The sequence below is a fragment of the Schistocerca serialis genome, chromosome 9, assembly GCF_023864345.2.
Source record: "Schistocerca serialis cubense isolate TAMUIC-IGC-003099 chromosome 9, iqSchSeri2.2, whole genome shotgun sequence".
NCBI lineage: Eukaryota > Metazoa > Arthropoda > Insecta > Orthoptera > Acrididae > Schistocerca > Schistocerca serialis.
The window spans coordinates 12,986,753-13,049,618 of record NC_064646.1 but is presented as its reverse complement, the minus strand read 5'-3'; the positions used below and the strand labels follow the sequence as shown (position 1 = coordinate 13,049,618).

The 62,866-nt window shown below is 39.2% G+C and overlaps 1 protein-coding gene across 2 annotated transcripts; it reads right to left on the bottom strand.

Annotated features, from left to right (window-relative positions):
• Positions 1 to 26,484: 26,484 nt before the first annotated feature.
• On the bottom strand, positions 26,485 to 62,552 carry LOC126418760 (PAN2-PAN3 deadenylation complex subunit pan3-like). 2 transcript variants are annotated; one of them, XM_050085684.1, is made up of 3 exons: positions 62,323 to 62,552; positions 49,288 to 49,448; positions 26,485 to 28,251 (listed from the first exon to the last, which is right to left on the bottom strand). In XM_050085684.1, exons 1-3 carry the CDS (start codon positions 62,416 to 62,418, stop codon positions 27,954 to 27,956), a joined length of 555 nt encoding a protein of 184 aa, XP_049941641.1. In that variant the 5' UTR covers positions 62,419 to 62,552; the 3' UTR covers positions 26,485 to 27,953. The 2 variants fall into 2 exon arrangements, with proteins under 2 accessions (XP_049941641.1, XP_049941642.1); XM_050085685.1 differs by having other exon boundaries at positions 62,385 to 62,522.
• Positions 62,553 to 62,866: the final 314 nt, after the last annotated feature.

The following is a 62,866-nucleotide window of genomic DNA, read 5'->3' as shown; positions in this document are numbered from 1 at the left end:
CTTCTTTCGGTCTTTAATTACTTAATCATACATTTTGGAAAATTCAACAAGTTGAATCAGTATTCTTTGGTAATAGCTGCACACCTGTAAGCATTGATGTCTGTAGTGAAAGAACACTAGTTAAATGCCCCAGTAACAGCATTGCATTTACTCTTGTTATGAGCAGCGACAAATTATCATATTGGAAAAAAATGCTTAATTGTGTAAGATAGTTTGTCTAATGTATCATATGTTCAAGTGTATATTGCTACTATTTCAAAACATACAGTGGATCCAAATCCACAGAGTACATGGACCCCCCCCCCCCCCCCCAATGCAGCTTTTCATAAAGGCAGGTTTCTTACCCCCTCACATCCACAGGTGTTTCTGTACTGTCATTGTAGTGCAAATAAATAGTAACAAGTCCAATCAGAACCTACAAATATTGTAAATGCATTATGGAATGCAAATAATTATAAGTAGGCTGTAAGGTGTAATGGAACAGTTTTTATTTGTTTTCAGTCTTTGTTTACTGTAGGAACAGAAGCAAAGACGACCACCAACACAAAGGCAGCAGACATCAAAATGTACAGTTAATTGAACTGCTACATGCAGAAGTCAAGATGAAGCCACTACCAGTGGCTTTCAGGCTCAAGCTTCTCATCCTGCTAATCCCACCACACCATTGAATGTAAATCCTGAAGAAACAACAATAGTGAGGAACCTTAAGAGGGATGTGTCTGTGCTGCTGACAAAAAATGAAAATTATAGGAAGAAAGTCAAAGTTCTTCAGCAATCCAAGCGCCGTTTAATAAAATAAGTGGCATGTTTGAGTACAGTGATGGAAGAACTGAGAAGAAAACACTTTGTGGATGAAGACAGTCTAAGTGTTATTGCAAGCATACCTGGAATGCACAAGCAGCTGTTGCAACGACAGGCAGCAAAGGCAAACTGTAAGACTGTACCTAGAACTTACAGCCTTGAGCTACGTTTGTTTGCTCTTACATTTAACTTTTAGTCCCCACAAGCGTATAAATATTTTAGATGCTGCTACGACACGTGTCTGCCACATCCAAGAACATTAGCAAGGTGGTACCAGTGTGTGGATGGTGCTCCTGGATTTACCACGGAGGCATTTGCCATTATTAAAGCAAAAGCTTCTCATCAGGGACAGACTAATAAAATTCTATGCAGTTTGTTACTGGATGAAATTGCAATCAGGCAACACATAGAATTTGATGGAACACAGTATTATGGATACATAGATATGGGGTCCTCTGTTGCTATGGATAGTTTACCTGTAGCTAAAGAGGCCTTTGTATTAATGTTAGTCGCAATTAATGGGTCATGGAAGCTACCAGTAGGGTATTTTGTGACATGTGAATTGACTGGGGAGCAGAAAGCTCATTTGATTAAACAATGCATTAGCCTTGCCAGTGCCAGTGGCATTCAAGTAGTGTGTCTCTCGCATGATGGTTGTGCCTCCAATATGTCTATGGCCAAATTCTTGGGGTGCAATACTGACATTGATGGATTAAAGACCACCTTTTTTGTTCAGGGTAACAATTTTGAAGTTGCATTTCTGTTAGATCCACCCCATATGCTAAAACTTGTAAGAAATGCATTAGGGGAGAGAAAACATTTTTGGGATGGGCAAGGTAATGTAATTTCATGGTACCTATTTGAACTACTGCATAAGTTACAAGTGAAAGAAGGTCTCCACTTAGGCAACACCATTACGAGTAGCCACATCAATTTTGTGAATAACAAAATGAAAGTTGGGTTAGCAGCCCAGCTGCTCAGCACTTCCGTGGCAGACGCAATGCAGTACTGCTGCAATATGAAGATACCAGGCTTTGAAGATGCTTCTGCTTCAATAAAATTTATAAGGATATTCAACTGCCTGTTTGATATATTAAATTCCAGAAGCCTTCTGGAGAATAAGTGGAAGCAGCCTTTGAATGTTCATAATTTCAAGGTTGTTAAAGAATTTTTAATGGAAGCTCAGACATACATCAAAACACTTACTGTGTCTCAGATATGTCAGGGACAGAGTTGTGGGCAGTAACAGGAAAACAGGTTTCATTGGCTTCCTAGTGTGTATTTCTAGTGTCTTGCACCTCTGTGCAAAGCTTGGACCACAATACTCTGCACCTTTGTTGAAGTTCCTCCCCATTTATAAGTGCTCCCAAGATCATTTGGAGATGTTTTTTAGAGCAATTCGTAGTCGTGATGGGTGGAATAACAATCCAACAGCTCATATCTGCCTATAAGAGACTCCTGATTCACAATGAAATTCGTGAATCTGACAGAGGCAATTGTATAGCCGTGGAAGAGATCCCTATTTTGACATACAGTGGTCAGACTATAGAACAACAAATCAATTTCACCACTGAACATAGGCAATTATTAGATATGGAAACCCATTAGGTGAGCCATGATCATGATTACGTTGAAGCTGAAATGATTCTCTCTGAAGTGGCAACCCATATTGTTGTTTATATTTCAGGATTTGTGGTTTGTCACTTAGAGAGAACTTTACAGTGTGAAACATGCTTGTCGATGTTGCGAGGGGAAGGGAGTCATACTGCCTATTCTCTTATACACAGAAAGAGTAGAGGTGGTTTGATTTCACCATCTGACGATGTTGTGGACATTTGTATGTGTTCTGAAAAAGTATTTAGAAAATACACTGCTGGAAATAGGAGGGTTCATGTGAAATATCTTAATACTAAATGTGTGTCAGAGGTACTTGGCACTTTTCTGTTCAAGCCTGTGTTTGAGGAATTGGGAGAGCACATGAAGGATCAGCACCCATTAGATAATCACTTGGTACTGCTGATCAAAGCTATTGCGAAAAGGTACTTGCTGACACGTCAGAAACAAGTGCAAAATGTGTAACAGATTCACTCCATGAAAAAAAAATTGAGAACAGCATACACCAAATCAGTTCTTTTTAAAGGTCAATGAATTCGTGAACTTTGCTTTCCACACTTCTTTCCTCTATGTTATTTAATTTTCCCTTTTAAAGCTGTGTCTGAGGGCACATATGAAAGCTTTACCCCCCTTTTGTAGAACATTTCTGAAGTATTTTAATGAGGTAGTGTGTGCTTCTGGTGGCAGTGCATTAAACAGTTTCTTCTCCAGGGTATATATAGCCACTGTGAATTTTGTAAAGGGCTGGTCAATTTTTATTTGTGACGTGTATTGTGATGATCAAATGATTACCTTAATTTGTAGCTACATGTAGTTTAACGAGTACTGCATTTAGTAACGGAGTTCTTTATAATGAGAGTTTAGGGGTTTCAGAAGGAAAATTGTGTTTCTTGACTTACACCACTAAGGCTTTCAAGGACTCATTTGCAAATTGATCCAGGAAATTGGACCACTCCTATGATACACAGCTGTGATCTGAATTTTTTTTTTTTTTCACATTGTTCTGTGGCATTTTTTATCACCAATTCTAGCCATACTACTTCATGTTCTGATAGATACATAATATTAAAAAGGCCATTTCATACTTACTTATTTTTACAGTTGTTATAACACTGTCCAGATATAATTGTCTTGTTGGCTTGTTATTGGCACAAAACATATTGTATAACCTGAGGACATTGAACATATGTAAGTGCTTTGTTGTAACCCAAATATCAATATTAATATTGTACCATATGCCAAAAGATTAAAATGTTTCTCAAAACTACATTATTTATAACTTTCCCAAAAATTTTGTTAGTCCCACATTTTACATGTAAGATTATATGGAATGTTAGTGGATAAGCTATAATGAGATTGAAACACTGACAATTTAATAATGCAAGAACACAGCTTGATAATTTGTACTTTAAAATGTGTTGTAGTCAGTTGAAATGTACAAAACATCATAGTATGCCATTTATTGTTTCTCTCCTATTTTATCCTTTACTTTTGCAACTTTACCCCATGGAAGTTTGAAGTATGTTACAGTAATTGAAAAAGGTGAGTGATTTAAACAGTATTGTGTAAATGTAATGCTAATTTAAATGCTATGTGCAAGAAATGATTCCAAGTGTAGCACTGGTTTAAGATTTTTTGCTTTATCCAACATTGAAGCAAATAAAAAAAGAGGTAGGTTAAAACAGTCAAGGTGCCTCACTCTTTTCCATTGCAGTGAAATTTCAGACTATTGCACATAAGTACCTATCATCAGCAAGTGTTTAGTTTGACTTGCAGGTTGAAATTTGAGCATGCATGTTTGCAGGGCATCCTAATTTAACTATTGGTGATTTTAATACCAGTGTTGTCCTTTACACAAATTTGTGTAATTGAGATTTGTTTAACAGTTCATGATTAGTATCAAAACCGCTTTAATGACAGGTATTGACTTATACACTAAAGGGCGGTTTCCTAATTATCATCTGACATGTAGGCCTATTGTGCTATTAATAATCACACACAGAGCAACAGTTGTGATTTCATAGTGTTCAGATGTTTAAACTACAATGGTACTGAAAATCCCATTGTGTGTACTTGCACAAGTTTGCTGTGTTGACATTCACAAAAGCACTATCATATGCTTATTTTTCTTGACAAAGCACAAATAATGTTTGTATTTACAAATGAAATTTTGTATAAGTGTGTAAACGAGTAAGAAATATCATCCGGTATGTAAACAAGCATAGCTTTTGGGTTCTGCTTTCAGTTTACATCGACACAAATACAGTAAAAGGCGATTTGAGTTTGAAAAGAGCTCTGTACACTATTCTTTCTCATCATTCGAAGTTCATATCCAAATGAAACACTTAAGTTAACGAGACCAAATCAGTTGTACTGCTGGGGCAAAAACGCATTAAAAACAAAACGAAAATGCCTGAAAAAGCTATTCTGACGTTGTGTTATGCATGTAAACATTGTAACACTCAACATCATCTGAAATTATTTCGCAGACATAACGCAATTCTCACAAGAGCCCTGTCACTGTTTTGACCAATCAAACAGGGCGCCTTCAAACAGATGTACAGCAGACGGTCATAGTGCCATCTCCCCTCCTTATACCTCCATGATAGGGTCGAACTTTTCTCCATTTGAAAAAAAAGTTTCTTGGGTCCATAGATGCTACACTACTTGCTGTATATCTATGCACAATGTTTCTATGAAAGGTAGCACTCACTGGTTGGCTCCCTTGCTTGCATGTTCAGTTGTGAGTCATTTTGAATTTTTCACTAGCATCTTAGTAAAGACACTCATAAGTGTGTATAAAATTAAGGTGGAAAAATCAGTGTTTTTCACAGGGTCAACTGGTCACCATTATTTTAATTACTCAGAACGTCTAGCTGCTGAAAAGTACCGTGGGTTTTTGTTTGTTGGACTATTGTTTGTGTCATTGTCAATTTAGTGTTGTAGGTTACGAAATTTCTTACTTTGGGGAAACATTGCACCACAACAAAAGTGGTGCAAAGTATCCCCAGGGTGCATTTTGTCCACATCTACGAACATTTCTGACTTATTTTACCTCCATAGTGTGCTGCTGGCAGTGAACAATGTTTGTAATCTCTTTCAGACTGGTGAAAATGCCACGGAAGTATAAGAGAAAGATCGGAAATAGGTGATACTGTGATTACAGCCCAGAAACTCTGGAGAAATGCCTACAAGCCATTAGGAGGAAGGAGATATCACAAAGGAAAGCTGAAAAACTTTTTAATATCACAAGAAGAACCATAATTAATAAATTGAAGTCAAAGGAAGGAAGCAATTCACGTCCAAGATTCCCACAGATTTTTACTAATGAAGAAGAATCAGAGTTTGTAAAATGTGTTTTGCAGTTGAGTAGGCCTAAATATGGGTTCCCTGTTACTTCAATGGAACTCCGAATGATTGTGAAGTCATACCTTGCCAGACAGGGACGTAAAGTTCCTAGATTCAAAGACAATTGTCCAGGGTATGAATGGCTCTTGGGCTTCACCAAACGCCACCCTGAACTTTCAGTACGTTTTGCAACCAACATTAAAAGGAGTAGAGCTGCAGTTGATGAGCGTGTTCTCAGAGAATATGTTGAACATTTACAAGTTGAACTGAAAGATGTGCCAGCTAATAATATATGGAATTTTGATGAAACCAACCTAACCGACAATCCAGGGAAAAAGAAAGTACTCACAAAAAGAGGTTCAAAACATTCAGAAAACATCTGTAATTCCTCCAAGAGCAGCATATCTGTAATGTTTGCTGGCAATGCTGAGGGAGAAGTTTTGCTTCCATTTGTTGTTTACAAATCAGCACATCTATGGTCTACATGGACAGAAAATGGACCCACTGGCTGCCTTTACTCACTTAGTCCTAGTGGATGGTTTGACAGTAATACATGTAGCGAGTGGTTCACCAAGTTGATGCTACCAAGACTGAAAAAGCTCGAAGGAAAGAAATTGGTAATCTGTGACAATTTGTCCTCACATTTGACAACTTATGTTCTAGAGCTCTGTGGTGAGAATAACATTTCGTTCATCTGTCTACCAGCAAACAGTACTCACATTACACAGCCTTTGGACGCTTCTTTCTTCGGGCCCATGAAAGTGGCCTGGAGACAGGACCTTACTGAGTGGAAAAGGTTTCAAAGACACTGTCTTGCAGAAGCATCATTTCCCATTTCTGTTAAAGAGATTAATGGATATAGATGGCAAGAACTCAGCAAAGAACCTAACGGCAAGTTTCAAAAAGTGCAGCATTTATCCAATCAATGTTGATGAAATTCTTTGCCGTCTTCCATCATGAACTTGTGACAAAGATGCGGTACAAGACTCTTTCATTGAAGCCCTTGTGAATGGACTGCTGGTGTCGCCAGTAACAGAGGAAGAAAGGAGCTTTCAGTCACACCTGGTAAAAGTGTGACAGTAATGCAGAAAAAGGTTTTGAAGAAATACAGAAGAAGTCACCAAAATCAAGATAGTAGTTCAGGAGAAGATTCTGATGCCATCTCTCTCAGAGATTCTTCTGAAGATGAGGATTATCTGAGATCTCAAGTCAGGTCACGATCACCTGTAGAGTTTGAAGTGGATGAAACTCAGTTACTAACCCAGCCAAAGAAGAAAAGTCCAGAATTTGATGAAGTTGTGCACACTGTGGGCCAGTATGTGAGCTTCAAATATGAGGGGGAATATTTTCCTGGATTAATTACTGATGTAAGCGCTGACGGAGCTACAATAAGTTCAATGCAAAAGTCTAAGAAATCATGGAAGTGGGCAATGCCGAAAGACGAAATGAAGTATGACTTTGATGAAATAATTTGCATCATTCAGCCTCCACAACAGATAAGCAAACATGGCTTAGTCTGCATACCACAGCTTGAAGGATATTGGACTTATTAACTCACAATATGGGCTACATTTTGTGTTAAATCTTTAATTTGTTAAACTATTTTGGTAATAAAATTTGTTTCTGCTAAAGAGATTGTTATTTTTTCTTAATACTGGTGGTCAATCATTGCTCCAGTACTCTTTAGTCCTTATTTTGTTAGTAATTGCTTTATTCCTTTCCATTCCTATGGTCAAACATAACTCCAGACCTCTGTAATCCTCATTTTTAACGAAATTTAGACATCCGGTGTGAGGTACCCCAGGGCAAGGAAACTTTGCACCACTTTTTTAAAAAACAATAAAAAATAGAAATAAAAGGTTATTTTAAGAGATATAAATACAGATTACTTTGCAAAAGACTGTTGTAACTAATCAAATCATTTTGACAAACAAAAACATTAAGGAACCCCTGTTTTTAAACTATTTTCTTAAAAAATGTGTAAAAAGAGGAGCAAAGTAACCTCAAATGATGGTGTGTGCTTTTCAGATTGCATAGATTCCTAGAGTTTTGCGCAAATTTAAGTTCCGTTTCATAATTTAATTATTAAAGGAATTTTTTTGTAACTAATTCTTTTTTAATCTGTACCATTTACTGTGTTTCTATGTAATATGTTCAGTATATCATAACCAAAATTTGGTTCATATTCTATAATTGGGTCAACTGAAGAACGGGATACCACCTAGCTTTGGACAATGATGTCATATCTTAAGAATCTGTCATAACTTTTTACAGTACCAACTGATCCATTTACTTTCACCCATCCATCTACCAGGCACCATGTTTTAATTACAAAAAACTAATCATTTGATATATTGATCATTTGCAATGAATATCATATTACAGTGTTGTGAAAATTTAAAATGTCATCTATGGCACCATTTGTCAAAGCTGATTAGTGGTATCCCAATCTTCAGTAATGCCCTGCAATTATTATTTGGAAGCCTTCCTCTTTACAGTTTTTTCCTCTATACAGTGTTCAGAATTTGTGGTCCCTTGAAAAACATTATATAGAGGTTTCACTGTATCACTGGAACAACGTCACATACAGAAAAAATGAAATATTCGACACAGTACTGAAAAGGAAAATCAAGAAGACTTTCTCATTATAAGTGACTCACTACTAAAAAATGTTGATGTGCCAAATTCGAGACTTGACGTTCGTCCTAGTATCAGGATCCATCAATTAAATAATCACTTAATCAATATTTGAAATTCAAATCAGGGATCTTCAGGCAAAGCCACAAGAATCTGCAAAGGTGTTTACATTCATGTAGGAACAAATTCACTACACAGCACCACCGAGGAAGAAATTGTCAGTGAAACTAGAAACATAATCTGATCAGCAAGAAACTTATACAGGTCTTCATGACTTGTAATCAGCAGAATAATCTACAGATAAAGTACCTGTTAGAAGTCTTGCTGAGGACAATTCTGAACCTAATCAACTCCATGAACTTGAAATCAAGGATATTTTGCACCTCATCAGAGAATGTAAAAACAAAAAATCCACTGGGTGGGATGAAATTTCTCTATTTTTACTTACTTTTTGCTAAAATAATCTAGCATATCCTTTGGTGCATCTAATAAATAGTGTCTTAAAAGAAGGAGTGTTCCCTGACATACTAAAATTAGCCATTGTTAAACCTCTCTACAAAAAAAAGGTGATAAACAACTAGTAGAAAATTACAGACCACTCACTTAAACTTCCGTTTTCAGCAAGTTAATTGAAAAAATAATTCTGAAATATATGTTACAGCATTATAATAAGCACAACAGCCTGGGAGATTTTTAGCATGGCTTCAGAAGTGGTCGTAGCATCTTGACTGCAACACCTCAGTTTATGCTGAAAGCTCTTGACAAAACTGATAAAGGCATGTAAGTAGCTGGAGTTTTCCTAGACTTATCAGAGGCTTTTAATAGGGTTGATCATAAGGTACTTCCATCAAAACTGACCAGAGATGGCATAAGTGGAAACCTATTGCGCCTCATCACATCATATTTAAAAACAGAAGACAGTGTACCTCAAATCTCACACAATAATGGAGAAGCATTAAAAAATTATACATCAAGGGTCAGGAATATTAAATTTGGTGCGCCTCAGGGATTTAAGAAACAGAAGACAGTGTATCTCAATCTCACACAATAATGGAGAAACATTAAAAAGTTATACATGAAGGGTCAGGAATATTAAATTTGGTGCACCTCAGAGATCGATAACTAGTTCCTTCCTTTTTATATGTTACGTTAATGACTTCCCAAAAACAGTAAAAAATGATACCTTCATTACAATTTATGCAGATGACACTTCCGGCCTTTGTTGGGGAAATAATATTCTTAATCTCAGCATAGAGGTAAAAAAAATTACGGATACTGCAAAGGAAAACTTTGAAAATGACAATCTAAAAGTCAACTTAAAAAAAAAGTAATCCCCTTCAATGTTGGTGATTTGCAAACTTGTATTGATTCTCAAGATAGTAATACTTTAGGGAAAAATCTGCAGTGAGTGTAAATTCCTAGTTATACGCATAGATAGCAAACTACTATGGACACAACAAATTGACAATGTATGTGCAAGGCTATCATCTAGCTAAGGGGTCGGCAACATGCCAATCGCGATCTACTGGTAGATCACGAGTGCTTATTTGGTAGATCGCGTGAGTACTGAGAGCGCAAAAGAAAAATTGTTGAATAAAATTGTCAGTTGTTTTCCGCAGCAGTAAAAATGCGTGCTTGTTTGACACAAGTCGTTTTGTTTGTTAATAACAGCGTAGAACTGGTACCAACATTTACCTTGAACCTCTAAAACTTTTTGCTGCATTAGTTAAATTAGCCGCCACCTGCGCGCCACTCGTTGCTGCACTGTTTCACTCATCTTTGTGAAATGTGTTCGGTACGTGTCAGGAGAAGGCGGTGAGTTTTGTGCCATGTACTACCAACTTCTGCGATGTAATAGTGTGTGGAAAGGACATAGGTAGAACTTTTTTGTGCTGTCAGTACTCAGCACTGAGCATGTGTAGTTGCATACCCTGTAGACACTTTTCGGTAATGTACGAGTAGTGCAGTGACTTCACACACAATGAGTTGAGTATCAAAAAACGTAAAATTTATCATTTTCATTCCGAATGGGAACACGAATTTTTCGTAACAGAAAGAAATGGCACATGCATTTGTTTACTGTGTGACGCTAACATTGCATTTGTTTTTCGTAACAGAAAGAAATGGCACATGCATTTGTTTATTGTGCAACACTAAGATTGCATTTGTGAACAAGACAAATGTCGAGAGACATTTCAAAACTGTGCACTCACCTGTTAACACCGAGTTTCCTGTAAACTCCGAACTGAGAAAAGAGAAAATCAAGAAACTTAAAAATCAATTAAGTGTTCAACAAAGCATGTTTATGAAACCAGTAGACAAAAGTGCTACCTGCCACTTTTGCTTCTTAAGGTGTTTTGAACTATTGGCGAAAAGGAAGAAATCCTTCAAAGATGGTGAATTCATAAAAGAAGCAGTTCGATAAGCTGCAGATGAGTTGTTTCATAATTTCAAGAACAAGTCTGAAGTAGTTGCTTCCATCGAATCCCTTCAACTTTCATCAAGATCGGTCACAAGGAGAGTTGTAAATATGTCTAACGATTTTTCTGTAGACTGAAAACAGATTTGGATGAGTGTTGTTATTTTTCAATGCAAGTAGATGAGTCCACTGATGCAGCAGGTACTGCTCAGTTGCCAGTTTTTGTAAGGATGGTTTTTAATAACTTTACTGTCAAGGAAGAGCTTTTGAAAGTAATTTCTTTGAAAGGCCCTACAAGAGCAGAAGCTGTATTTTTGCCATGAAGCAACTCATTCTATCAGAGAAAATACCTATCCACAAGCTTGTAAGCATTACCACAGATGGAGCCCCAGCCTTGAGAGGTTCTAAAAGTGGTTTTATTGCTCTGTGCCAAAGAGATGAAAGTTTTACACCGTTTTTAACTTATCACAGTATTTTACATCAACAGTCTCTGTGCGGAAAGTTTTTAAATTTGAATGAAACTATGAATACTGTTGAGAAAAGATAGTCAACAAAATTAGGTCTCACTCTCTTCAAAGAAGAAGACTTTTCAAAGATTTGGCAAGTGAACTAGAACTACAGTATGGAGATTTATAGCTTCACACTGAACTGCGTTGGCTCAGCAAGGGAAAAGTGCTGCAATGTTTCCACAAGCTTTTACCAGCTATCAAACTGTTCTGGTAACAAAAAGATGAGAATAGTCTGTCAGCTTGTATTGAAAATCCTCTCTGGCTTATGAATTTTGCGTTCTTAATTGACCTAACAGAAAAACTTGATGAGCTGAATTTGAAATTTCAAGGCAATGACAAAGATACTGCTGATATATCTGAAGTAAATTCTTTTACTGAAAAATTATTTTTGTGGGAGTGCTGCCTTAAGAGGGGTGAATTAAGACATTTTCCAACACTGAAGACTCAAATACAAGAAAGTGAGATACCTTACAATAGTAAATGTCATGCAATAATGATCTCCAATTTGAAGAATGATTTCAGTGATCGGTTTTCAGACTTCAAAAATATTTAAGTGGTAACCCAGTTTGTATCTTTCCCTTGGGATAACATTGAACTATTGAATGTATCTTCTTCCATTGCAAAAGTTTTTGACATAGCTAGGGCTGGTCTTCAACTTGAAATAATATCATTAAAAATGATTTGTTTCTCAAAAAGTGTTGCAGAACCCAAAACCTGTTGGCCTCTTAATTCCTCAGGAGAAATACTCTATCTTAGATAATGTTGCTCTTAGAATAAAGGCCTTGTTTGCTTCTGCCTACCTGTGTGAATCACCATTTTCAAATATGAACCTTATTAAAAATAAACACAGAACAAGGTTGACTGATGAACATCAGGACTTGTGTATTCAACTAAGTGTAACAAGTTATACACCAAATATGAAGGACATTGTTGACAAAACAGCTACTCAGATTTCACATTAAATGTAAAATAATTCCTGTGATATTAATCTAAGAATATACTTGAGAATATTACGAAATAAAATTATTATGTATCCAGTAAATAGTGAAGATTTAAAACTTTTATTTTAAATAGTTGTTTTACAGTACCGGTATCCAAAAATTAAAAATGTAGCAATTGAATTTTTAAAAGTAGATCAGTTTGATATGTTGGTATGGAATAGTACACTGTGAAGGCTTTGTGGTTGCCTATCCCTGTTCTAGCCTGTATGTTTTAAGAAGAATAGCTCCATACATCAATACCCAAACAATGAGGATGATGTATTTTGGTTTAATACATCCATTTCTAGCATATGGTCTTTCACTGTGGGGTGGGGCTTCCAAAACTCACGTAGACCAAGTATTTAAACTCCAGAAAAGAGCCTTGAGAATATTACGCAAAAAAGATGCTAGAACATCATGTAAGGGATTGTTTATAGATTTTAAAATTCTGACTATCTATTCTATGTACATGTTTGAAACAATAGTATTAACTACAGAAGATAAGAAATAAACATGCCATAATGCAGAAATTCATGATCACAATACTAGACAAGTACAAAATTTCCATAAGATAAACAGAAGACTGAAAAAAAACAGCAAACAGTCCATATATTAACGGAGCAAAATATTTCAATGCACTGCCAAATGAACTGAAGGTAATAACTGGAGAGACATTCAAAAAACATCTAAAACTGTGGCTCTATGAGCAGTGCTTCTATAGCCTACTGTAGAAACTAAAATCTAAAGTATTATTATGTCAAATAATTTGGACTACATTCTTAAGTTCCTATTATAAATTAAATTTAGATTGTATACTGTTGTATTGTACTACCAATTGCTATGCATGTAATTACATGTTTCGCGCAAATATATTACAAAATTACATCTATTCTAGAGAGAGAGATATGAAGAAACTTCTAGGGAAGAGATATATGTTCTCACTGGGATCCTTATATTGATTGGCTTGAAGGGTGGAAATAAAACAACTGTTGAAGAACTTTGGAGTAAAGATGGCACTGGTATGAAGATCCTTAGAGCTTGCATGCCATACAGGCGGTTCTTATTTCTCCTCAGAAGTGTGAGATTTGACAACAAATTGAAAAGAACACAAAGACACAAGAGAGACAAATTAACAGCAATCAGGTCATATTTAGATAAATTTGTCACCAATTGTAAGGAACGCTATAGTTTGGGAGAGTTTGTAACCATAGATGAGATGCTGAAACCTTTTAGAGGGAAATGTTCATTTCTTCAGTACATACCGAACAAACGAGCACAGTACGACTTGAAATTCTTTACTATCTGCGATGCCAGAACATTCTTTACAGCCTCTGTTGAGCTGTACTGTGGAACACAACCAGATGGCCCTTGTTGTTGTTGTTGTTGTTGTTGTGGTCTTCAGTCCTGAGACTGCTTTGATGCAGCTCTCCATGCTACTCTATCCTGTGCAAGCTTTTTCATCTCCCAGTACCTACTGCAACCTACATCCTTCAGAATCTGCTTAGTGTATTCATCTCTTGGTCTCCCCCTATGATTTTTACCCTCCACGCTGCCCTCCAATACTAAATTGGTGATCCCTTGATGCCTCAGAACATGTCCTACCAACCGATCCCTTCTTCTGGTCAAGTTGTGCCACAAACTTCTCTTCTCCCCAATCCTATTCAATACCTCCTCATTAGTTATGTGATCTACCCATCTAATCTTCAGCATTCTTCTGTAGCACCACATTTCGAAAGCTTCTATTCTCTTCTTGTCCAAACTATTTACCGTCCATGTTTCACTTCCATACATGGCTACACTCCATACAAATACTTTCAGAAATGACTTCCTGACACTTAAATCTATACTCGATGTTAACAAATTTCTCTTCTTCAGAAACGCTTTCCTTGCCATTACCAGTCTACATTTTATATCCTCTCTACTTCGACCATCATCAGTTATTTTGCTCCCCAAATAGCAAAACTCCTTTACTACTTTAAGTGTCTCATTTCCTAATCTAATTCCCTCAGCATCACCCGACTTAATTCCACTACATTCCATTATCCTCGTTTTGCTTTTGTTGATGTTCAACTTATATCCTCCCTTCAAGATACCATCCATTCCGTTCAACTGCTCTTCCAAGTCCTTTGCTGTCTCTGACAGAATTACAATGTCATCGGCAAATCTCAAAGTTTTTATTTCTTCTCCATGGATTTTAATACCTACTCCGAATTTTTCTTTTGTTTCCTTTACTGCTTGCTCAATATACAGATTGAATAATATCGGGGAGAGGCTACAACCCTGTCTTACTCCCTTCCCCACCGCTGCTTCCCTTAGATGGCCCTTACAAGATGTCAAATAAACCATACGATATTGTGCATCATCTGGCAGAACCTTTGCTGGGATCAAATCGGAATATTACGTTTGATAATTGGTACAGTAGTTATCCATTGGCAGTCTCACTTTTCCAGAGAAACGTCACACGCATTGGAACTCTGAGGAAAAATAAAACGAAAATCCCTCTGGAATTCTACCTCCAGGAACATTGGGTCTTCACTGTTTGGATACCAGAAAGATATCACACTGGTGTCATATGTGCCCAAAAGAAACGAATGCATTGTTTTGCTTAGCACCATGCATTTTGAAGGCACAGTTGATGAGAATACTAGTAAACCACACATTATCATAGACTACAACATGACAAAAGGAGGGGTTGACACAGTTGACAAAATGTGCAGTAAATATTCTGTTGCATGAGCAATGGGAAAAAGACAGTTCAATGAAAGTCAGCTCCAGTGTTTCACAGTACAATATGTTTGAGTACGACAGCCACAACCATGGGTATTAGTACCCCGATCATTCATTGATGGACTGACTCAAAACTCTTTCAGACTTTTAAAACCCCTAGCAATAACAGACTCCCAAGAACCTTAGCACATGGAGAGAAATGTCCTATAAACAAAGTTAAGATAAACGATATAAAAAAATTGGAACAGTACATCCCAGAGGAGCACAAAAACTTTTATATTGATTTATTCACTTGGCCTACAACAGCTGAAGAAGATGAAAAATCATGAAACCTACAGAAAATGTTGCAACAATGCTTATCTGTATTGATGATTACATTAAAATACTATTTGTAATTTGTGTTTATCAATAAATTTCTTCAAAATTCTGTAGTTGTACTATCATTTATTTTAATTTGGTTTGAAAAGGTCATGAGTCAAAGATAAAAAAAATAATTTCAATAATATGAAAATAAAAATTGATGATTTGAAGATTTGGATTTAATGGTTTCCAGGTACACCAGAGTATAAAAACCCAAAAACTTCATATCTTCTACCATTGAAGCATAAAACAGTTTTCTTTGAATATCTCAAAATCGTGTTTTATGGACTTACGACCTTTTCATAATAACCAACTCAATTAAATGTTTAACAGTGTTCCACCAAAACATTCAGTGTATCAAAAACGAAGTGCAGCAGCTTGAAGTCGATTTGCAAACCCTAAATAGCTCTGTTATATGCATCGCTGAGCACTGGTGCAAGCAAAGTGAAATTGCCTATGTAACTTTATCCTCATATACACTAGCATCTTTTTATTGTAGAGTTTCAATTAAAGGGTGAGGGTCATGTATTTATATTAAGAATGAACTCCAATATAAGGTAGGAAGTAACATTATCTCTCTTGGTGAGGAAAAACATTTTGACGTGTCAGCAATAGAGCTATCATCTCAAAATGTTTCCAAAATACTTATCATATTACGTGTATATTGTCCTCCTAGTGGTGATTTTGACAAATTCTGCACAAAACTAATACAGAGTCTAGATCAGGCATCAAACATTAAAAGTAACATCCTGCTATGTGGAGATCCTAATATAAATCTTGATTGAGAAGTCGGACGAGCTCGAACAATATCAGAGATGCAATAATCTCAGACTGTTCGACATTCCAGAGAGCAGCAGAGAGAACACAGATGAACAAGTGATAAACCTTGCCCAAGAAAAGCTAGGTGTGCAGGTGACTCTCAGTGACATTAATAGAAGCCATAGAGTGGCTCGTAGGTTGCCAGTTTCTACAAAACCAAGACCTATTATAGTGAAATTTGTGTCCTATACAAAAATATTTGAAATCTTCAGAGCAAATAAGAATCTCGTGAAGTCGGGTCTAACAGTATGTGAGGATCTGACCTCTGAAAGACTAAACATTTTGAACAGCGAGATTTCGAAATCTGGGCTAAAGAACGTATGGACAAATAATGGCAGGATAATTGTTAAGACCAAAATGGAAAGAGAACAATTTGCAGTGTTATTGAACTCGAAAGCCTGTGCTTTAGAAGCTAAATCATGCCAAATCTTGTTGCCACTAATCTGTGTGTTTACACTGTTTCCATTGTCAACCATAACTTAACTAATGTAGTATCAACTTTTTCGTTTCTCTACATAACTATTTTTATCTCTAATTGTTTTCTCATGTAATTTTGTTATTATTTGTAATATCAACTTTCGTTTCTCTACATAACTGTTTTTATCCCTAAGTGCTTTCTCATGTAATCTTGTTAATTATTATGTAATATAGTCTTTCTTTCACTTTTATTAGCAACCCACTATCATATTTTAGTTGTTATCCTCACAAGTGTCATTAATATCACACTCTGTCCTTGCCTTGAAAACCGTTACATGCAGATTAAGCCCGTTGTGTTTAGCGAGATTCTTTCCCTTGCCAGCACACGGCTACTTTCAGGACCATTGCAAACCTAGCTCACCGTGGCCACAGGTCCCATCACCTTCCCGGGGACCTAGCCCCCACCCCCATTCCTGGCTGCTATTCCTGCAGAGAACCGGGAGAAATCTCCATCCCCCCTCCTCCTCACGCCTTCTGCATTCTTCATGCCAGACACCCTTGCCAGCACTAACCATGACCCGCAACGATCCATCAGCAGCCTCCTTGGGCAATCAACACCCGAACGCACCAAGCTGCATATTGCACATGCAAATGTCCAGTCTCTGCCAGCTGACTTCGACGAGTTCAAATATATATTCCAAACTACTGATATACACATAATACTTTCGTCAGAGACTTGGCTCAAACCAAGTATTCCCACAACTTCCGTAACCTAGACGGCTATATCTTCCTCAGGCATGACAGATGTAACAGACGAGGGTGGGAGTAGGAGTGTACATACACTCTGATTTATCACCTACTGCGCTACATACATCCGACAATAATGTAGATAAACAAGAGGAATACATGCTCATAGAGATCAAATCCCTTAACAGAAAGTGCTTAATATGTGTCCTTTAAAAACCTCCTATAGTAGGTGGGTTCGCAAGCTTCAAAGCTGCCCTCTCAAGTCTCGAATCATCATATCAACATGTAATTATGGCAGGTGACACTAACATTAATTTTCTGCGCAATAGTCCTTCCAGTGGGAGATTTAAGAGGATGCTTTCTTCCTCAAACATGATGCAACTTCAGCTGGAACCTACTCATCACATGACTACATCACACTTTCATAGATATATTCGCAATGAAATCTCCAAACAGAATAATCCACACCTTTCAAATATCTGCCCATGACATTATTTTCATGAAATATTCACTACAATGTCCTACAAAAAAACTAAAACTGTCTACATAACGAGACTTCAAACGCATAAATTTGCCTGAACTCAAAACTGAGGCACAAGAAATAGTTTGGAGAATGAACTCTACTCCCCTCATGGACATAAACAAAAAAATTGAGGGATGGTGTGTTGGGGCTTATGGGCGCTCAACATCGAGGTCATCAGTGTCCTGACACACATTAAAAGGAACAAATGTGGACAGACCTAATAAAACTGAAGCACTCACTCAAAGAAAGCAGGAAAAGAAGGAAAATGCTGCACAAGAAAGTAAAACCTAAAGAAAGGGAAAACATAGCAACAAGAACTTGGGATTCACTAACAAAATTACTCAACTATATGACAAATATGCTCCATTAAAGAGCAGAAAAGTAAGAAAGGAAACCTGCACCTTGGCTGACTGATGAGCTAAAACAGCTTATGAATCTCAGAGACACATCGAGCATACGAGATACAGCCTACACCTGAAAATTATACTGTATACAAGCAGAAACGGAACATAGTCAGTCACGCGGTGAGAAACACTAAGCTCAGGTATGCCTGTACATTAACTGACAATAGATGTAGACCGACTATCCTGTGAAAAAAAAAAAGAGGGAATCTCTGATTACATCATTGGGATGAACGACTGTAGCAAAAAAAAAACAAAAATTCTATCTACAGCATGTCACTTACAATACTGTCAAGAAAGCCATCATATGGATTAGATCAGCATCTACTGGACATGATGGCATCACTATCCAGATGGTAAAACTTATTATTGATCCACTACTGCCCTCTTAACAGACATTTTCAATGATTCCTTAATCACAAGTGTTTTCCCTGGGGCCTGGAAACTGGGACAAATTAAGCCACTGCCTAAAAAGGGGATTGCCACAGCATCCTCTGACTGTCGTCCCATCAGCATTCTTCCTGCATTATCAAAAGCCGTAGAATATGTAGTCCATGACCAGCTCACCAACTACCTAACTGCTAACAACCTACTAGACGAATACCAATCAAGTTTCCATAAACATCGAAGCACAACATCTGCATTGATAAAGGTGACAAATGACCTAAAACTTGCCATGGACAGAAAAGAAGCGACTATCATTTCCTTCTTAGATTTCAGCAAGTATTTGATACTGTCGACTTCGACATCTTACTTGCCAAACTTAGCGGTCTAAATTTCTCACCAAGTGCAGTGCAATGGTTTCGCTCATATATGACGTCTTGTCAGCAACGTGTCTTGTCTGGGAATATAAAATCACAATGGCGGCAGGTAGTGTTAGGCATTCCCCAAGGCTCAGAATTATGTCCTATACTCTTCTCTCCATATGTCAATGATGTGTCATTGGTTCTGACCTATTGCAAATATCACATGTATGCTGATGTCCTTCAGTTGTATCTAACAAGGAGACGTGAGGTCGGGGATTTGTCTGAAATTGTGTGTGGTGATGAGATGAGGACCCCTAACACCTGACGTGGTTAAAATATTAGGACACATTACTCGAAAAATCCCGAGAAAAATCAATCCAAAGTTTCTTAGGTGTCTTATGTTAGTCCAGTGCCTAGCCGCCATCTGGCCTAGATGGTTAGGGCTCGGACTTTACGCCACAGGTCTCGGGTTCGATTCCTCCTCCGGCACTTTTTTTCCTTCTGTTTCATTTTCTTTTGTTATTCCACCAATTATTCAAAAAGTTTCTCAATCCTACATTATTTTTAAAACATTATTTTAGCTCAATAATGTAAAGCTTTTCATTCACTGAAAAATATTTGTGCTCATTGTTATATTTCTTTTTATGGGGTTTCAAGGTTTAAAGGGGCTTTGTAAGGGTCCCCTTCGGATTATAACAGTCACCCGCACATAGGACAGTGAACGAACCGTGAGAAGTAAAAGGCAGTTTGTTTTTCGATTTCGTCATGAACAGAAGTGACTATTTCAAATTTCAACGTGTTATTTCGATCCGAGGTTATACATGTCGACTGAAGAAGTTGCTGGCCCATCTGGAATAGGAGAAGAAATTCCTGAAAAATCCATTCATAGTGATCTATCAAAATTACGACTGAAGGATGCAGTGGTGTATTATGAAAAGCAGTTGTCAGAAAATAATTTAATTGCATCGACATCCTCGGAATAAATCTCTCGCAATGCTATGTTATTGGCCGGAGAACTTTATAATAATACACTGGAGCTTTTGGGTGAAAAAACATTAGTAACTGAAGAGGAATTAATTCACGCTCATGAGGATTGCGAAGAATGTGTCAGGGCTGATGGGGTTGAGATTGATCCCCTCTCCGTAGATGAGGTGGCTGCGCAGTTGCAGGCACTTGACACCAAGAGGGCTGGAGGTACTGATGGCATCACCAACCATCTACTGAAGAACCTGCCGACAGGGGCACACCCAGTCATGGCCAGCATCTTCAACTACGTCCTTCACACTGGGGTCTACCCCTCCCAGTGGAAACTTGTGGAGCTAGTGGATATTCCCAAGGTGTACATGAACCCATGCCATGCTGCCAGTTACCACCCCATCAGCTTACTTCCTTCGCTCTCCAAGGTGTTTGAGCATCTGTATGCCAAGCATCTGCTGTGTCACGTGAAGGTTGAGGGCACCATCCCGGATGAGCAGTTCAGATTTAGGGGTGGCCATTCCACCTTCCACCACCACATGTGGCTGGTGGAAGAGGCCATGTGTGCTCTGGAGACTTCAGAATTCCTCTGGGCAGTGTTCCTAGACGTCTCCAGTGCCCCTGACTCCTTGTGACATGACAGCCTCATTTACAAACTCTTTGTGCATGGGGTCCTGATGTCACACAGAGTCCTCCTCCGCTCCTACCTGGCAGACAGGACATTCCATGTCTGGCTGGATGATACATGCTGGAGTGCCTTGGCCCTCTGCTGTACTCCCTCTTCACCATGGACGGTGAAATTGACTCTCTATGCAGATGGCACTGCGCTCTTTGTGTGAAGCATGAAAGTGGTGGAGATGAGATGACTTCTCCAGTGTGGCTGTGAGGCCCTGAGCACATGGCCAACCAAGTAGCAGCTCAAACAAAATGCTGCAAAAAGCCAGGCAATAGTCTTCACATGGAGACTACTGCCACCTGATCTGCCGCCAGTCACCAAAATGGGAGGCCCCATTCCCTGGAGTAAAACTGGCAGATATCTCGAAATTACCCTCGATGAAAGGCTCATTTGGTGGCCGCATGTCCAGGATGTCAGGAGAAGAGTGATAGGGAACCTATGTGCCCTGTACCCTCTGCTCAACTCGTTGTCAGCATTGCCTCCCCGCCACGGCATTGCCCTTTACTTGGCACTTGTCCGCCCAGTGCTGGAGTATACAACTGTGGTCTGGGGCTGACACCCATGTCAGTGTGTTGCAGAGGGTGCAGAACTGGGCACTGAAGCTTGGTCTGCACATGTTGTGGCTATACTCTACACTTGCCTTCATGAGCAGTCCAGCATTCCGTTACTATGGTATAGATTTCAATAGTCTGCCTGGCTGTCCTATGCGAGGACCGAACAATCCCACAACCAGCTCATCAGGGATCTGGGCCATCAAATCCACCACAGGCCAACCACACACTGGCATGACCTGTTGTGGAACTAACAACCAGTAACAGAGTCAGATTGCCACCAACAGCATCCGATCAGACTGATTCCAAACATTAGGGCACCACACCAACAACATAGGAATGGCAGGAATAGCATTCCACATTTAACTTGCACCAACACGAGCCAGGGTAGGCTCATTTGGAACAGCAGCAATGTTTCATATCAGTTATCGGCAAGAACAGGTAAGTTTTTCTCACCTGATGATGGCGGCCAGATGGACCGCAGAAATATTGTGTGCAGATGACAGTTTCATCCGGCTAAAGATGTGACAAGAATTTGCTCTGTTAATATGCTGGGAAAACCTATGTAGTCACAGCCCTCATCGCTCTATCAATTGTAGAAATTTCAAGTCCAACTGGCCTAAGAAATATTTTAAACCATCATAAAAGTATGCTAAAAGCATTCTCCAATACACAACTAGCTCTTTATGGTCTGTAATGAAATACTTTTTCTGCACTTGATAACCCAGTTTTGCTGTAAGAATTTTTCCCAAGGGAAAGGCATCATCATCGCCGCAAAGGAAAAGGGTCATCACCTAAAATCGCAGATTTTTCTGGTATTTTAAGCAGCCTATTTGGCATGGCTATACTGAGCGCAGCCATGGAAAATGGCATTGTCACTAGCATACTCATTCCCACCCACATCTAAATACTGGAAACAGTAATCTCCATTACCAATGCAAATAAAATAACAAAAAATGTTCCCTTATAGTTGAAAGATATAGAACAACTACACAGTGGACATGTTATTTGGACTTGTTTCCCACCACTTGTTCCACAGCATCATGGGGAAACTATTTGAAATTTGAATCCATTCATCTGTTTTGCTTGGAACCCAAAAATAATAACAACAACAATCATGATGATGATAATAATAATAATAATTAATAATAATAATTTGTTTCAGGAAATAAATCAATTGACAGAGGATTCCCTGGAATACGATGAATATGAATGTTGTAGTAATGATTCACAATGGGAAACGTCTCTTGAAGCAGCAACTACCTCAACTAAGAGATCACCAGCAAAAACGAAGCCCCAGAAATACCAAACACTGAAAATGAAATCACTATCATTTGATGAATCATTACAGAAGTTCTGTAATATTGTTGACAAGGGTTAAAACAAAGACAAATTTGACCATTTTGGAAAATGTGTAGCAGTGGAATTGAGGCAACTTTTGCAGCATTCCACAATTAAACTACAGTTTGAAATCCAGAAATCAATTATGGATGCCAAACTTTTTGAGTTAAAAGAAAAAGAATGCAGTGAGAATATTCCTGTGTACATTCTATCCTCTCCCTAAAATGATGCAACTCGAGCACATACGCCAAATGTCGACTATTTTCATTTGATACCTTCAGCCCAGTTATCAGAAACCTCAATTTCAGTTTTTTCTTTTCCTTCTTTTTTTTTGCATTCCTCTTGCTTGCTGTAAAAATGTAATTTGGAAAAAAAAGAGCAATTGTATTTGGATATTGTTCCTGACAGACTTTTTGAAAATAAATAAATTTTCCTGTACATATGGTTTTAAAACCTCTGCCATTGCATCCAGGACTTGTGGAACGAACTTGGAGATAGACTTGCACACAAACAACACATGTGCAATGCCAACTGGACACACCATGCATGCGGTATGTGGCATCTTAAATACGTGAGCTCAGTGCCTTTCCTTCAGTATTCACCTACAGACCACCACAAGACTGCACCAAAATACCGTGGCAGCACGTTGCAGACATCCGGCAGTTCCCCCAAAATTTTATGGATCAAACTGTATGCCGGGAAAGTTATAAATCTCACATATTTTGGACTTGTGTACCTTTTTAGCATTATTTAGTATTACATTATGAGGAGGAACAATTTATACACATGAACAGAGTCTATGTGTTACAGAAGAAAGCTCTGAGAATAGTAGCTGAAATCAGAGAGACTGCCGAGCACAACCTGCTCAGTTTTGATAGCTGCTTCACAATCCATGCCACCTAGATCCTTCCCCCAAACATCAAATTTTCTGAAATATGTAGACGAGTGTTATCCTTGCAACACATCATTGTTTCTGGCCCAATCACCACTAACCCCCTGCAACCACGCACTCTTTTCCGTAACCTCCCCTCAATCCACTCCTCTACGTCAAAGTGCCCATGCATTGCCTTCCTACCCCATCAACCTGCTGCCTCTCCCTCCCATATTCCTGTCTCGTACACCTGCTGTCTCCTTCCAAACCATCAGACACCCTTCCCCAAGCTTCTCACCCTCTCCCCACCTCCTTTCACCTCTCATCAACTCCACCCACCACCACCCCTCACACTACTCTACCAACCAAAGTGGAGTCCCAGTATTGCAGTTTCAGCCACCATAATGCAGCTGTACGTGTGTGTGTGTGTGTGGGGGGGGGGGGGGGGGGGCGCCTGCTTGCTTGAAAAAGGATTTGTCCGAAAGCTAGTGAACTACACAGTCTTGTTTGTGTGCCTCCATATAAGTCAAGCCTCCACTATCTGTTGAAATGTTACCCTTACTCCTAAATTATTTACATTCTGCCAGAACTTTCCGTGCCTTATTTATTAAGATTTCTAATGAGGTTGATTAAGGCAATTTTTGGTGGGGTTTTACAGAGGTTTCCTTGAATACTAGTGTAAATGCTACAGTTGAGGCACATCCCACTAAGAAAGCAAGAAATACAGATTCATTTACTAATTCTGCTATCGAAGACAGCAACTAAGAGAAATAACGAACAGGAAACTGAAGATGAAACATGTCGGAATTAAGAATAAACACAATCCCATATATGACATACATGAAGTAAGTTGACTGAAGGCATCAAAGAGTACTATATTCTCCGTACATCCACCATCTCCCCTCAGAAAAGGAAGGAAAGGGGAAAAAAGCTTATGGGATGTCATCACCAACATAGGTGTTGTGAAAGTTGTTTTTAAAATGTCAAACTCAAAAGTATGGACTGTTACAATGCTACTTCACCACACTATTTTAGAAAATAATTTGTAAACCAGGCACTGCAACATGCCATGTGTGTTAACAATACACAAACATCCTAAAGATACTGAAAACTTTTAAAAGTTTTGTGACATTTTGAGTAATCACTTCATTGGGAGAGAGCTGGTAGAAGGGGATGTTAATTGTCAGTGTGGAGGCTGAGCAGTGCTGGCCCAAGCAAGCAGTGGCACTGGATTCAGTATTTCCCTAGCTGATCTATGCAGACATGTTTGAGGTGGTCGGAGAAGACAACACTCACAATGATGAATGAAACATAATATGGATACTGCATTTTCATGTGAACTATTTTACAAACATGGCAAAATAAAATCAAAAACATGATAAAAATTGCAGCTTTGAGACGAGCTCAATACAACCTACATTGATGAAAACCCAAAATACCAAACACGAAACACCATGAGTGCATGCCATTAAATACTTTCTGTGATGTCACCCGCCACTGAATTTTCAATTATGAATGCTATGCTGGACAGTATTGATTAATAATAATTAAGCCACTGGAGCAAACATATCGCATTAAGTATCAAACAAGAGCTGACATCATCAGCAAATACAACAACAGGTTACATTTCAAATGCCAACGGTTTCATACGAGACAGATATGCAAATCTGCCACAGCCATCAATCGTGAAGAGTTACACACAATAGGAAGGCAGCATGCATGAATTGCCTAGTTTCTCACCTAATCATCCCAGACAATGATTACCTACAGTTAACTATAACATTTACCTTAAGTGATTATTTATGCAGACCATCAACAACAGTTATAATAAAATGCTAAGGAAGTGAGAATAATAAAAAGTAAGGATATGTATCTAGAGGACAGAAGGAGGCTCTTTACTATATGGGCTTTGTAAATGTAACTCTTTCTTACTGTAGCATCAGATGTAAGCATGTTTATGAATTTTGCTAATAACTTGTGTAATACTGCACTGTTTTCATAGTGAGAGGTCACAAAATGACTGTAATAATGATGAGATTATTTTAATACTATGTATGTGCATGTGCAAATAATGTTAAGTTTTGAATGGTGATAATTGTTTCAATTCAGTGGCGGGTGACATCACAGATATATTTAATGGCATGCACACACAGTGTTTCGTGTTTGGTATTTTGGGTTTTCATCACTGGAGGTTGTATTGACGATGGCAGTTGAGAGATTGTGTAGAGAAGCGGCTCCACTAGGTAAAAACTTTTCATTTTGTCTGGATGCCAATAGTTGCATTTAGAATAATTTTGCAGAACTCTGGTTAACTTTTCACTGGACTTAGTATATTTGACTTTGGTTTCAGTGATTGAGTTTGAGAGTCGACATGAACTTCTGAATTTAGTTTTGGGACTTGAGGCGGCTGAGAACTTTATCTATGTAGCTGCACTCAATACTGAGACTTTGGTGTGACGGACTTGTTTGCATGTTTTCGCAGTGATTATTTAGGGCAGTTTGATGTCACAATTAAGAGTGAGAAAGTGTGCTTTCAGACTTTGAGAGAGTGCTTTTGAATTTTGTGATTAATAGATTGGGAAACAAACTTTGCAACCACAAGTTCCAATTATGTTGCTCTGTCTCACTTCATTAATAATTATTATTTTTGTTTTCATTTTTGTAAGGCCACCACTCACAAATGTATGAATAATTTGTAATAAGCATTTACTGAATTTAAACAGCAATTATTAAGTTTTGACAACAATATAAATCCAGAGAGACTTATCCATGTAATTTATTTATTCATGAATTTTTTGGTAAACGCCCTACTAAATTTTAATGGTCTAAGGGTAAGTTCTTAAGTAAACGCATGTGTTTCAGAGTGCTGGTGCACAACCGAACTCTACAACACTGAAGCAATCCAAGCTAATAGTCTGCAGTTCCAGCACCAAAAGTGGACATTAAACTGTCGGTGCCGTCTAAAGTTTTTTAAAAACCGGCCACTCACGTGCCACAACACTACTGATCTTTTTCAGTTGTCAAAAAAAAAGTGTGCCTCAAAAATATTTGAATTCCTGAGGTACAATACACTACACAATTATTTTGAAAAGCAAGATCATTTCTCCGGTAGTCAGTCTGTTTGGACACAAAAAAGTACTTCCTCTGCTGCCTTTTAACTGCTGACTAAGCAGTGCCTGTATTTGAAAATAAGAATCCATGGAGTTGCATGGTTTAAGAGAAACTCTAAATTGAGTTACCTTTGACAAATGGTTGCAAAACTTGAATTTTGTGGTAAAAATACCTCACCCTTAGCTACAACTGATTCATTACTAAGTAATAGGAGGCAGTTCTTCTCAGTTAAAAACACACAGCTGTGAAGGAAGCTGTGGAAGGCATTCTTAGACCATTTTTTGACATAGCTGCACTAAATGATTTGTTCAATTATGTAGCACCTCAATTATCTGCTACGGGGATTATAAGACTCTACTTAATGCACACCATGACCCTACAGAGATGCACTTCAAAATGTAAAAATTTACTGTACTAAAAAACTAGCCCACATCAAATAAAATTCTCTGTAATCCTCTTGTAAATACACCTTCTGCTAGAAGTAAACAAAGACAAAAAAGTAAATTGATACAGCTTTTAAGAATAAATATTGACACACAACTAAACTGAAAGTAAATTACTAACTAAACCAGCAGGGAAATAAAACTGCATAGTGTTCTTCCACTTCCATATCTTCTTGTGGCCTGCTGCTATGGAGACATTCTTGCTGCAACCCTGGATATTTTCCAAGAAAAACTATTTTCTTCTCTTGGTCATTAATTTCTAAATGCATATTAAAAGAAACAGCAGAGCTAATATCTACCAACACAAAATCACATACAAAGTAAAAAATGACAAAACAAAAATGTAGACTGCCAAAGTGATAAACAGCTACTCCCTTCCTCCCCCGAAATCAACTTCCATCTTCTGTTCAGTCCATACATTTAACAACTTCAAAGTTAAAGTGTACAACTCATTACTCATATTGAGCATACACTGAATGCTCCTGATCAATGTACTTTCAGTCTCTGAAGAGTTGCAAAGCGTTCTAAGAAGATATGGATACCATATAGGGTAGCCAATAAGATGGCTTATTAACTGAATGAATATCATCAGAATCATTTAATTGTTTTGAATGATTCAGAATGTAATTCTGAGACAGCAAAACTGGACACATGATGCACCTTAAATTTTATACATGTAGTAACTAATTCCAAAAGTTATATTACTAAAATTTAATGTTCGATGACCATATATTTTAATTTTATGAAACATCCTATAAATTAAACAAGTAATCTAACATAAAACCACAAACTGAAGAATTGCTGAGAGCACTGTTCTTCAAAAGTGAACCAACATGGCTTGCACCTGACAATACCATATTTACTCTAGTCACAATCATCTAATTGCTTAATACTGCTTACTTGAATGCCCAAAAAATTACAAATGTCACTGACATTGCTACGTCTGTTGTTGTTGTAGCTGTTGTTGTTGTTGCTGCTGCTGCTGCTGCTGTTGCTGTTGCTGTGGCTGCTGCTGGTTTTGTTGCTGATCTGTCAGGGAGGGATTGGTAGGAGTTCTTGTTTGTTTCTCCATTTCTGCTATCTGTCGGTGCCTGCGCATATTTGATAGTATACCATCCAGACTCGTAGTTTTCTTTTTGGCACTACCAATTGGTTGTGCACCACGAGTTGGTAGTGGGCCTGGGTTAACCGTCGGCATTTCATCACTGAAGTCAAAGTCAGATTTCTCTTCAGGCCTGTAAAATACAGTAATTCACACTCAAAAGACTGCTTGTAATTACTGTGCAACTAAAAAGTAGTGGCTAAAGAGAAACCTACAATTTCAATCCACAAATTTGACAGAAACCTCTTCTTTGTTTGCGTTCACAGAGCAAGGACATTCTTGACATTCATTATAAGTAAACTAAACAATGACAGGAAACAAGAAGAGCATGTGAGAAATAGACATGATTTCAGAAACCTAATTGCTTTGCATTTGGTACATGCACAGTTGAGCAGGAAACTGACAAAAATCACAATAAATATTGGATCCAAATTAAATTTAGAATGAACTTGTACAGTCAGATAGACAAATGGACAGCAAAACAAGTGCTATTTACAGAAGTATGTCAGATTGATTGCTTTTAATAATATATTCAAGGTTCAAATTTTTACTACGCTGTAAAATAACGCGTAGTATATGACATTTGCATTTATCTGTGAATTGTGTAACAGCAGTGGGAAAGTATTTACAGAAAGGAATATAACTGAAATGGCTGCTAAATATTATATTTTGACAATTTTTTTAATGTCAATTTTCAATTGTAAAATTATAAAAAATTTCAAAACTTTCTATAATTTTTTTTAAGATTTTCAATTTTTTTCTATATATTGTCTCTGTTCTGTTTAACATTAAAAATTATTTACAAAGTGATGATCATTTCCTGTAGTTTAACTCCCATCTTAAGTTCACATGTAGTTGCAGTTGCAGTGTACAAAATCTGTATCGTCCATAACACTCTCATTTTAAATTTCCAGGTAAAATGTGTTAGGTACAGCCAGGTTATCTATGACACCAACTGAAACAAAAAACCTGTATGGTGTCATAATTTTTATTAATAAACTGAAGCATCCATGTAATTATTTACGACACAGTCAGTAACTGCAAGTAGAGATTTGCCATGTACACTGTACTTGAAGTCAAGCGTAAAACATAAAATACGCATACATCATCACATTGGATAACTTGTCCAAACAGTAAAAATACATGTATGCCAGGTGACACATGACCCCCAAGCTACAGTAAAAGACACACACACACACACACACACACACACACACACACAGAGACAGAGAGAGAGAGAGAGAGAGAGAGAGTGTCCTGGTTGGACAAACAATGCCAGTGCTGCTTTTCAGCAGTTAAATGGGTTATGGTGGGGGGGGGGGTGGCATGTGGGGTGGGTAAAGAGGGAGAGAGGCAGGAGGCAGAAGAAGGATTGTGGTCAGGTCGCTAGTGCCTTGGAGGGAGGGAGGCAGGCAGCTGTTTGCCAGCAAGGAATGTGGGAGAGAGGGGTGACAGATATATGGCCTAGGCACGTGATGCACAGCTGTAGGAGTCAGTAGGAAGTGGCACACACCGATGGTGATGTGGGGACGTGAATTGGGAGGGGGTGACAGGACAGAGGAAGGTGAAACTGTTGGGTGGAGGGTGTGGGGACAGTAGGTTACTGGAGATAGAGGAGGCCACGACAATTGTGGAGATAGAGGCCAGGACAATTACAGGAGTGAAGGATGGGAAGTAAGGATAACTCCCATCTGTGTAGTTTAAAGAAGCTTGTGGTGGAGGGAAGTATTCACATGACATGTGTTGTGGAGCAGCCATTGAAACTGAGTATGTTGTGCTCAGCTGCATGTTGTGCTGGGAGGTGGGTGGGTGGATTGGGCATCTCTTTCACCTTGGTCAACCACTGGAATATGATCCCAGTGGCAAAGGGATAGGAGTGGGAGTGGGACAGATCAGTTCTGAACCGTCTCCTTCATCAGGGCTTTGATATCTCTCACCATGCCCTGAAATGAGAGACATCCTACCCAAGATCCTTTGCAATTCCCCCCACTAGTGTTCTGTCACCCACGCAACATCCTAGTCCATCCCTATGCCACTCACTACCAGTCATAACCCATTGCCACACGGACCATATCCCTGCAGACATGCCAGATCCACCATCCCAGCACTTCCTACTACAATCCAATCACAGGCTTATCATACCCCATCACAGGCCGGGCCACCTGTGAAAGCAGCTGTATCATACACCAACTCTGTTGCAAACACTGCACAGTTTTTTTTCTTTCTTGTGTTGGTATGACTACAATCAGATGTCCACCGGGATGAACCACCACTGCCAAACTGTTGCCAAGAACAAAAGTTGACCACTTGGAAGCACAACATGCAGCTAAGCACACTATGCACAATATCAACAGCTGCTTCAAAACCAAAGCCATCTGGATCTTTCCCTAAACCACCAGCTTCTGTAAACTATGTAGATGGGATTTATCCTTACAACACATCCTTCACTCCCATAATCATCCTGGCCTCGATCTCCAGTAACTCACTACTCCTCACCCTCCACTCAACAGTTTCACCTTCCCCAATCTTGTTACCCACTCCCAATTCACATTCCCATATCACCTTCAGCATGTGTCACTCCCCACTGGCTCTGACAACCTCAACTTACATGCCTAACCCGCATATCTGCCATCCCTCTGACCTGCAGTCCTAGCCAGCAAACCAACTGCTCCCTCCGAGTGGCTCACCACTCAGCCCCAAACTCTCCCCTCTGCCTCTCTCCTTCTATCCACCTCACCCACCACAACAAATCTACCTGCCAAAATGCAGCACTGGCAATTTCTACCCAGCCAGCACCATGTTGGGGCATAGGTGCACATGCAAGTGTGTGTGTGTGTGTGTGTGTGTGTGTGTGTGTGTGTGTTTTGCTCTCATTCAAAAATGGATTATTCCAAAAGTTCAAGTCTCGGTCGGGCACACAGTTTTAATCTGCCAGGAAGTTTCATATCAGCACACACTCCACTGTAGAGTGAAAATCTCATTCTGGATTCCCGATACCAGTCTTGGCAAACACTTTTCTGCAACAGGCATTAATTACAGGTGGTGCCTCCTGCTTCAAAATTATGCATTCTACAAGAAACCTGGCATTTTCGATAGCTTCGGCACTTGATACAACCATTCTAACAGTGTAACGGGTAAAGTAATTAGTGCAGACCATTAATCACTTATTCCTATTCATCGGCTTTGGAAATCTTCCAAGAGGTTAACTACAATTTGGTTAAATGGAGCAGCTACAAGTGGAATTGGTAGCAGATGTCCTGCAGGTAACTCCGGCATGTGTTTCCATTGTTGTCATTCTCTACGTTGGATTATGTATCTGACAGATAGATAGAGGCCTGACAAATGATACTTGTTTCTGATGTTATCAAAGGTCTTTGCAAATAAATGTATCCTGATATCAGAACATCATGAAAAAAACCTCAGTATATCTTCATGTTATAACGTACTGGACCCAGACTCACTTATAGTATAGATACATCTCATTATTAATCATCACAGAACAATATATTTAGTCTTTTATTGTACAGTCTTATATCTCTATTTGTGATTGTGAATTTCACAGTTATTAATCTTTAGCTAACAGTATTTGGAATAATTACACATCCTGTAAATGACAAGTTAGTTGTGCTACTTCGTTTGCAAAATTACAATAGTTTGGAATTTCATATACACACATTCCACATTTTTAAAACAATTTCTAATGTGGAAAGGTGATGGTTAACTTTTATAATATAGATTTCTAAAATTAATGAATAGGAAGTTCTAAAAACAGCACTAAGTAGTGTTGAGTCTATTAATTTTTAATATGTGTGAAAAGCTAGTTGGAAGTACAGTCTTCTGGCTGCTGGCCAGCTGCCACATCAATTAAGTCTGAATTGTTCACTTAAGACTGCCAACGAAACCGGACACCCACTCAAAATTCTGAGGCCTGCCATGTGCACAATTTGGCAACAAGGTAGAATTCGGACGCGGCTAGAGGAAGCGTTGTCCCCTTAAGCTATTACCACAATGTATGTGATAGTGGTCTAGTGGTAAACATTGCATAATGTAGACAAAGTTCCGAGTTTGAGTCCATATACTTCCTTATTTTTTAAGCCGCATTTTGGCTGTCTTCTAAAGTTATCAGTCTGATGGAGCCTCAAAGATAATTCACTTCACTTTCAAACCCATCAGTAACAGCAAAAACTTCCAGCTCTTAGCTACATCAAGATCAGAACAGTACACACTCAGGAGTTTCCTCATCCTACTGCAGCCACCAGACATCAAGTGCCGTCTGACCACATGACCGTGGCATGGTGCTGTAAACTTATTTATCAATTGTCAGTTTCTTGTTTGAAGTTGTAGTACTTATCTTGAAGCTATGCACTGGATTTTGCATGTTTGAAATTTATGAAAGTTGTGTAAGTGTTGTAAAATAGAGTCACATGTGGAATTTGTCACATTTGTGACATGTTGTTCACTTTGAGTTTAATAGAGAGATGAAGGCTGAGTTTACATCCCATGAGTGAAACTTCATAGGGATCTGGTGATTATATGTGCAGCCATACTGTGGTATTCCATGGGCACCATGGTTACTCTGCAAAGTGGCATTACTAGCAAAGATTATGTGACCAATCTCGCTGATCAGGTCCACCCCATAGTACAATGTTTGTTTTCTAGCAGTGATGCTGAGTTCCAAGACAACAGGGCACTTGTTCACATGGCTCGCATCATCCAGGACTCGTTTTGTAAGTACGAGGATGAAGTGTCACATCTTCCCTGGCAACCACCATCACCAGATCACATTATTATTGAGCCTCTGCTGTCTACTTTGGGGAGAAAGGTGTGTGATAAGCATCCACATCAATCATCATTATCTGAACTTGCCCCTATTTTGCTAGGAGTATGGTAAAAGATTCCCTTGACAATTTCTACACCCTATTAGGCACAGTAACATGTTGTGTTTTTCACATTTTCATATTTTTGACCTCCCAGTGTACGTTCTAAAAACTAGTATAAATGCTCTTTGTACTCTTCTATTTGAATTGAATATTAGTCTCTCTTTACAAGACATGATATTTTATGCTGAATTCACTGCCAATGACAGTGCAACACAAATGATTGGTTACCACCATGCAGTGTTTACTGGTTTGTGGAAAACTATACACAAACGAACTGGATGATGTATTAACTGTTTTCCTTACACTGTAATTACCACTAAACCCTCTCAAGCAGAACATTAGCATCAAGTTGCAAAAAGGAACAATTTCACTTTCAAAAATAGGCCAAGTAGCAAGGAAACATACATGGTCCTTTTGGAATCAGAAGTTCAAGACGACAGTACCTCACCCCATGTTTACTCTGGTAGAATGGAAGCTGTGAATATTTCACATGTTCTCATCTTTATTTCTTTGATGTACATATTTCTATATATAACTGTAACACACTTCTCCCGCAGAAAAGGGGCTAGGAAAAGCACTGTAATGGTACGGTATATGTGGACTTGATTCGGAAAGGAAAAGTATTTTCCAGTTTTCAGTGATAGTTGATAGTAAGAAAAGATGGTCACAAATCAGTTGTACATTACAAATAATAAGTGGTACCTATAGCACAAAATTCATCAAAATACAGCTGAAGTATTAAATAATTGGAAAAGAGGAGTTCAAGACTAATTTATATCAGTGAGAAGTGCATTTTACATCATATTCTGAAAATGTTCAATTTGCATTTTGAAGTTATGACAAATTCTGGCATTGTCAGAATTTGTGTCAAAATTACGCCATTTGACAAGGCACCATCCTCAACTACAACTGTATAATGATGCTACATTGCAAATATAATCTGTTGAGCTACATATCAGTCACTTTGTTATACATCAATGAAAATACTCAAACAATGTAGCAAATTTACATTAAATAAAGATTTACTTAAAGCATTTTTGCCTTCAAGAGAAAAGTCCACAATACTTCCAGCAATTTCGTTTAACAGCATTAACTGAATCAGCCATATAAATATACGAAATGAATTTCATGAACCCTGTTTTAGCAGACAAATCATGTAACATCTCCACAAATAACTAGCACTAATTAACTTGGAATTGTTCTTCTAGTACTGTAATGTTGCTGACTGAAAATAGTTTCGATTGTAAGAAACTGTATTAGATTTTCTGAAGTGTTGGTTAAGACAACTGACTGTTGGTGACCATTCTCCAAGATGAGTATGTAACACAGAATGAAGTCTGTACTCAAACTAGCCAGCAAAACTAATATTTCTTACGAGTCCTCAGCCTAGAAATCAGCTCAAGCATCAAAGTTATTTTCTAAAAAATCCATCTGTGTGTATAAATTATATATAAAGATGAGGTGACTTACCGAACGAAAGCGCTGGCAGGTCGATAGACACACAAACAAACACAAACATACACACAAAATTCAAGCTTTCACAACAAACTGTTGCCTCATCAGGAAAGAGGGAAGGAGAGGGGAAGACGAAAGGAAGTGGGTTTTAAGGGAGAGGGTAAGGAGTCATTCCAATCCCAGGAGCGGAAAGACTTACCTTAGGGGGAAAAAAGGACAGGTATACACTCGCACTCACGCACATATCTATCCACACATACAGACACATAATTTTTCCCACGTGGAATGTTTCCCTCTATTATATTGATATCATCTGTGTGTATATCTTTATTCAGATAAAGTTAGTAATACAGTTGATCAAAGTGCTGCATAAGGTACGTGACAAATGCGTGTAACACAATGTCAACTGAATACATCTGCTTATTCATTATAAAGAAATCTACACGGACTCACAAAAACAAGAGAGTGATATAGTAATCTACATTAGCTTCTGAATGGTAACTTTCCTTACAATGTTGTTCTGTTAATTTAAAACAGGACCAAAGGGTATACCTATCACAGTTAACATTTGGAATGAAGAAAAGTAATTTTGCTGATTAACTGATAATTGTGGTGCTGGACTGATGTGAATATTCTGACAGGTCAACTATTTGGTAACTTTTTGTGGTGTGAGGATTTAATTTTCTGGTTGAATGAGAGTAGTGTTCACAGTTGAGCAGAGAAGTGGGGCAATGATATGGTACAGCTTCCATCGCCTTAATTTTGATTTGAATAGTTATGTGATGGTGACAATTTTTTTTAATAACATAACGATTAGTAAATCTATGCTACTGCACATCTTGAGTTTTGCTGTTTTACAAATGTGACAGAAACAAAAGTCTTTCAAATTTAACCAGTTTCAGACAGTTATGACTTAGAGTAATGTTTTGTAGTGTAATGTCCACTTTATTTTTAAAAAATTCTGGTCCACACATTTCGTACTATAGTCAGTTTTAGTGCTAATTACTGTGATGTTATGAGAACTGTGTAATCTATCTATTTATGAAGTAAAGCTACCATTTTAGTGTGAAACTTTTTTTACTTATATTTAAGTTAGAAGTTAAAGTAAGTATATTAAAGAAGGGTATTTTGTCTAATTTTTTCATGTACTGTGGCAGAGGAGAACCACCTCCAAGGGAACTGATAGCAGTGCATTTCCTTACTAACTGCCACTTGGACCAGTTTGGTGAGAAAATGTGTAAAAGCTCACTAAAAGTGTGAAAGTGCTTGTGAAAAATACTAAACATTGAGCATTTCTGTCTAAAAAATGAGCTGCAATGCACAGCATAATTTAACTTTTTGTAACACATGAGGATTTATTTTTTTAAGCAAGACAGGACTTGTACAACGTGATGTTGTTGTTGTTGTGGTCTTCAGTCCTGAGACTGGTTTGATGCAGCTCTCCATGCTACTCTATCCTGTGCAAGCTTTTTCATCTCCCAGTACCTACTGCAACCTACATCCTTCTGAATCTGCTTTGTGTATTCATCTCTTGGTCTCCCTCTACGATTTTTACCCTCCACGCTGCCCTCCAATACTAAATTGGTGATCCCTTGATGCCTCTGAACATGTCCTACCAGCCGATCCCTTCTTCTGGTCAAGTTGTGCCACAAACTTCTCTTCTCCCCAATCCTATTCAATACTTCCTCATTAGTTATGTGATCTACCCATCTAATCTTCAGCATTCTTCTGTAGCACCACATTTCGAAAGCTTCTATTCTCTTCTTGTCCAAACTATTTATCGTCCATGTTTCACTTCCATACATGGCTACACTCCATACGAATACTTTCAGAAATGACTTCCTGACACTTAAATCAATACTGGATGTTAACAAATTTCTCTTCTTCAGAAACGCTTTCCTTGCCATTGCCAGCCTACATTTTATATCCTCTCTACTTCGACCATCATCAGTTATTTTGCTCCCCAAATAGCAAAACTCCTTTACTACTTTAAGTGCCTCATTTCCTAATCTAATTCCCTCAGCATCACCCGACTTAATTAGACTACATTCCATTATCCTTGTTTTGCTTTTGTTGATGTTCATCTTATATCCTCCTTTCAAGACACTGTCCATTCCGTTCAACTGCTCTTCCAAGTCCTTTGCTGTCTCTGACAGAATTACAATGTCATCGGCGAACCTCAAAGTTTTTATTTCTTCTCCATGAATTTTAATACCTACTCCGAATTTTTCTTTTGTTTCCTTTACTGCTTGCTCAATATACAGATTGAACAACATCGGGGAGAGGCTACAACCCTGTCTTACTCCCTTCCCAACCACTGCTTCCTTTTCATGTCCCTCGACTCTTATAACTGCCATCTGGTTTCTGTACAAATTGTAAATAGCCTTTCGCTCCCTGTATTTTACCCCTGCCAACTTTAGAATTTGAAAGAGAGTATTCCAGTCAACATTGTCAAAAGCTTTCTCTAAGTCTACAAATGCTAGAAACGTAGGATTGCCTTTCCTTAATCTTTCTTCTAAGATAAGTCGTAAGGTCAGTATTGCCTCACGTGTTCCAGTGTTTCTACGGAATCCAAACTGATCTTCCCCGAGGTTGGCTTCTACTGGTTTTTCCATTCGTCTGTAAAGAATTCGTGTTAGTATTTTGCAGCTGTGACTTATTAAGCTGATAGTTCGGTAATTTTCACATCTGTCAACACCTGCTTTCTTTGGGATTGGAATTATTATATTCTTCTTGAAGTCTGAGGGTATTTCGCCTGTTTCATACATCTTGCTCACCAGATGGTAGAGTTTTGTCAGGACTGGCTCTCCCATGGCCGTCAGAAGTTCCAATGGAATATTGTCTACTCCGGGGGCCTTGTTTCGACTCAGGTCTTTCAGTGCTCTGTCAAACTCTTCACGCAGTATCATATCTCCCATTTCATCTTCATCTACATCCTCTTCCATTTCCATAATATTGTCCTCAAGTACATCGCCCTTGTATAGACCCTCTATATACTCCTTCCACCTTTCTGCTTTCCCTTCTTTGCTTAGAACTGGGTTTCCATCTGAGCTCTTGATATTCATACAAGTCATTCTCGTATCTCCAAATGTCTCTTTAATTTTCCTGTAGGCGGTATCTATCTTACCCCTAATGAGATAAGCCTCTACATCCTTACATTTGTCCTCTAGCCATCCCTGCTTAGCCATTTTGCACTTCCTGTCGATCTCATTTTTGAGACGTTTGTATTCCTTTTTGCCTGTTTCACTTACTGCATTTTTATATTTTCTCCTTTCATCAATTAAATTCAGTATTTCTTCTGTTACCCAAGGATTTCTACTAGCCCTCGTCTTTTTACCTACTTGATCCTCTGCTGCCTTCACTACTTCATCCCTCAAAGCTACCCATTCTTCTTCCACTGTATTTATTTCCCCCATTCCTGTCAATTGCTCCCTTATGCTCTCCCTGAATCTCTGTACAACCTCTGATTCTTTTAGTTTATCCAGGTCCCATCTCCTTAAATTCCCACCTTTTTGCAGTTTCTTCAGTTTTAATCTACAGGTCATAACCAATAGATTGTGGTCAGAGTCCACATCTGCCCCTGGAAATGTCTTACAATTTAAAACCTGGTTCCTAAATCTCTGTCTTACCATTATATAATCTATCTGATACCTTTTAGTATCTCCAGGGTTCTTCCATGTATACAACCTTCTTTCATGATTCTTAAACCAAGTGTTAGTTATGATTATGTTGTGCTCTGTGCAAAATTCTTCTTTCATTTCTGTCCCCCAATCCATATTCACCTACTATGTTTCCTTCTCTCCCTTTTCCTACACTCGAATTCCAGTCACCCATGACTATTAAATTTTCGTCTCCCTTCACAATCTGAATAATTTCTTTTATTTCATCATACATTTCTTCAATTTCTTCGTCATCTGCAGAGCTAGTTGGCATATAAACTTGTACTACTGTAGTAGGTGTGGGCTTCGTATCTATCTTGGCCACAATAATGCGTTCACTATGCTGTTTGTAGTGGCTTACCCGCATTCCTATTTTCCTATTCATTATTAAACCTACTCCTGCATTACCCCTATTTGATTTTGTGTTTATAACCCTGTAGTCACCTGACCAGAAGTCTTGTTCCTCCTGCCACCGAACTTCACTAATTCCCACTATATCTAACTTCAACCTATCCATTTCCCTTTTTAAATTTTCTAACCTACCTGCCCGATTAAGGGATCTGACATTCCACGCTCCGATCCGTAGAACGCCAGTTTTCTTTCTCCTGATAACGACATCCTCTTGAGTAGTCCCCGCCCGAAGATCCGAATGGGGGACTATTTTACCTCCGGAATATTTTACCCAAGAGGACGCCATCATCATGTAATCATACAGTAAAGCTGCATGCCCTCGGGAAAAATTACGGCTGTAGTTTCCCCTTGCTTTCAGCCGTCCGCAGTACCAGCACAGCAAGGCCGTATTGGTTATTGTTACAAGGCCAGATCAGTCAATCATCCAGACTGTTGCCCTTGCAACTACTGAAAAGGCTGCTGCCCCTCTTCAGGAACCACACGTTTGTCTGGCCTCTCAACAGATACCCCTCCGTTGTGGTTGCACCTACGGTACGGCTATCTGTATCGCTGAGGCACGCAAGCCTCCCCACCAATGGCAAGGTCCATGGTTCATGGGGGGTACAACGTGATATGTATATTAAAATGTAATCTTTGTTTACCCAAAAAGGACATCACTTAGGATGAAGATGCCTAATTTCTATTAAAAATATAACTTCTGCATATTTTGTGCCATTGTACAATACACTGTATGTAAATATTTTGCATCGGGATTTTCATATGGCCAAGTCATATAAGTACAAATTTGAAAAAGTTATGTACTGCAGTTCTGATAAGATTTCTTATGTAATATTTTTTTTGTGTGTAGATTTTTAACCCACTGTCTGGGGTCACTTGTGGTCACTGAACTGCCCAGTTAGCTACTTGCAATATCTATCTGGTCAATAGGATGAGACGGTGATGTGAAAAAGCAAGCTGGGATATTTTTACTTCCCCTCTTGTTTTGCCATCTGCCTCCTTAAAATTAACTTTTTTAATGTCTGATGAATTAAATTAACAAACTTGAGTATAATCTGCATTTTCATTAAAGAGAAAGGTTGGCCCTCAGTTTTAAAGAATACGAGCAGTTAATTGAATGAGTTAAGTTTCAATTGTAATTTCTGTAAATTAAACATCAAACAATGTGTAGTTTCAGCGCCTATTATTGTGATGATACGAGGTGTGTCCACAAAGAAAGTTCCATTTGGTTATATAAAACAAATTTGTACAGATACAGAAAAAAATATTTATTGTACAAAAATCTACAACTGTTAGATTACTTTTCTACATTGCTTCCAAAATTTTGTAAGCACTCATCATAGCATGGCACAAGTTTTTGTATGCCTTCTTCATAGTAGGTTGCCGCCTGTGTATTCAAGCATGTGGTAACATGTTCTTTCAGTTTGTCATCATCATTGAAGTGTTGACAACCAAGGACAGATTTTGGGTGTAAGAAGAGATGAAAGTCGCTAGGAGAGAGGTCCAGGCTGTACGGAGGACGATCAAACGCGTCCCAGTGAAATTCCCATAAGAGTTGTTTGGTCAAATCCATTGGGCACTTGACCAAGTCCTTCACTGAACAGTCTGACCCATCTTCTAACCACTGAATCACTCATAGCATTTTGTCCGTAAACCTCGCAGATTTGCCGATGAATTTCCTTTGGTTTAACTTTCTTTGCATTTAGAAAACGAATCACATCCAGTGGCATTTTCAATTATGGCTGACATTATAAAGAGTCACTACAAAGCACATGTCAACATCAGCGATCTGAAAATGGTGTCATATCTTCTTCTTGAGTCATAGTAAGTGCCGTGCATGCTCAGAACTGCAATCGCAGCGCTGACGCAGATAGAAAGAGAAACAGAACTTACTTTGTGGACAACCCTCATATTTAAGGGCCCGATTTTTGGTCCCAAGACAGTCAGTCCATGGCCGAGTTTCAGACGAGGTGTGAAATAAGTGTAATAGGGCATGTGTTAAAACAGTGACAGTGTCTGTTCAATACATACTGTATTATGTGGCAAGAACTGTGTAGCTGGGTTTTTACTGCTCGTAGATGTTCAACAGTACACTATTGTGGCAGTATGTTGATGTTATTCTTCAACCTATTAATGAGACTTATAGAAAGTTAAACAATAGTGCACTGGATATATAACTGTGTATTATTGGAGGGTTGTGAACAGTGAAAGTAAAGCACTGTGGAACGCAAATGTGCACCTGTCGGTTACATCATTTAAAGTAGTCAGGGTTGAACTTCAACCCCCTATTTTTCAGCCAGTGTAGTAATGCAGTACATTGACATGAAGGACAATCAACGAAGAAGTAAATCAAGTGAACATCACACACTGCAAAGCAGATATCATTTCACACTCATACCACACAGGAAAAAACTCAAAGCAAATAACTTTTCTTAATGCATATTGGACTGTTAACTGAATGACATTTCCTTTTAACATACTTGCTATAACCGTCAAAGTCACAGGTATCGTAATTCCAAGCATGTTATGAGCTATCCATGTGGAATTTGCTTAATGTTAATAGCTGCTTCCCATTGCTACAAACTGCAATGGGATAGTAAGCCCATAGATACAGATCAAATATGCCTCAAATTATTCAAGGGAATACAAAGGTTTGTAAAACTAAAATGAATTGTAAATTAAGTAATAATTGTGAAGTCTGGAAGGTAGGACATGAGGTACTGGCAGAATTGAAGCTGTGAGAATGGGTTGTGAGTTGTGCTTGAGTCGCTCAGTTGGTAGAGCACTTGCCTGCGAAAGGCATCATACGGCATCTAGAGCAGTAATCAATTTCATACATTCAAGTGTGTGTGTGTGTGTGTGTGTGTGTGTGTGTGTGTGTGTGTGTGTGTGTGTGTACTCTAGCTCATTCAACTGATCAGTCTGAAAGCTAGCATTTTTCCCTTCTTTTTTTTGTTAGTGCCTATAAATGAATCAATGCTTCTGTTTTTTCTTTCTTTTGTGGTCTCCTTTAATCCTAAAGTATTTAAAAACACAAAAACATTTATATAGGTCTAAGAATTATATGGCCACTGGCCTTGCCACAGTAGTAAAACTGGGGCACTCAGCCCTTGTGAGGCAAAATGAGGAGCTACTCGATTGAGAAGTAGCAGCTCCAGTCTCAGAAACTGACATATGGCCGGGAGAGCGGTGTGCTGACCACACGCATATCCGCATCCAGTGATGCCAATGGGCTGAGGGTTGACACAGCGGCTGGTCTGTACTGTTGGGTCTTTATGACCTTCTCGGGAGGAGTTTCATTTAGTAAGAATTATACAGCTTTGTCAAAGAAGGTGTATATTATAAATACAATTTCAAGATGCTAAATGTTTAATGGTGATTAACTTATTTAGACATTAATTAAGATTTAGTTTTTATATAGAACTTCATTTTTCTGTGTGTGTCTGCTACATTGCAATGTGTAGCGAGTTCACCATTCAACTGCTCCTGTTGTTGCTGTTAGCACATCATCCCTAGTCCCTTGCAATTTCCTGTGTGGACACTCCATTACTATGTACTGTACTGTTTGTTTGGAGCACAAGTCACTTTGAGGATTTTCAGCCTTTTTCCACTTAAAAGACTGTTGTTGTTGTAGTCTTCAGTCCTGAGACTGGTTTAATGCAGCTCTCCATGCTACTCTATCCTGTGCAAGCTGCTTCATCTCCCAGTACACACTGCAACCTACATCCTTCTGAATCTGCTTAGTGTATTCATCGCTTGGTCTCCCTCTACGATGTTTACCCTCCATGCTGCCCTCCAATACTAAATTGGTGATCCCTTGATGCCTCAGAATATGTCCTACCAACCGATCCCTTCTTCTAGTCAAGTTGTGCCACGAACTCCTCTTCTCCCCAATTCTATTCAATACCTCCTCATTAGTTATCTGATCGACCCATCTAATCTTCAGCATTCTTCTGTAGCACCACATTTAAGGTCTCATTTCCTAATCTAATTCCCTCAGCATCACCCAATTTAATTCGACTACATTCCATTATCCCCGTTTTGCTTTTGTTGATGTTCATCTTGTACCCTCCTTTCAAGACACTGTCCATTCCGTTCAACTGATCTTCCAAGTCTTTTGCTGTCTCTGACAGAATTACAATGTCATCTGCGAACCTCAAAGTTTTTATTTCTTCTCCATGGATTTTAATACCTACTCTGAATTTTTCTTTTGTTTCCTTTATTGCTTGCTCAATATACAGATTGAATAACATCGGGGATAGGCTACAACCCTGTCTCACTCCCTTCCCAATCACTGCTTCCCTTTCATACCCCTCCACTCTTATAACTGCCATCTGGTTTCTGTACAAATTGTAAATAGCCTTTCGCTCCCTGTATTTTACCCCAGCCACCTTCAGAATTAGAAAGAGAGTATTCCAGTCAACATTGTCAAAAGCTTTTTCTAAGTCTACAAATGCTAGAAATGTAGGATTGCCTTTTCTTAATCCAGCTTCTAAGATAAGTCGTAGGGTCAGTATTGCCTCAAGTGTTCCAACATTTCTACGAAATCCAAACTGATCTTCCCTGAGGTCGGCTTCTACCACTTTTTCCATTCGTCTGTAAGGAATTCGCGTTAGTATTAAAAGACTATAGCTTGCATTCTGACATGTGATGTCCTGACTCAGGCAACCCCCTGATTTCCAAGGCAAATGCATTCCTGGGAGTGATTTGGTTAGATCTGTGTAGACCATGTAGCTGTGGTTCTGAAAGGATGCCCATTCTGATCCCCACAGTTGTTCCAAGTCGTTGGTGGGTGGAATGTAGTTCCCCAGAGAGGTTATATAGATTTAAACCTACTGTAGGATAAGAGGCTCACGATATTATTTACTGGCAGATCTTTGGAGAGTGAGATATGGCTGATGTTGTGCCACTCTCAAATCATTTGTTGTTGTCATCCATGTGAGGAAGGGCAATATTCGAGACACAACGGGTAGCTACGGAATGGAAGAGATGTGGATTTGAGTGTTCCAGATTATTAGCCTCACTTATCATTAAGATGTACACATATCTTTTTAACATGGCTGTTTCTACTCCATACAGGAGTGCAATAATCAGCAACAGAAGAGATCAGTACTTGTGTCACTATGCATAGTCTGTGTGTGCTCCCCAAATTGTTCCAGCAAATTTTCTGATCAAGCTACATCTGGTTTTCTATTTTCGTTCTGATGTTTCAAGGTGCTTTTTAAAGGTGATGGAGTAAGTTAGGTATACTCCAAGGTATTTTGGGAACTGACTGTGTTTTACATTTCTACCACAAAAGAATATGTTTAGTTTTGTCCTTAATGTGGGGTTGCTCACATGAAAACAGCATACTTCAATTGTATGAGGGTTCAGGCATAACATCCACTATTTCTGATAATTATGGTATTTAGATCCTTAATGAGTATTCACTCAACTTGCTCGTAATAATTTAGTGTGGCTATCACCATGTCATCAGCATAACAGAATTCTTTGCAGTTTGCATCTGTGACATTACTGGGATATAGATTGCAAAGGAGGGGGGCTAATACTGATCCCTGTGATAATCTGTTTTTGATGGTGAAGGATATTGATGCCTTTGACTGTTAATTTAAAGTAGCAGTTTTTCAGCATATTCTCCAGAAAACACGTCATAAGTTTGGTATTTTTCTTTATGGATCCAAATTACATGTTGTTACGGACCACAAACCACTTGTTTCCTTGTTTCATCCATCCATGTTGCTTCCCGACAAGGCTGCACACCGCCTCCAGCATTGGTTCTTTACTTGTCTCATTTCAATTATGAGATTTATTTCCGGCCGACGGCTCAACATGCGAATGCTGATGCACTGTCTCACCTTCCCATGGGTCCTGATCTGGTATTCGATAGGGACGAACTTTTGTGTTTCCACCTGGATGTTGCCGAGCAGCGGGTTGTGGACAGGTTCCCCATCACCGGGAACTGGCTGGCGGCTGCTACGGGTTCTGATCCTACCCTCTCCCGGGTTTTAGGCTATATTCAGAAGGGTTGGCCAGATTGTTCGTCCGCTAAGACTTCTGATCCGCTGTGGAACTACTGCGCTTTTCGCTACCGCCTCACAGCTAGGGATAGTGTTATTCTCCTTTCCACCGACAATGCTTCGCCGCGTGTTGTGGTACCTGCGTCTTTGCGTGCTTCGGTCTTGCACCTCCTTCACCAAAGGCACTGGGGTGTCTCTCGCACAAAATCTCAGGCGTGCCGTCATGTGTACTGGCCTGGCATCAACTCTGAAATCGCGCACATGGTCGCTGCCTGCGGCCCTTCTGTGTCACAGGCCGCCGCCCCGAAGTCATCTTTGTCACCGTGGCCTTCGCCTGAGAAGCCCTGGGAGCGTATTCATGCTGACTTTGCGGGACCTTTTTTAGGTACTTATTAGCCACTCGTAATTGACACCTACTCTAACTTTCCTTTCTTTGTCTGTTGCACGTCGCCTACCACTGCGGCAACCACAAGTGCTCTCGCTCGCATTTTCTCTTTGGAAGGACTTCCCTCTACTCTTGTTACTGATAATGGTCCGCAATTTGCCTCTTCCGAATTTGCGGATTTTTGTGCTTGTCACGGCGTCATGCATGTCACGGCCCCTCCATTCCATCCACAATCAAACAGTGAGGCTGAACGACTGGTCCGCACATTTAAGGCTCAGATGAGGAAACTCCTGACTTCTTCTGCTGCTGATGATGCGCTTCTCCAATTTCTAGCTTCTTACCATTTCACCTAAATGAGCGACCACAGCCTGGCTGAGCTCTTACATGGCCGACAGCCCCACACGCTACTTCATCCTCAGCAGCCTTCCACCTCACAGCCGTGGGTGCCTTCGCTTGGCCGGTTCACCGCCAGCAACCTTGTAGGGGTACAGGGATATGGCAGGCGGCCAAAATGGAGTCCTGGCCGCATCTTACGACACCGTGGCCGGCGCCTGTATGAAATCCAGACGGACACAGGTGTTGCAGTGCGTGATTCGGGCCACATTCAGCCTCGTGTGCTGGCAACGCCTGTTCCGAATGCCGCTACACCACCTTCAGCTCTACCTGACGCTCGGGATCTTGGCATCTCTTATTACTCACAACACAGCCCTCTCACCGTCATATTGGTGCCAGCACAAGAACAGACACCACCAGGAGATGTGCCCATGCAGGAACCGGATGACCATCATCTGTCGGAGCAACTCTACTCGCCTCCTTCTCCTACGGACGCCGACACATCGTCCATGTCTCCTGTTATAATAACCAGACTTGCCGCAATGGGCAGATTGGTGCATGGGGCCCCAGCAGATTCGACCCCTACGTCTCCTGTCATCTCGACCCGTTATCATCGGGGACACTTCCGTCCGCAAGGGAAGCCGCCTCCTCGAGCCTTTACGGCCAGTCAAACAACACCTATGGACGTTAGCAATCTACGGGCCACCTCCATCAAGACCAGTGCAAAAAAAAATTCAAAGGGGGGAAAAGTGTTGTGACCCGCTGATCTTTCAAAGCGACGCCGCGCAGTTACACGCGTCCTCTACATGCGGCGCTGTCTGCCAGCCATGCAGCAGCCGCGCCACCTAAGCGGCCAGCCAGCCAGCGGCCACTAGACTTGGACTCAGTGCTGATTTGACTGTTACCGTGTACACATGTCTTACTTTGTCTACTTGCTCTGTGACTTACATATATTGTGTCGTCTTTGAAATATATGTGTAAAACTTGACGTTATAACCGTCTCACACTTTGACCAGTTTAATTTTGTGAAATCTACATGCTGTAACTGATAATGAGAGAATACAATTTTTCGTGACATGGAGAATGATGTTTATTTCCATACTTCTAATAACAACTTGGATCTCTCACCAACATTAGCAATGTGCCAACTTCACCAGCTACATACATATCAAGGTTCTGTATATTCCTAAAGTCTTAAAATTATGTACCACTAAAATCATTCTGAATTAGTGGCACTTTACAGCTATATATTTGTCTGTAGATAGGTGGGTATATTAGAAGCATAACTTTTACAAATATTGCTCCGAGATTTCCCGAGGTAAAATTGTTCGACACATACCAATTTTTTTTTCTTTTCTTTCTTTCTTTCTTTCTGAATTGGAGGCAAAACCATATGAAGCAAATTTTCAAATACAGATTCATCCATTCGTGTAATATTGGATAAGGATGAGGCATATTAAAACAATGTCTTATGTAGAAAAGCATTGTTAAGATACTTACAATGCCAATTTGGAATGAAAGGATGATACTTCTTAACACTTCAAATCAAATTAAAAAGTTTCATTTGAATATTAACCTCAATTCTACATGATACAAAGTGGGTATACTGTTTCCACTGTCTTGTCCTCTTCATTCAAGTTTTAGACCACATTTGTGTCCTTTTCCTTTGCTCACTAGCACCCACTTCTACCTCACTAAGCACTAAAAATAACTGACAATGCTCATTTGTTTTCAACACTTACAGTTTAAAGGACATTTTGCCAACAAACGACTGGTCTTACACAGTGTGACTGCTTAAGCAAGGAAGCTAACAGTTTCCTGCAGCTTGCTAGCCAAAAGTATTGCATAGCGTTTCGCAAATTTTTGGCGGAAGTTGCTGTGTGACATGGGTTATAGCAATCAGTTGGAGCTGTTTGTGGCAATTGGTTACCCAAAGCTCTCCTTGCACACTTGTGCCGTTTCACCACTCTGTGAAACAGTCTCCTGATTTTGGGCTCCATTCTTCAGTTGCTCTTTGGCTAAGCAGATCTGTTGCTGGCTGTCAGTAAATGTCTTTCTAATTTCCACCTGAAATTCCTTTCATCACTATTCTCAAACCACTGCTGGGCTGTACGGTTCACGTAAAGGTAGACATTGGCAAGACACATCATGAGATGGCCGAATCCCTTGACCATTTAATTGCATCCTGACCAGCTTCCCCAAGTACATTGCTGGATGCCTCGTGTGCATCTGACTCATAGACATTTTTGTATTCACTGGTACTTAGGTAATAAGAATCGACTGAGATTTATATTGTTTACTAGCCTTAAACAACAAGTAATTGCAAGAGATATGAACTTAATCACTGACAGACATGTCACTAGCCAGCAATTACGACCACTGACAATTATGACCATTGCACCACCACATAAGTTGAGGCACAGCACTCGGCAACAGATGTACGTGCCTTGTCTGGCATGGGGCAAGGCAAGAATATTAAATTCATTGAAAGTCATATTCCTTTTCCTAAATAACAACATGAGTCAGCTCTCACACACATTTCTGTGTTTAGCATCATGATCACCATTTAATAACACACTGGTTCATCTTCGACAATTAAAATCAATGTCATGTTTTGCCAGTCCTTTGTTTGTGGACAGAACATGATGGCACCAGATGTTACAAAGGTGATAATTTCTGTAGCACATAATATGGTCATTTGTAATCTCTGAGCTAATATCTAGTGACAACCCATTCGAGTCCACTAAAGTTCATATCTGGTAAATTTGAATGCCACAGTATCAAGTGGAATGCTGCAAGATGCTCAACAAACCAATACGGTATGTGTCAGTATTTGTGGCATGGACATTATTCTTCTCTCAGAAGTACCAGTGTGTTCGACCCAAGTTTGTGTAACAACTGTAGTTTCCAACAATGGAAAATCCAGGTTGGGATAATGACGTAGTATGAAAGATAGACTGCTACTCATCATATAGTAAAAGGATAAACTGCTGCTCACCATATAGTAGAGATGTTGAGTCACAGACAGGCACACCAAAATGACTGCTAAACAAGTAAGCTTCTGGCCAAAAGGCTTTCTTCTGAAATACACACACACACACACACACACACACACACACACACACGACGACGACTGTCAATGGCCACCCTGGCCAGACTGGCAGTCTAGCCTCATGCTGCTTTGGCAGTTCCTTATAACCTGTTGATGCTATTACAAAGATAGACAAGGGGTGCTGAACTGAACTGTCAAGCATGTGGCGTGAGCAGGCTAACCTGTAGAAAATATGGATGCCCAGGAACTTGACGATTCCACCTTGCCATATTTAATGACTTTTAAATTTTAATTAGTTTGTGATCAAATAACCATTAGCAATGAGAATAGTTTCAATCAAGACCAGGCAGAGTGCCCATCAAATGTTAGAGAATTGGTTTCTGTTTCAAGTGTTCGGAAGTACATATGTTGGGAGAGGACCGAATTAAAGCAAAACATTCATGTTCACCAACAGGATACTTGCTAGTGAAGTTGCCAGTGAAGTCAATTATCTATCATTTTCACAGACAGCATGATGTGACCATTCTAATGTGCAATACTGAATGGAACCTACAAGATCGCTGGCCGGAGTGGCCGAGCGGTTCTAGACGGTACAGTCTGGAACCGCGCGACAGCTACAGTCGCAGGTTCGAATCCTGCCTCGGGCATGGATGTGTGTGATGTCCTTAGGTTAGTTAGGTTTAAGTTGTTCTAAGTTCTAGGGGACTGATGACCTCACAAGTTAAGTCCCATTGTGCTCAGAGCCATTTGAACCTACAAGATCAGCTGATAAGATCACATATGTGCCATAACATATTTTCCTTTCCCTGACAAAATATGTCTGGCACGCAGTTATGCATAGGACAACTTGTATGAATAGGGGCAGTGAGATACAGTGATATGAGTCACTTAGGAGGATATAGGAATGACGGACAAGAAAAGCATCAGAGAATACAGGTATCTGTGGTCATGGCATCTCAAATTATTAACATACAACGTACTTGGATTCCAACATTTCTTCTTCGCCTTCTTTGTATATTTCGTCTCCTGAAGGAGACAATGCACGCTTTCCCGGACACTCCCATTGTAGTTTCAGGATTTTTTCTTTATCCAGTGTTTCAAACATTTGTATTACATCTTCTCGTGGTATAAACCAGTCACCCTGAAACAATTACAAATGAAAAACATGTCCATTTATCCAATGATGTGCCTAAAAAAACTTTCAGCCTATAGAAAGTGTGGAACAGTTTACTAAGAGACGACAGCAGTTGTTGCTTCTTTTCCACCACTAATTGCTGCCATTAAGCAAGGCTGTGTAGGTTATACTAAACATAAACATTTTCTTTTCTCACCTTTTAGCAGCAGTAATATTAGGAACAGGTCCTTGGGTTGGATTACAGTTAAATGTTTCAAATTACATAAAATAAAATACACTGTGTTTCTAAAAGCTCGATCCAATTTCAAAGTACTATACATTTTAAAATTGAATACTCTTGCCTACAGCTTACAGCAGAGAACGGGTAGGAGATGTTCTTAATGTATGCAGGACTACAACAATTCAGTATTATCCAAGATGGCATGCCAACAAAGGAAATCAGAGTCAAAAACATAAATCTGTTACCACTGTATAGTACGATTTGAATCAATTCTTAGCACTTCAGTTCCTACTGATACTACTTTTTTAGAGTGGTGAGGTTGTGTAAAAAAAGGTTACTGAAATATCACACCACAAAGCATGAAAACTGATGCAGCAAGCAAGTCAAGAATTTGGTATACCAAAAGAAACAGTTTCGAAAGTTTTTGGCATTTTCCTCACATAAGAAACAGTTCCCGAAAAAATACACTCAACTTTTCAATTTTCTTGGGAAGGCGAAACAGACAAAAGCTTTCAAACTTGCTTTATTAATTCCATTAGTTTTTGAAATTTCCATGTACTACTAGAGACACATAGAACAATGTCATCACAAAACTGAAAGCAGCTCAAAAGTATTTTTATGAGCACATATGCATTCATCTTTATCCCATTTTAAGGATCTGAAAACTCCGTCCAGATCTTCAGAGAATATATTTGGTGAAATGGGATCACCTTACTTGACTTTTCTTTCAATTCTAAATTGTTCACTATCCTGATGAATTCTAATAGAAGCTGTGCCACTTAAGATCACATTCTTCAGTGAACTAACATATATTGAATCAACACTTAATTTTTTAAAAAGCTTTATGTAGTGATTTTGTTTAAACTGATTCAAACATGTCCTAAAAATCAATTAATTCCAGGTAAATTGAAATTCAAATTCATTAATCTCATCTACAATTTGGTACACAACTTGCAAATCATCAAGTGTGCTTTATCCACTTTAAAATGAGAAACCCAATGCTTCTCCTATGATATTTTGCAATATCTTATTGAATAGGCCTACAGAGCAAAGGCTGTGTGCTTCACTGCTTTGTGTCGCCATATTGACCAGTTTTATGGAGGAAGTTAACCACACATTATTGTGCAGTATTTTTAAAGCACTACAGGCAATACATGAACTTGGGTGTATTATCAAATGTTTGAAGAACACAACTGTCGCAATTCTATTTCATTAAACATCGGGTTAGACATTACAAACTTGTGCAACTGTTTTATTTACATGTTCTGTTCCACTGTGGTCTGCAGTACATTATTACAAGTTTGTGCCACAATACGGTAGACTAGTGATGTTTACTTTCCACTGTTATCATAGGTCCCCATAAAATAGTTTGCCAACATATACTCTTTGAGAAAAACAGATGCACCACTAAGGAATTATCCGAATGGGACGGATATTAGTACATGTGATGCACATGAACAAACAAATAATTCCAATTTCAGAAAAACTGGACAATTTGTTCAACAGAAGGCGCTTCACAAGCACAGCAAGTCAATAATGCACGGGTCCACTTCTCGCCCTTACACAAACAGTTTTCGGCTTGGCATTGATTGACAGAATTGTTGGATGTCCTCCTGAGTGATATTGTGCCACATTCTATCCAACTGGCATGGCTGTTGTTGTTGTTGTGGTCTTCAGTCCTGAGAATGGTTTGATGCAGCTCTCCATGCTACCCTATCCTGTGCAAGCTTCTTCATCTCCCAGTACTTACTGCAACCTACATCCTTCTGAATCTGCTTTGTGTATTCATCTCTTGGTCTCCCTCTACGATTTTTACCCCCCACGCTGCCCTCCAATGCTAAATTTCTGATCCCTTGATGCCTCAGAACATGTCCTACTAACCGGTCCCTTCTTTTTGTCAAGTTGTGCCACATACTCCTCTTCTCCCCAATTCTATTCAATACTTCATCATTAGTTATGTGATCTACCCATCTAATCTTCAGCATTCTTCTGTAGCACCACATTTCGAAAGCTTCTATTCTCTTCTTGTCCAAACTATTTATCGTCCATGTTTAACTTCCATAGATGGCTACACTCCATACAAATACTTTCAGAAACGACTTCCTGACACTTAAATCTATACTTGATGTTAACAAATTTCTCTTCTTCAGAAACACTTTCCTTGCCATTGCCAGTCTAGATTTTATATCTTCTCTACTTCGACCATCTTCAGTTATTTTGCTCCCCAAATAGCAGAACTCCTTCACTACTTCAAGTGTCTCATTTCCTAATCTAATTCCCGCAGTATCACCCCACTTAATTCGACTACATTCCACTATCCTCGTTTTGCTTTTGTTGATGTTGATCTTATATCCTCCTTTCAAGACACTGTCTACTGGCATGGATGTTGTTGTTGTTGTCTTCAGTCCTGAGACTGGTTTGATGCAGCTCTCCATGCTACTCTATCCTGTGCAAGCTTCTTCATCTCCCAGTACTTGCTGCAACCTACATCCTTCTGAATCTGCTTAGTGTACTCATGTCTTGGTCTCCCTCTACGATTTTTACCCTCCATGCTGCCCTCCAATGCTAAATTTCTGATCCCTTGATGCCTCAGAACATGTCCTACCAACCGGTCCCTTCTTCTTGTCAAGTTGTGCCAGAAACTCCTCCCCAATTCTGTTCAATACCTCCTCATTAGTTATGTGATCTATCCATCTAATCTTCAGCATTCTTCTGTAGCACCACATTTCAAAAGCTTCTATTCTCTTCTTGTCCAAACTATTTATCATCCATGTTTCACTTCCATACATCGCTACACTCCATACAAATACTTTCAGAAACGACTTCCTGACACTTAAATCTATACTCGATGTTAGCAAATTTCTCTTCTTCAGAAACGCTTTCCTTGCCATTGCCAATCTACATTTTGTATCCTCTCTACTTCGACCATCATCAGTTATTTTACTCCCCAAATAGCAGAACTCCTTTACTACTTTAAGTGTATCATTTCCTAATCTAATTCCCTCAGCATCACCTGACTTAATTCGACTACATTCCATTATCCCCGTTTTGCTTTTGTTGATGTTCATCTTATACCCTCCTTTCAAGACACTGTCCATTCTGTTCAACTGCTTTTCCCAAGTCCTTTGCTGTCTCTGACAGAATTACAATGTCATCTGCGAACCTCAACGTTTTTATTCCTTCTCCATGGATTTTAATACCTACTCCAAATTTTTATTTTGTTTCCTTTACTGCTTGCTCAATATACAGATTGAAAAACATCGGGGACAGGCTACAACCCTGTCTCACTCCCTTCCCAACCACTGCTTCCCTTACGTGCCCATCGACTCTTATAACTGCCATCTGGTTTCTGTACAAATTGTAAATAGCCTTTCGCTCCCGGTATTTTACCCCCGCCATCCTTAGAATTTGAAAGAGAGTACTCCAGTCAACATTGTCGAAGGCTTTTTCTAAGTATACAATTGCTAGAAATGTAGGTTTGCCTTTCCTTAATCTATTTTCTAAGATAAGTCGTAGGGTCAGTATTGCCTCACGTGTTCCAACATTTCTGCAGAATCCAAACTGATCTTCCCCGAGGTCCGCTTCTACCAGTTTTTCCATTCGTCTGTAAAGAATTCGCGTTAGTATTTTGCAGCTGTGACTTATTAAACTGATAGTTCAGTAATTTTCACATCTGTCAACACCTGCTTTCTTTGGGATTGGAATTATTATATTCTTCTTGAAGTCTGAGGGTATTTCGCCTGTCTCATACAGCTTGCTCACCAGATGGTAGAGTTTTGTCAGGACTGGCTCTCCCAAGGCCGTCAGTAGTTCTAATGGTATGTTGTCTACTCCCGAGGCCTTGTTTCAACTCAGGTCTTTCAGTGCTCTGTCAAACTCTTCACGCAGTATCATATCTCCCATTTCATCTTCATCTACATCCTCCTCCATTTCCATAATATTGTCCTCAAGTACATCGCCCTTGTATAGACCCTCTATATACTCCTTCCACCTTTCTGCTTTCCCATCTTTGCTTAGAACTGGGTTTCCATCTGAGCTCTTGATATTCATACAAGTGGTTCTCTTTTCTCCAAACGTCTCTTTAATTTTCCTGTAGGCACTACCTATCTTACCCCTAGTGAGATAAGCCTCTACATCCTTACATTTGTCCTCTATCCATCCCTGCTTAGCCATTTTGCACTTCCTGTCGATCTCATTTTTGAGACGTTTGTATTCCTTTTTGCCTGCTTCATTTACTGCATTTTTATATTTTCTCCTTTCATCAATTAAATTCAATATTTCTTCTGTTACCCAAGGATTTCTACTAGCCCTCGTCTTTTTACCTACTTGATCCTCTGCTGCCTTCACTACTTCATCCCTCAGAGCTACCCATTCTTCTTCTACTGTATTTCTCTCCCCATTCCTGTCAATTGTTCCCGTATGCTCTCCTTGAAACTCTGTACAACCTCCAGTTCTTTCAGTTTATCCAGGTCCCATCTCCTTAAATTCCCACCTTTTTGCAGTTTCTTCAGTTTTAATCTACAGTTCATAACCAATAGATTGTGATCAGAGTCCACATCTGCCCCTGGAAATGTTTTACAATAGGAGTGCGGGTAAGCTACTACAAACAGCATAGTGAACGCATTATTGTGGCCAAATAGACACGAAGCCCATGCCTACTACAGTAGTTCAAGTTTATATGCCAACTGGCATGGTAGAGAATCAAAATGCCGAGCTGCTTGGAAAGCACTTCGCACAATGCTCCTAATGTTCTCAATTGGGGGAGAGATCAAGTGACCTTGTTGGCTGAGGTAGGGTCTGGCAGGCATGAAGAGAAGCAGCAGAAAAACTCACCATGTCTGGGTGGGTATTATCTTGCTGGAATGTAAGCACGGGGTGACTTGCCACGAAGGGCAACAAAACAGGGCATAGAATATCATCAAAGTACAGCTGTGCTGTAAGGGCACCAGGAGATAACAATCAAAGGGGTCCTGCTATGAAATGAAATGGCACTCCAGACCATCACTTCCAATTGTCACGTCATATGGAGGGCAACAGTCAGGTGGCTATCCCACTGCTGTCTGGGGCGTCTCCAGACAAAAATTTGCTGCTCATCAAGGCTCAGTTCAGAGTGGTATTCATCACTGATGACAATTCTACTCCAGTCAATGAGATTCCAGGTTGAATGTGCCCGACACCACTGCTAACGGGCTTGTCAATGTATAGAGGCCAATGGTAGTTGGCACGAGGGGCGCCATGAGCTTAGCCTCTTTCTTGTGGTCAATGAAGCACCAGTTGCACATGTTCTTTGAGCCTAACAACAAATGCTGGCATCTGGTCATAGACGTGTCATTGAGACATAGTTACTGTGTTACTGAGCACACGGAATTAAATTCACAAAGATTTTACTTCCTGGTACCGACATATCCCCTTTTTACTACTCTTGCCAGTTATGCGATGAAATTGCACTGCAATGTCACACCTTCATCCATCAGCCAACAAAGTTTACAATTTTGCATTTTCCATCAATACCTGTACGAAAATCAATTTGTGATAAATTTGCATATATCCTTTGTGGTGCATCTTTTACTTTCCTTTCAATAATTTTAAATTCAGCCACAGTGGGAGTTTACAGAATGTTTATCTATCACATTTCAACGTATTTCTGTGAAGTTATGAAGCTTTCATTTTTAAGCCATTGAGAAATGCCAGCATCCTCATTCTCCTAATGTCACTGAGTGAGGTTTTTCAGCTTTCATGACTGGGCACAAAGTAGATCGTGCTTTCCCAACCAGTGTAGTATGGTCCTATGTAGCGTAATCAAAATATTCTATTCTCTCTAATATTTTTACAATGACACATTTCACTTTTTCAGTGTGAAATGATATTTGAGACAACCTGTAGAAGTCAGCCCCTGAAACGGAAGGCAACTGTCATTCAAGTGATGATAAAAACCCGGAACAATAGTTGCCTTACTCTTCCAACTTTGTGAAAACAAGAGTAAAAACCCGGAACAATAGTTGCCTTACTCTTCCAACCTAGTGAAAACAAGAGTAAGATCATCTAGGTAACACAGCCAGTTTAAGTGTATACTCTACCTCAATAAGTAGGGGTCTAAATATTATATAATGGAGAACCTAATTATTTGTAAAAGGTGAATAATCTTCCCATACATTTTGCAACAGTACAGCAAATGAATTTTTTTTTATCTAATCATCATTTGTAAGAACATGCTGTACATTACAAATACGGTACTGAATACTTGCAATAAAACTGCAATCCGAGAATTTAAAATATTTTTAGACATGGATTTTGAAAGGGATCCTCCTATTTTCGCAAACAATTGGTTTTACCAGTTAGTCCAACTGTGCACCGTACCAACTGTGCACCATATCATACCCACTCAATGTCATGTGTGTGCCTCACATTTTTTGCTTCCTTCAGCATTAAGGAACTGCTTTCCTCAATTCAACTGTACAGTTAACTGTGGCAGCATTAAGCTTTACCCAATCAGCCATTCCCTCGGGTGTGCTAATTCTTAGGTACCGGAGAACTTCTAAGCATTCCATCACAGAAATTGGATGCAAATAAATGTGAAAATTAGAATGTAAGTTGGTATGGGATGTGTACTCGAGTGGCCTAATTGGTAAAGTCAAACATGGATGAGACAGGAGATCCAGGTTCAAACCCCTTACTGAGTCCAATCTTTCAATGGTCATACTGTAACAATCAAAGATCATATTTGGTTCAAACAACATTCTTCAATTTGAACTGTACAGTATTTCCAATGAGATTTTATGTGGAGTTGAAATGAACATAAGTAGAAGCCCACACTCCTTATATGTGGAGCTGTTTTACCAAAGCAAGCAATAGAAGCAAATAAACTTAATTCACAAAGAAATAATCCATATGTGATGTTGAACTCAAGATAATATTCCCAGCGTGTTCCACAGTCACAAAATAAATCATTTAGCACAACGCATTTCTGCTTCTGAAGAAGTGTTCCAGGCTTCACGTTCATCACAAGCCTATGCATTGAAAGAGCTCTGTGGAACACTGTCAAACACAGACATCACGATAACTGTAGTAGGTGACTCCCCCCCCCCCCTCCCCCAACCTTATATTTTCTCAATGTCATCATTTTGTGTGATGTGTGGGAGAAAGTAATATGTTGTCTACTTCTTTCTTGAATGTACTATTTCAGAATTTCAATGGTATACTTCTCCACAGTACAGAACTGAGGAGGATACATTTCTCCAACCCAGTAGTGCCTGAAAACCACACCGATACTTACCAACAAGAGTGAGACTTTGAATAACCTGGGTCGAATCGAGACAATACGCCCCTACATGACCTGGCCGTCTTGAAATGTTGTGGCATTGCCATTCATTAGGTTGACTGTTTTCCTGTTGAGAAGGGATATCCAACACAGGACGACATCTATTTACTTAAATTGCTCAGTAAAAAGTTCAAAAATGAAAGCACCTGGCATCTGTTTGTGCATACGTATTCAAATACAGTGATATGTGAACAGGCAGAATACAGCACTGGGGTTGGCAACGCCTATGTAAGACGACTAATATCTGGCGTAGTTGTTACATTGATTACTGCTGCTACAATGGCAGGTTATCAAGATTTAAGTGAGTTTGAACGTCGTGTCATAGTCGCCACATGAGCAATGGGACACAGCATCTCCAAGATAGCAATGAAGAGGGGATTTCCCCATATCACCACTTCACGAGTGTACTGTGAATATCAGGAATCCAGTAAAACATCAAATCTCCAACATCGCTGTGACTGGAAAAAGATCCTGCAAGAACAGGACCAACGACGACTGAAGAGAATCATTCAACATAACAAATGTGCAACCCTTCGGCAAATTGCTGTAGGTTTCAATAATGGCCCATCAACAAGTGTCTGCGTGCGAAACATTCAATGAAACATCATCGTATGGGCTTTTGGAGCTGAAGGACCACTCGTGTACCCTTGACGACTGCAAGACACAAAGCTTTACGCCTCTCCTGGGCCTGTCAACACAGACATTGGACTGTTGATGATTGGAAGCATGTTGCCCGGTCAGACGAGTCTCATTTCAAATTGTATCGAGCAGATGGACGTGTTTGGGTATGGAGACAACCTCATGAACCCAAGGACCCTGCATGTCAACGGGGACTGTTCAAGCTGGTGGAGGCTCTGTAATGGTGCGGGGAATGTGCAGTTGGAATGATATGGGAGCCCTGATACGTCTAGATATGACTCTGACAGGTGACACATACATAGCATTCTGTCTGATCACCTGCATCCATCCATGACCACTGTGCATTACAACAGATTTGGGCAATACCAGCAGGGCAATGCGACAGCTTCTGAGTTTAAACACTTCAGCTGGCCACCGAACTCCCTAGACATGAACATTATTGAGCATACCAGGGATGCCTTGCAATGTGCTGTTGAGAAGAAATTCCCACCCTCTCATACTCTTAAGAGATTTATGGACAGCCTTGCATGATTCATGGTGTCAATTAGATTCAGCACTACCTCAGACATTAGTCGAGGACATGTCACTTCATGTTGTGGCACTTCTGCATGCTCACGGGGGCCTTACACGATATTAGGCAGGTGTAGCAGTTCCTTTGACTCTTCAGCGTATATATTTATATGGGGATAACGCGGTTTGTGAGTTTCGCACAATGGGAAAATAGTCATGTCTTCCATTCAAAACCAGTAAAATGTATTCTAAAAACATTTTGAATTTAGTAAATTCTGATTTGTGCAGGCTACTGGACACAATGTCTATTGGCGGATATCTTTATTCTCTCACATTTACTGATGATTTTTCAAGAAACAAGTTTAGTCTGTTTTTGAACAAACTGAGGTCACACAGACATTCAAAAACTTCAAAGTCATGGCAGAAAAGAGTACAAGCAGAAATATCTAGAAGCTGCAATGGAAAGGAATATGCCAACAATCAACAAAAAAGATTTCAGAGTTCAAAGGTACCATGATGTCTGATGCCAACTTACCAAAGCAGTATCGGGCAGATGCTGTGTCTACAGCTCTATACCTATCTATTCATTCTTCATCTACCACACTTGAAGATAATATGTCATATAAGTTTTGATACAAGAGAAAGATTTAAGATAAACACTTGAGGCATTCTGGCTGCAGTGCAATGATTCACATTCCGAAATCCAGTTGCAAGGAATAGGAAAAGAATTCACAGAAGCTGACAATTTGTAGGCTACTGCCAGACAACCAGAGGCTATTGATTAATCAGTATATAGACTTGTCAGATAACTATCAACAGAGATGCAAATTTGCTGGAGGATGAGAATTTTCCATGTTCAAAGATACAGGAACTTAGGACCACCAAAGTCGGAAATACGGAAGCGTCCGATCCCGCCCGTCTGCTTTGACCCATGACGTCACAAATATGGCGGAAACAAAAACAAACACACACACTTTCCACAAGAAGCCTAAAGACACTAACGGGACAAGTGCGGGAAATGGGGTGTTTTGGTTGGGGGGCAAACTAAATATAAACAAATTTAGACGCCTTGTGTAGCTACAACGTGTAAGCGAAGACAGCCATGCATGAATACCCACCCACCTCCGCAGGGGCCGTATCCCCTGCAACCCATAGAAGATAAAGATGCTTCAGTAGCTGATTAGTGTTTTTTGTCTTTAAAAAAAAAAAAAAAAAAAATCTCACGGGATAGAACGAACAGATCAGAAAGATAAATATAGAAACAGATAATTAAAATAAGTAATAAGTGTTTTTAAATATAAAAAAAAAAATCTCACGAGATAGAACGAACAAATCAGAAAAGTAAATAAAATAAGATAAAACAGAACTGGAGACAGCCGCACTCAAACCAAACTCCGTGCCGTCATGACGTCACACACGACAACACCCTTACGTCACGGGTCAAAGCCGACGCGTGGGATCGGACGCTTCTGTCGACCCCCAAAGTCTTAGGTATAGAACAAGGAGCAGTTCTTCAGGACAACAATACTTCATGTACTGGAGAAATTAAATTGATAGGCAGTGATGAATCTTTAATTATAGTTTTGACACTAAACCAATGGAAACAAAGTCAAGACGTGGAACATGAGTGTTAAAAAAAAAAAAATGGACCCTGGAGTTGAACAAGATTACATCTATAAAGTAAAGAACCAAACCCCAAAAAATGGCCTAACCATTTTATTTACAACTTGCAAGAAGGACTGCCAAATTAAGACACTGATGCCCAAAGGGATCTTGCACGGGATACATAGAGAAGAATGGAAAAAAACAATGAACAAAGAATTTTTATCTCCAGTTTGTAATGAGACATTTGAAGCTGAGGTACTCGGGAGAGACAAACTTCTCAAGACTAAATGGCTATTACTGATAAAGCCTAGAACTGATAGTACAACAGAAATATTTAAGGCAAGAATAATGGTAAAAGGATGCACTGAAGATGAATGTGTTAGTTTTAAGGAAACCTCTGCACCGGTGGTCAAGCAAGTGTCCAATATGTGTCTCATATCTACGGCAGCTCAAAAGAAATTTATATCATTCCACCAGAAAATTTTGCAGCTCCTGGAAAAATGTGGAGGCAGACAAAACACTGATCCATCTATCTGTTTTTATAGAGATGGCACCAAACTAGTCATTGTTGCTTGATGATGATATGCTATTATTCTCTAATGACAGACTGGTTTTGAATCACATAAAAAATTCTTTGGCGAGATTTTTTGAGATAAAAGACTTAGGACCAATACGCCAATGCCTATGAATGGAAATAACACAAAATTATGTAAAAGGAAAAATTTAGATCTCCCAAGAATATAATGCAAGAATAGTTCTGCAGAAATATGGAATGAGTGAAGCTAAGCCATTATCAATACCACTTGAACTCAGTCAGTCGAATCAGCTGATGTCAACATATACCTTATCAGGAAGCAATAAGAAGTGTTCTATATCTACCCCAACCAAATATTCAGATCTGAAATACGCGAATTTCCTTAGCAAATATAATCGTTGTTTTAAAAGTGTCCACTGGTCTTCCGTAAACAGTGTCTTTAGATGTTTCAAGGGAACCATGGGCTATTAACTGGAATTTCCTAGAGTTGGCAACAGAAAAATAAAGGCCTGATCTCATGTAGATTGGGGAAATAAAATCAAATGACCAAGCCTCTGTAACTGGATCATGTATAAAACTGCAAAATTATTCAATTTTGTGGTCTAATATTTAACACAAAAAAAACTGCAAGTGTTATTGGTGAAGCTGAATAAATGGCTTTGGAATCAACTGTTCAAGATTTACTGGGGTTAAGTCAACTTATGACTCAGTCAGATCCAGCTGGTAGCACAAAGTCACTTTAAATACATTGTGATGATAGAGGAGCCATTCAGTTAGTCAAAAATATAGTGACAAATTCTAGAACCACAAACAAATATAAAATATTTTATAACAAGGCACGATGAATCACACGTTTCTCATACTTTCACAAAACCCTTATGTAAAGCAAGACAGAAAACACTTTTAAGAAACTGTGGCCCTGTGAAGTAAATCAGGGAACAGCTGTTCATTCGAACTTCACACTGCATGTCAATGTCAATTAATGGGGGCCTTTTGAGTATGTAAATTGATTTATAGTTTTTTGTTTACTCCTTTGTCTTTACTGTTATATCTCCAGTTGTTGTGTGTTCCTACATGAGTAGTCACTGAAATGCATGTACTGAGTTTTCGTTCACTAAAACGTTCTTTTACAAAGCTTTCACATAAGCACTAAAGCTGCTCAGGATAATCGAATGATCAACTTGCCTCGTTCGTACGGAAAGCAGACAGCCTACTCTTCGATTCATTAACTGGGTATTACGAAAATGCGATTAGTTTAAAAATTACTTACGAAAAGTTCGTGTGACCAATCCTAAAATATCACTCTAGTGCGTGACACTCGTACCAAACATGGCTAACTAGATCTATTGAACGCGAACAAAGAAGGGCAGCACGTACGGCCATAGGTGACAAATGTTCAATAACGTGAATTCGCAGTCGCTTGAAGGTAGACAAATATCATTCCCCGAAAGTCTACATAAAGAAATATATGTCGAGGTCCCGTCGAGGATGAGGGACAAGGTTAGACCAATTAAAGGGCACACAGACGCGTTTAAGTAGTCAGTCATTCCGAGCTGCATACGCAATTGGCTAGTGAAGAAACTCTTAACATATAATACAATGCTAAGCACTCTCTTGCACATAATTCAGTGATTTGCAAAGTATGCAGCTTACTTAATAATTGGTGCTAACATGTACGCTTCATTTCTTTGTGTAGAAGACTTGTCACTATATTTCGACAGTGACAGAGGAGCCTAGACCTACAGGGGAGTTGGAGTCTGGTTGACTGTAAAAGAAATTCCACAAAAAATTAAAAGCAAATACACTTGTTGCTTCTATAGAGTCAAGTAAACTTCACACGTAATCGTAAACAAAGTAAACAATCAATACGAATGCTTTCATCCAGTTACACAGCTTTCATTAAACGATCCATAATCTGCACAGAACTAAATTCTGCATCTCACGTCAAAAATTAATGAGCTACAGTCGTGTAATGTTCTCAACATCAAAGCGATATGAACATAGTACTTGCCGAAACAACGAATTATGTATTTATAATTTTGACATAACTTACGTTAGGTTTAACTCCATACTTTTCGTCGTCAGAACAATCAACACACCAATCGTCTTCATTACCTTCATTTTGAGTGACATTCTGTTCCCCAGACATTACGATATTTATTTTGTATCCCTTGTATACCAACAAACATTTCGCGGGCACGCTCTTCACATTCGATCAAAGAAAATTATATCAAAGATATTACGGGCAAAGAACACACAAGAGCTAACACAATACGTTCCAGATAGGTAAGGAGCATGGAGGTAAGGAGAGCCCTACGTCATAGTGATGTAATGCTACGTCATCGTGACATGATTAAACCTAAATCGACTTGCAGTTGTACCACAGTCTGGACTGTGGTTGTACAGAGGTTGCAGGGTAACGTGAAAGCTAAATGTAAATAGACGTGTACAAACGCAGTGACAGCAGCTGTATGGTATGCTCATCCCAGCGGAATTTCTTATTAAGCTGTAATCTCAAATATTTTCGATGTTATTGTGTGTTTCTTGGCGTAATGAATGTCTGAACCAAGGAATCATAACAATTACGAAAGTCAAAA

Excerpts from the sequence above, each read along its gene's own strand:
- LOC126418760 (XM_050085684.1), bottom strand. The coding sequence starts at position 62,418 with ATGTCTGGGGAACAGAATGTCACTCAAAATGAAGGTAATGAAGACGAT. Across the intron at positions 49,449-62,322 it reads AGTATGGAGTTAAACCTAAC|GGTGACTGGTTTATACCACG; the intron begins GTAAGTTATGTC and ends TAATTGTTTCAG. Across the intron at positions 28,252-49,287 it reads GAAGAAATGTTGGAATCCAA|GCCTGAAGAGAAATCTGACT; the intron begins GTACGTTGTATG and ends TGTATTTTACAG.